The sequence below is a fragment of the Triticum urartu genome, chromosome 3A (genome assembly GCF_056163025.1).
Source record: "Triticum urartu cultivar PI428250 chromosome 3A, HENAU_Tu73, whole genome shotgun sequence".
Classification (NCBI taxonomy): domain Eukaryota; kingdom Viridiplantae; phylum Streptophyta; class Magnoliopsida; order Poales; family Poaceae; genus Triticum; species Triticum urartu.
The window spans coordinates 6622683-6675235 of NC_141875.1; the positions used below are offsets into that span (position 1 = coordinate 6622683).

The 52553-nt window shown below is 43.7% G+C and overlaps 1 protein-coding gene and 1 pseudogene across 8 annotated transcripts; one reads left to right on the top strand and one right to left on the bottom strand.

The window, feature by feature from the left end:
- Positions 1-19595: 19595 nt before the first annotated feature.
- On the bottom strand, positions 19596-21981 carry LOC125547529 (uncharacterized; annotated as a pseudogene). The gene is made up of 2 exons (XR_015599482.1): positions 21747-21981; positions 19596-20849 (listed from the first exon to the last, which is right to left on the bottom strand). The product of XR_015599482.1 is annotated as an uncharacterized LOC125547529 (transcript).
- An 8034-nt stretch (positions 21982-30015) lies between these two features.
- LOC125542298 (uncharacterized) lies at positions 30016-36147 on the top strand. Of its 7 annotated transcripts, none has more exons than XM_048705268.2 (4): positions 30016-30096; positions 32295-32497; positions 33486-34620; positions 35524-36147. In XM_048705268.2, exons 2-4 carry the CDS (start codon positions 32410-32412, stop codon positions 35567-35569), a joined length of 1269 nt encoding a protein of 422 aa, XP_048561225.1. In that variant the 5' UTR covers positions 30016-30096; positions 32295-32409; the 3' UTR covers positions 35570-36147. The 7 variants fall into 7 exon arrangements, with proteins under 7 accessions (XP_048561225.1, XP_048561228.1, XP_048561226.1 ...); XM_048705271.2 differs by lacking the exon at positions 35524-36147 and adding an exon at positions 34785-35485; XM_048705269.2 differs by lacking the exon at positions 35524-36147 and adding an exon at positions 34899-35484.
- The last annotated feature ends 16406 nt before the right edge of the window (positions 36148-52553 follow it).

Genomic DNA, 52553 nt, shown 5'->3' on the forward strand with positions numbered 1-52553 from the left:
GGGTGAAAGTTAGAACTAATCTTGATGTTTTGTATAACATGTTTAAGTTTGAGTTTTGCATGTATTTTAGGTGATAGAGTAACTTGCCGTGTGGCTGATACGTACGTAGTTTTGGTTCAGTAGGGGTGCAAAGGCGAGATGTCGAAGAAGGTCATGCGATGCGACAAAGACGATGAGATGCCGAGTACCGCGAGACGCGGTGCAGCCATGTGAGACGGCGCTGCAGAAACAGCTGAAGCCAAGTGATTTGGTGAGGTGGTTAGTTGCATGCTTTGGGCTGGAGTCAAGCCGCCGGCTGGATAGATAAGTCAAAGCTGAGAGAATCAATGGGTTGTTAGCCGGTGGTGCATGCACGTCCTGGAGAGATTCTAGGAGTGGCGCCATCATTGAATCCTCCGTCACCAACCTCCCCGTGTTACCTCCGACTCGGCTCAGAATCCATTGATTGATCTGAGCATAAGCAGGATAACTCTTGGGCGAGTGAACTGGTCTTCTTCCAAACATTCTAGAAATAGAGAAAGAGGATATTTAGTGTGATGTAGTCCGGCGCCCTTCACTTATTAGCTAGAAATTGGAGTTGTTCTATATCTTGGCGAACTGGGATGATTCCTTCTCCAGATCCACGGGTGGATCCAGTCAACGGCGGCAATGTAAAGTAACCCTGTTGTCATCTACATGATTGCTTAAGAGGGAGCAGAATCTTGATGGAACTATGGTTTGATCCGCATGGGGGATATGCCTGGAGATTTCTTTTGTTTGTGTGGGCTGTGGGAGTGGGTTGCGAGTGGTGGTATGTGTGTTGGGTTCTAGGGCGGTGAGATATGGCTGTTTATAAGTGAGGATGGAAAGCGTGCATGGTTGTTCTAGTATAGTGGCACACTACTAGATTTGCTGCGCGGTGGGACCAAGTATATTGAATTTGTCTGCAATTTCTGCTTGCATTGATTGGTTGCATGACTTTTGTACAACGACTTGATTGCATGGTGTAATAAAATGGTATGGAGATAAAGTTGGGTCGGTGAAAATGTTTTTTACTTCCGATCACTTCGGTAAGTATGATTTGTGATAAGTGAAATAGTCGATCAGTGGAAATTGGATGGAGGTCGAACACAAACTTTTAAGTGTGAGTTCAAGGTTTAGAAATTATTACCATGCGTGACTTTGTCTACAATTTGTTGCATTGAATGAACATGGGAATTGTGAGGAAGATGGATTTTTATGAGCGGGCCCAAGGAGGAAAATGACCGCTGCATGTGAAGAGGCGAGTGCCGTTGGGGAGGAGCCTGTGCATTGAACATTGATGGGTGGTTGGGGAGATAGCGGTTGAGGCTAGCTCAACCACATTTGGACAGAAAGATCACCCTCAAGGATAGAAGCGCGTGGACTGTGGCATGAATATACAGAGCAGTGCACGACGAATACGCGATGAAGAAACTTTGAATACAAATAAGCTAATATAGTGATTGCGGGTCCTGATAAGAATTGATGGGGCAGATTCCCGTGTATGTAGTCGCCGAGTGCTCCTATGCAATTTCGTAGTACTGACATAGTTATTATGCAAGTGTTAGTGAAGCAAAGATAATCAACATAATTATCTTGCTCAATTAGAAAAAATAATAAAGTAGTTTCTATTCCACTTACTATATTTAATATTTGCTTGCTGAAAACACATGGAATAGATTTTCTTTCTTGAGCAACGAAAACATAAATTAGGAAGTGAAAGGTATGTAAAGACGACATGATTCTAGAATAACTCGCTAACACGACTCCGTAACAAACTCATAGCTGAAATCTGCGCCAAAACTCTAGTGGATCGTTTATTGGTCAACGAAGTTCTCAGCATAACATCAAGAAATGTGATGAAGAGCCACATTTACGCATGTAAACCCACATAGAGTAGCATGGCCATGACACATGCGAGAAGTTGAAGCGCCATCTAAAAATGCAACACAGATTTTGACATCATCTCATTCACCTTTCAACCAGGTTTCTCTGAACAACTTTATAAACAAGGGCTATTGAGTACTAAAATCAACACTATGGGGTTGCATATTTCTAACATCGTCTTCTCTACAATTTTTCTCAACACCTAAGTATTTTTGAGACTTTCTCTTATGTATGGTTATTCTCTGTTAACATCACTTTCTTTTAAAAACCAGTCCCACGATAAGTCTAGGTTATGCAGATTAAAGAGAACAAATGTTACTCAATTATTTTAGCTATTAGAACAAAACATTTGTCTTAGCTCATCAAGACTTACTCTCACTTCAATATTTTACACATACTACTGCTACGATTAGTATAAGTAATTCAAGTGCAAAAGACTGGAGTCGTAGGACATAGCTTTACGATCTTGAATTTCCATGCTTCTCTTACTTAAGATTGCATTCCTCGTTCTCTGGCATAGACCAACTTCTCTGAATTATAAACAAGAATGCAGACCAAATTCAAGGGAAAAGGAAAGAGCCAAACAAAGGTTATTCTGTTCTTTTTGGGTTTTCAGGTTTTCTGAAAGCTAACTTAAAAATGAAACTGGAACCGGCGAAAAAAATGAAAAGCAAAAACCAAATAAAAAGCAAAATATTGCAACAAACTGGAAAAAACCCCATTTAAACTCTGAAAAGATGTACATAATAATAATTAAAAAGCAAAAACCCGAGGAAGCGGCCAACACAGGAGACATGGCAGCGGCGGAGAGTTATGAGTCGCGCTCTCAGCCCACAAAAGCGACCCTTGTGAGGATCCCGCAACGCGCGACAGCTATGTGTCGCATGTACACTAGCAGGTTGGGCCATTTAGTCGGTAATCGATGTCGCTCGTAGTGCTATATGTTTGATTGATCAGTTTTCTTTGTTTTTATCCTTTTTCATTTTCTTGTTCTATTTTTGTTTGTTTAATTTCCTTTTCCCTGATTTCTCTGATTTCCATGTTGACTCCTTTTTTATTTGTTTTTTTTGTTTTCTCATGGTTCTTCTTGTTTTTTTCTTTCTTTTATTCATATTTAATCTTGTTTTCTTTATTTTCTCATTGGGTTTTCTCGGTTTTCCTTTATTTCTTCATTATGTTTGCCTTTTTTGTTTTCTTTCTTTGTTTACTTCGGGTTATTGCTTTTCTATTTTGTTTCTTTGTTGTTTTTACTGGTTTATTTTTCTAACCCATGACTACTTTTACTTGGTATATAATGTAAATTTTAGAGCACATGTGAAACATTTTTCTTATACATTTTGAAGATTTTTAAAATGCATGATGCACAATTTTTTTAAAGAAATGGTTTGAACACTTTTTTGAATACACAATAACATTTTACAAATACATTTTGTGCATTTTTAAATAGCAATAAACAATTTTAAAAACTATACAAAGTTTTTTATATTGTATAAACATATTTATATTTTTCACGCTTGGTTTTTTGTAACACGTGAATATTTTAGTCAAGATGCCACGTACGTTTTCTTACACTGTGTTCCGATGTCTGAATTAGCCCCTTCGAATTGGATATGGTATTGGCTACGTGCCAATTCAGGTGTTCGGGTGTTTATCGAATCGAGCGACGGAATCGGGCCCGATACAGAGCCGAAATCGCCTCCACGCGCGCAGCCCTCCCGCGATACAGAGGTCTCTGCCTCCGATTTGGCCCGAATTGGGTTACTCCCGCGAAACGTACCGCTTGGAGACAGTCTCGCGCGAGACCTATCCCTTTCCTCCCGCGCGTGAAGTGAGACGCAAGCTTCAGGAGCCGCCGCCGGCGCATGTATGGATCCCCACTCCATGGCCCTCCTCCTCCCCCTCCTCTCTCCGACGGCGGCGGATCTTCAAGCCCCCGTGGATGCGGCCCCTTTCCCTCCCCTGCATAGCTCCTTCCTCTGCCCCGCGAGCCGGCGCAGCCCTGCATCTGGCCTGTGTCGCTGGTGGGCGCGACCTCCATCCCGGCCATCTCGCTGGCCGGTGCGCCCTCCATCCCGCCCATCTTGCTGGCTGGCGCAACCCCTCCATCTTCTTCCCCTTCCTCCTCCATCTTCTTCTTCCCCTTCCATGGACCCCCTTCTTTCTCTTCCTTTGCTTAACCAGCCAGCCTTTTCTAAGTTCTTCCTCTTCCCTTGTTCTGTTCTTCCCTGATGTCCACGTTCCCATGAATTTACTGACCACATGTTTATTTTTTTGCAAGTGTTGCTGGATCCCCCTTCTTTCTCTTCCTTTGTGCATTTGTAAAATGTTTGTTCATTTTTATTCCTATATAATCATTCAATTATCACACATTGTACAGATTTTAATTTGATGCAGAAAGCACAAAGCATTACGCAATTCCATAGTCTGTCATCCCAACATGAATTGGTATTGAAAACTGATTATGATTCCATGGGCCAATTTCATGAGCATCCAAACATGTGAATTCGTATTCATGTCATTACGGTTTCCTCCCTGAATTGGAATTAAAACCAATTCAATACGGAGGCCTACAATACAGACATCCGAACACAGCGTTAATGGAAATAATCATTTTTGCTAACTTATGGGAACATTTTTCTTACACTATAAAACATTTTCTTGAACAGTACGAACATTTTTTGAATCGCCGAATTTTAATTCAACATGTCTCATACATTTTTTATGGAACAAAACATTTTTTACACCGTGGAAACATTATATTTTTAAAATTGTATATTTTTTTTCTAAAAATGTCCGAATAACTTTTTCGAAACTCATGAACATTCCAAAATTAAACATACATTTTTTCCAAATAACGCAACATTCTTTGTACATTTTTTAATGTCAGAAACATTCTTTGTACACAGGGTTAAAAAAATTCTATAGATATTTAAAAAATTTCAAATTGATGTTTAACATTTTTCAAAATATTATGTAATATACTTTTATAATTAAAATATTACGAAACAAAATCAATAGTAAAAAATAAACCAAAAAGAATAGAAAATCTGAAGAAAATCGAAAAAATATGTATGATGTCAATTTGACGTCAGCAAGCATGGTCACTGGGCTGGCCCAGCAGCGGCTCCCTGCAGGCGACGCTGCAATAGGTACTGCCGCAGGTGGCACATAGCGCGCCCCCGATGAACCAACTTATGGTTGAATGGTTAGATGGACAGTGGTATCCCAATTATCAGGGTTCAAGTCCTGATGCTCGTATTTATCCTGAATTTATTTTAGTATTTTTGGGGATACACGTTCAGTGGGAGAAAACGTTCCCGCCGGCTACGAGGCGCCTACGGTGACTTCGTAAAATCTCAAGATGATATGCCTGATCAGTCTCTCGGAGGTGCTCATAGGGGTAGGGTGTGTGTGTGTGCGTTCATAGGAATGAGTGTATGCGTGTATATATGAGCACTCATGTATGTACTCATGTTTAAAAAAATCCGCGCCCCTGGGTGTCTTTTTTTAAGAATCCCAGGGGAATCTCCTATACGCCGCTCGTTGCGGTAAAGTTAAGGCGCTTCGCATGGGCGCGGCCAGCCTGGGCCGGCCTATTTACAGTGGCACGTGCCAGCACGTTCTCAAGATGAAAAATCGCAAAAAAGTCAAAGCGCTAGCGTTAAAACTCAAACTCGCGACTTCGTATTCGAGGATTTGGCCATGCATGCAAACCACTGGGACTTAGATGCTGTCACGTTCAACTCGGAGCGCGACACTTAAAGACACATACGACAGTGACAGAACTTAAAAATTAATTTGCTAAAAAAATCCAAAACTACAGTCCATCTACTGGCTCGAACCGACCACCTCCTACAACTTACTTTTTGGAAGTTACGCATATTTTCTTCAAAACACAAACATTTTCTGAAATTTCGAACAAATTTGGTAAAACACGAACATTTAGATGATGTGAACAAATTTGGAAAGAGAGAACAGTTCTTGATTATTTGAAAAAAAATGTTTAGATTTTTCAAAATTCCAGAACATTTTTTGAATTTGTGAACAAAATTTGAAAACATGAACTATTATTGAATTGGTGAAAAATTTGGGAAGCTGGAACATTTTTTGCAATTCCCAACATTTTTTGAATTGATAAACACAACTTGAAAATTTGAGCAAGATTGAATTTGTGAAAAATGCGTAATGTTTTTGAACTTACGAAGAAATTTTCAAAACAGGAACATTTTTTGAATTTGTGAACAAAATTTCAAAACGGGAACAATTTCTTAAAAGACAAACATATTTTGAATTTTTTGAACAAAATTGGAAACGTGAGGAATTTCTTAATACCTGAACAAAAAAATTTAAATAAGAATAGTTTTCCAAATTTGTGATAAATTTTTTAGAATGGTGTCATTTTTCAATTTATGAACAACTTTTGAAAATACTTCAATTTTCTGAGAAACTGAAGATTTTCTAAAAGCTTGAACATGTTTTACAAACTACGAATAATTTTGAAACATGAACTTTTTGGAAAAGGAAAAAAACATGAAAAATAAGAAAATAAATTAAAAAATGAATAAAAATAAAAAATGAAAGAAGAAAATTTAACAGAAAAACTAAATTAGGGGAAAAATCGTGAAAAACAAAAAACAAACAAGAAAACTGATAAAAAAAAACGGTTTAGGGAACCTTCTAGAAGGTTCTCAAAACCAGAAAAAACCGGATGGGAACCTGTAGAAGGTTCCGAAAACCGGGTATGCTTCAAATAGGAATTTCCAATCCAGGGTGTCCTTAGTAAGTTGCTCCCGAAACCCCACCTCGCTTAAATGGGCTGGATTTTTGCTGATATCCTTATTCTTTGTTTTTTGTTTTATTCTTTTATTTACATTTCCGATATTGCAAGATATTATATGTAAATTTCAGCAAACATTCATAGCACGATAAAAATGTTCATCAGTGTTTAAAAAAATTCATTCAACTTCTAAATGTTTTGGTAGTATAAAAAAAAGTTAGCGACATGTAAAAAATGTTCATCACGTGTTCAAAAAAATATCCGTGCATTGTTAAAATAATTTTCACACAACTTTTCTAAAAGTGTAGTTAACAAAAAAATGCAACATTTCAAAAATATTCAACCGTGCCAGAAAAGGTTCGTGCATTTATAAGTATGTATTTATACTATTTATAAAGTTTGTCCCAAAATTGATGCACACCATTAAAAAATGTACATAACACTTTAAAAAATTGTTCTCTTTCCAAAAATGTTCCTGACTTTTCATAAATTTTACAACGCAAAAAATATGTCGCATAGTTCAAGAAAAACATTTTGTACCATTCAAGGAATTGTTCAACGTGTATTATGAAGATTCTTTATTCAGCACGGTCATTGCCGCCACCGAAACCCTAAGCTATTAGGCCTAAAAACGATCCACAAGCATGGTCATTGCCGCCATATTCAGCACGGTCATTGCCGCCACCGAAACCCTAAGCTATTAGGCCTAAAAACGATCCACAAGCATGTACCCCCCCCCCCCCCCCCCCACCACCGACAGATGAATAGAATGTTCGAGGAGTATGGAGGTTCCCTTTGTTGCTCCTTCATCCGACCTCTTCGTATAGATCTTTCCCCCTTTTTTCTTCCAATTTTGATTTTTCCCCCTGTCAACTTTGGGTCTTTTTTTCACCGTTTTTTCTTCAAGAAAAAAATTGAAATGCCTATTTTCTTTGGTAGGCTAATAACTGCTGATTTAGTAAGGAGGCACATCACTATTCTTAAGCAGTCATGTTAATAGTAAAATGACCGGTAAAGCACAGTAATTGCCAAAAAGACTAACTAAAGTTTTAGCATCATCACTATATAAAAGATAGACTTACAGCCATGGACTAACATATTCAAATATGGCATCAATACCCGGCGATCATCAGTTGGGGAGTTACCCCCGAGCGTTTGATTCATTTAGTAGGGGATGGGGGATCGATCAAACTCTCTTCTATCCCGTTCCGTGTTCGATGTAGCTGCATTTCAAGCGAACCGCAAGAGGGCCCAGATGCCCCAAGAAAATAGGTAGGCATCCAAAGAGAAAGGCAAGGACCAGTTAATTGCTAATGCAGAAAAGGCAAAGAAACATAGATTTATAGTTACCATGACCAATTTTTTTTGTCATGCGCTTAATAATAAAATTGCTGTGAAATAGTTGATAATAATTCCTAAAGCTTGCCATGGTAGCATTACAAAAAAAATACCTAAAATTGCCATTTTTGGAAGAAAAAAATGTTATGAATCTTTCATGGGATCATGAGAATTTTTTTGTAAAATTTTCCATGCGTACAAAATGAACTTGATATGTGAAAAAAATTACAGACATATCTTTAAAGGTTGCCATGTGACAATGTAAAAAAATAATAAATCTACCATGTACATCAAAAAAATAGCACATACCTAAAGCAAAAAATAGCATATCATGGGATCATGAGAATTTTTTTGTAAAATTTTCCATGCGTACAAAATGAACTTGATATGTGAAAAAAATTACAGACATATCTTTAAAGGTTGCCATGTGACAATGTAAAAAAATAATAAATCTACCATGTACATCAAAAAAATAGCACATACCTAAAGCAAAAAATAGCATATTTATACCACCAAGTAAAAATATAAAAAATAAAGGAGGGACTGGGATTCAATCCCAGTTCTCGGAGATGGAAGCTTTATGCACTACAGCACTAGCCAGTCCGGTGGGCGCTCTATTTGGTTGGAATAGAGTTTGTACCACTTTTGTGTCTAGTGAACGAGTTTCACGTCTAACCTGCCAAGGCCCTTTGCACCAAGACAAGTTCATCTGGGCCGGCCGCCGGCCGCCTGCTGCATTGCTTCGAGGTGTTTGTCAAAATCAGCGACGATGGAGCAAATAATTTCTTCCACGTCGTTAATCACAAGCTGCAGGCCCAAGACGTAAGTAAATTTCTGGCATTATTTTCTACAAGTATTGTTCTCCTTAACTCACGTATTCATCTAGTGCTATACCTTGCTTATTACAGGTGGCTGCAGTGCTGAAGTCCGGCAGCCGGCGGCTACACGGCGAAGATGAGATACTGCAGTAGCGGGACAACGGCGACAAAGGAGACCAGATGCGTCTGACAGACGCGAGATGAGTGACAGTAGCGACTACGGAGCTGAATCGTGGTGGCCGCCAACTTGTGATCTTCACATCTATCAGGTGCGTGCGGCGCAACGTGTTCATTAGCGACGGCAAGCGGCCGACGATTTTACTATTCCGGGCGGTGAAACGGTGTAAATTTCCATTTTCATATATACTCTATTCTTTGGGACGAATCTTAGCTATAAACTTTTTCTTGTGTAAGGTATATGATAAAGGTATATTTGTTCAATGTACTACTCCAGACATTCAGAAGGCAGTACTTTATATCTATATATCTATACCTACTACCTACTAATAATAAAGTAAAGTGCGTTTCGCCTATTTTTTCATTCGTTCACCGTCAAAATTTATTTTTCTATCCGAGGTGGTACTAAATTTTTGTCTGTCCGTCTGATTTTTATACTACAATACAGATTTTCGACTTGGGCCGCACACCCTTTGGTCCAGCCAAGCCAGCCCACTTATTTGCCCGCTCATGAAGCTGCAAAAACTCTATTTGTCGCCCAACGCGGCAGATAGTCAGAGCTTCACACAGGGACCCCAAAACTGTGCAAGCCCGTTTCGTTTTTTCTTCCAAATTTATTTTTATTTATACCTTATTTCGTAATAAAATATTAAAAAAATCAGCATTTTATTTTTGTCAAATTTCCTAAAAAACTTACAATTAAATATTGTGTTTCCGTTTTTAAAAATGTTTGGAAAAATATATTTTTCTCTCGTTCTGATTTTCTTTCGAAATTCAGGACATATTTTTTTGTGTTTTCGAAAATTGTTTGGGATTCCCAAAAAATACATTTAAAAAAAAAACAAAATTCAAAAAATATTCTTGTTTTAGTAAAATGTTCACAAATTCAATAATGTCCTTGTTTAAAAACTCATTTTATAACATTGTTCTGAATGTTCAAAACATGTTCCATTTTCAAAAGTCGGTCACAACTTCACAAAATGATTGTGTTGTCATAAAAGGTCCATGTCTTCAGAAAATGATGTTGTTTCAAATTTTGTTCATGTTTTTTTAAAAATGGATGGAATATTAAAAATATTGTTTGTAATATCAAAATGTTCTATTTTTCAAGAATATTCGGCAATTCATATTAAAAAAACAAAAAATGTTTTAAATCTAATGTTGCGGTATGTTCTTAAATATTCGCGTCGGCCATTGGTTAGCAGTAGGCATTTGTTGCCATGGCCAACAGCATGTGGTCGAGCCTTTAAGGTCATGTATTCGATTCTTCAACCAGTCGTTTTTCTGGATTTTTACTCGTGCCTCGCAAACACAAGTCATATCGGTGCCTGGCAGTAGCTGGCCCAGATGCCATCGGTTGTGCCTTTTACGCGCTATTTGACGCAACTAGCATCATATAGTAGCTCCCACACAGCTGCCCCAAGAAAAAGCAAAAATATACGTACAGATTTTGTTTCACCCATTCCACACGTAGTTTCCCATTTTTATTTATTTATCCCCAACTGGGCCTACCATGCATTTCTTTTTCTATCACACTGACAAGCAGCAAAAAATTAAGGGCGCGAGGGGATTGAACTATGAACCTTCCCTATTGTGCCGACGGACAAAGCCAACTTAGCTAGCTTGCAATTATGATAGGAACAATCCCACCTTGGAATTTTATACTAAATCACACAAGTTTTTATATGTCCCTAAGTTGTTAAATAAGAATGTTGTGTGAGAATATGGAAGTTGTCTCGAGAATCATCTGCAGAACGCGGCACTTCACAAATTATTGCCGGAGATAACTTGCACGTGCCAATAAAAGACAATATGATGGTTGGCTACAGTCTATAATTGAAAAAATTGTGGGCACGTGCTAATAAAAGAGAATATGTTGGTTTTTCTCTAATTAATAAAAAATTGTGGGCACATGAGCATAAAAATAGCCAAAAAGAATAAACACTGATAATGAAGGGACATTCATGCCTGGTTATGCGCTAATTATGCCAGTCAAACAAAATTTATGCGGTGTAGGAGGTGACAATAGGCGAGGCGCTAATCAACGACACCCAACCGACGCGGCCATGCACTATTGCCGACTATCTCCTCTCATTATTGACGGCTGCCGCCCACGTCATTCCACAGACACAAGATTGAACTACCGCCGATGATGGCAAGAAGGAGGATAAGCGATTATAGATCAGGCGATGTGTTTACATAGAGGACATGGAAAAGCGTGTGTGGGGATATGGGAGTGCTGAGATATTATTTTTCTCCCGTTGCAACGCATGGGCATATTTTCTAGTAAAACTCATATTCTTTCGTTTTGTTTCCCCTCCCTGCGAGAGAGGCGGAACCGAAGGCGACCCGGCTACCACCGTCCTCCGCCAGCGACTCGAGGGGTTCCTCCTCCCTCTGACAGCCGCTCCGACGGCGGCGGGAGAAGGGGGAACCTCACTGTCTCGTCGATGGCATGTAGTTAGGTTAGGGCTAGGTTTTCTTCTTTCACCAGTTTCTGTATTGACGGTTATGGTGGTGGCGGCGTGGAAAATCTGCTTTGGATTCGATTCCAGTGGGTTGCTGTGAGGCGGTCGGCGACGAATCTGGTAGTAAGCTAACCAATCGAGGTGGAACTTTTTCTTTTTTGCTTTGGGCCCGCCGTCATGGTGACGCGTGCTCCGGCATCAACATGGGGGCATGGAGCTCTAGTAGGAGCGTGGTGACTCCGGATTTGTAGGTTCTCGTGGGTGGCGGCGCTTCATCATCATCATTCAACAAACCGACGCAAGTGGCGGCGTAGTTCTGATCTGGCTTATCTTAGGCGTGCTAGTCCTCCTGGACCAAGGATGTGATTTCCTGACCTCTTTATTCCTTGCGCACAACTAAGGGTTTTCCTGGCTCTGGTAGGGAGCGGTGGATATGGCGACAGTGGCGCGCCCTCATCCCTCCTTGGAGGTGTGGCTAGATTGGTTCCCCATGGTGCATTTTGTAATTTCATTATTTTCTTGGGTTGTGTTGTATCACTGCTTATTTTCAATATCAATATAATCTGGGGTCCTTCTCACAAAAAGATGTAAACTATCAATATAAAGGGGATTTTAAGTATGGATGGCATCATCATGCACGTACATGTCTCAAAGTATATGGTGTGCTCCTCTTTTGTTTAATTATTAATTAAAGCAGTTATTAGCTAGCCTTCCCGTGGGTATTGCTAGCCCGTCCACGGCCGCCTGAGCACCGTCTGGCCTTCCGCACCTTGCGCGACGTTTAAGGCCGGAGACGCCATGCCTCGTCCTGCCCGGCAACCAGCGAGCGGCGCGCTCCCGGCCATCGAGAGCATCCTCTGCCTCTCCACGCGAGGCGGCACCGGCCGGGAGTATGGCGTTGCGGCCTTCGCCACGGCGAGCGTGGTGGTTGCACCGAGCCTGCTGCTACCGGCCAATACGACATCTGAAGTACCTCGTGGCTCGTGCTCGTGGTGGTGCCGGCCGGGTGGCTGATGGTCGTGTGCAATTCTCTTGCTGTTTTCCCACGTCTCAAGTGCCACGTGATTGCTAGTTTTCTAGAGGTATATTAACTGGTCTAGGTAGATGTGAAAGACCGATGTGGTACTTTTAAATATGTGAAGCCATTAATGCGACTCATGTACAGGCACGTATTTTAGCAAGGATCAGGATGGACGAAATATTGCGTGTGCTTCTTTCGGCCAAGGCCTAGCCAGAAGCACAAGGCCCAGCCGGACGTACAAGCATAGGGAGGCAACGTATTTTCTGGCGGATGGATGCACGTTTTAGTACCACCTCGAATATGTGTTAAATTTAAACTGAAAGCGTAAAATTACGGGAAGAAGCGTATTGTGATGGTGAATCCACGGAGTCAATCCGTGCTTTATTATTAGGGAGAGATATACTCCCACAAAAACCTTGGGTATGTGCCAACAAAAATAAAATAAAATTTGGGTATGTGCACACGCAAAACGTACTGGACGTCAAGTATCAACCCGTGAGAACAAAGTCAAATATACCTTATACAGTGTAGTATATGCCTGATTGCAAGTTTAAAAAATAAAAAGAGGCATGCACCCGATGGGGCCAAAAAAAGTACATGCACCAGATGCATGCAACGAAAAGTTGTTAGTTCAACAACAACTAAATCATTCCAAACTTCTACTAGCAATCAGCTATGCATGCAAAGTGATTAAGTTTTTTTTTTTTACTAATTTGCATGGCTGGTTACGGTTGGCACTATTGGATATCCAACCTGCTCGTACTCATTGTGTCCCCTTAACCACCCTTATGTAAGAGATATCAATAGACATAACCATGTTCATCTCAGTACCACAAAAAAACTTACGTAGTGCACACTAGATGCTTATTTTTAGCCATTTAAACGAAACTGACAGATATAGAGTAGATGTGTTATTTTTGCATAGTTGCAGGAAGACTCAAGACAAATCTTAGAGGAACATGAAAAACACCAACTGCTTAGTTATACTGAAGGAAAAGGCTACATGAATCAGTCTGTCTTAACAACATATCCAAGTCTTACAAACACAATATTTCATGTTTTAATAATGATCTCAAACCTCAGCGTCACAGTAATGAAAGGGTTGTGCATCATTGCACGCCTAGTCATCCACGGCCGTCATCTAAGGCATGGAGCGAGGCAGCGGGCATGCATCGTGCTCCATGCCCATGAGAGAGACGACTCGAGGTTGAGCTGGGCAAGGCATGCCGCACATGCTCGCTGCGTCTAGGGTTCTGGCGTGGAGAATTTGAAATCTCCCCTTGCCACCGCCATGGATGAAAGAAAGGAAGAGATGCATTCCCCGTGATTACCGGTGTGATGTGCAATGGGAGGAGGAATATGGTAGGCGTCAGAATGATTTTTCAAACTTAAGGGCGCCAAACTGCAAGCTAATCAGGAGTAGGGCTGCAGGAAAAGCTCGAGGCTCGTGAGCCGCTCGAGATCAACTCGTTTGCTAGCTCGACTCAAAAAGAAATGAGTTGACTACGAACACTTTCTGTAGCTCTGAAGAAATGAGCTGATCTTGAGCCAATACTGGCTCGCTCGATTTTAGCTCGATAGCTCGGCATAATATCATTATGTTAAATGATCATGTCATATATTAAATAAAAATAGATAATTTATTACCAAATACGCCGCCCAAGATTTTTCCCCTATTTTCTTTACAAGCAAACAGGGAAGCTTAATTAATTGTAGAGAAAATTTAGGCCTTATTATAGTACGTGGTCGGCCGTGTGTTAAATATTCTGTTGTTCCTAGCATCTTTGGCCTGCACTACACTGCAACTTATTATGATTGTTGGCCAATATTTTATTTTCCCAATTATTTATATATATATATATATATATATATATATATATGTCATGACATGTTATCTTCTATCAGTACTAGACTTTCGGTTGTGAGAGAATAAGTCAAACTAGTTCTAAAAAATTTATATTATCATCATTCTGATTGGAATAATATTTTCTAGTGCCTTTTTATGCCGTGTTGTGCCTTATCTAGTTGGAATAATGGTTGCACATTTTATATTTTTAATCGTCTCATTTAGCTCAAAACTAGCTCGAGATCGACTCGACATCGTTACAAGCAAATCACGAGTCATGTTCTACAACTCGACATTGAGATTCACTCAGTTTGAGCTCCCTCAAATTTTAATATGAGCTGAGCTGAGCTAAGTCCAACTCGCTCGAACTCGACTCGTTTGCAGCCCTAATCAGGAGCACCAGCAGCCCCATTTATCCATCGATCAATCAAACTACACTAGTGCTCGTGCTTGACAGCGTCACCATGAAGCGCGAGCAGGAAACCCCCAACGTCCGAAGGCTCTCATATGTAGCGAGATTGATCCTACTTGTTTCGCGGTGCTCGACCTCATGTCGGCGGGTCCATCTTCATATCTTGCCGCACTGAAGGACTGTAGCCATGGGAGAGATGGGATCTGTAGAGAAGAGAAAAGACCAAGGTGAGCGGGCAAGCCGATCGTGCGTGTTTCCTTTTCTTTTCCCATCCGCGGATGGTATGTGCATAGCCCAGATTTGCCACGGTCGGGTTTTTCTTCGAGCTTTGTTTAGTTGTCGGTTTTGTGTGCGCGTATCATATGATGAGAATGAAAGCAGGGAGGTGGGATTTTTTTTATCAAAGGGCTTGCCTTTGCATAGACTTTATTGAATCGGAAATTTCGATTTCTGTTGTAATTTGGTAAGTAGTGAGACAAGAGATTTTTATTGTAATTTGGTCAGATTAGAAAATATATGTGACTTTTTTTGTATTTGGAAAGTTGTGATTGTGATTCAATAGTATGGATAATGATATGTAATAAATGGCGTAGTGCGTGGGATTACTGATTTGTCATTGAGGGATATCTGGAAAAAAAATTGGACGGTCATTGACAAAAACAAAATCTTCTATATGTCTTTTAGGAAGGTGATCTCCCATATAAGGTGTGATATTTGAATTCTCAATTATCTACTTACGTGATTGAATTTAATCGGCGCCGGTCAAAGCCAGCACAAAACAATGAATGAGAAGGGTCGGGGATATCAATTCGGTTTTAGTGGGAGGGAGAGAACAACAACATTGAGGGAGGTGTTGGGAGGTGAGGAAAAGCTAAACCAGTGAAGCGGGACTATCAACTCCCCTTTAATCATAGAGATTAAAGGAAACATTGAAGTAAACTAAAAAAAGTGAACGCATGATAGCAGTTTGTGCACCTCCTAGATGTTGAACGTTGTTAGTCTTTCCTACGAAAAACAAAACTTTGTTGGTGTATGCTTTGATGACATCTTCTCCAATGGTGGTCCTGTTGTTGTCAAGCGTTTCCTATCCAATGTCCATCTCCCCTTTATCGTGTTGTTTGACGGTGATCTCAATGAATTATTACTTGATCTTTATCTCGACCTCATTCCTATTCGTTAGAAAATTATTTTAGCACTTATCCTGGATATAACTTTCATTACCTAATATGTCCGTGATTTGAAATGAATAGGCACCTGCCAAAGCAAGCATGAAATAAATAAATTAGAAGGGTCGGTCAAATCAATTCGGGTTTTAATGGGAGGGACAAAAAACTAACGTGGAGGGGGGGGGGGGGGGGGGGGTGCTGGGAGGTGAGAAAGAAGTAAACCGGTGAGGCGAGAGTATTAAATCACCTTTAATACATGAGATTAGAGGAAAAGATGAAGTGCCGTCATTTTTTTTTTGAGAAAAAGTGAACGCAGGCTAGCTCTTTGCCTGCATCCTTGATGCTAAACGTTGTTAGTGTTTCCTGCGAAAAATAAAACTTCATTGGTGTATGCTCCGATGGTGGTCCTGTTGTCGTCACGCTTTTCCTATCCAATGCCCATTCACCCTTCGCCGTGTTCTTCGATGGTGATGTCAATGAATTATTTGCTGATCTTTATCTCAACCTCATTCCTACTCCTCGTAACTTTATTGTAGTACTTATCCTAGATATAACTTTAATTACCTAATATTTATGGAGTTGAATTGAATCGGCACCTGCAAAAGGAAGCAGGAAAAACAAACAAGGAGGGTCCGGCGAATCGATTCGGTTTTTTAGTGAGAGGGAGAGAAACCAGCGTGGATAGGAGTGGTGGGAGGTGAGGCGAAACTAAAAAGGTGATGCGAGTATACCAACTCCCCTTTAATAGCGAACATTGAAGGAAACACTGAAGTAAAAAAAAAGTGAGCGCCGGATATATATAGCTGTTTGCGTACGTCCTCGATGCTGAACGTTGTTAGTGTTTCCTGCAAAAAATAAAACTGTGTTGGTGTCTGCTTCGATGGTGATCCTGACATCCTGTTGTTGTCGCGCTTTTCCTATCAAATGTCCATCTCACATTCATCGTGTTCTTCGATGGTGATGTCAATCTATTATTATTTGCGGATCTTTATCTCCACCTCATTCCTAGTACATATCCTGGATGTTCTTTTGGGCTTGTAAGTTTGTCCCCGTACCTTGTCATGATGATATCTTTGTGTTTGGACCTATTAACCAATCAGAACCACTACTTTTCAAGGCATCTTTTGTACTCGGTTTCTCAAATGATTGCAATTATTGGGGCACGAGCTTCACCAAAATGACTGGTTGTGCGCAGCAGATAATAGCCGATTTTATCGTACGAATTTTCGTTAGAAAAGACCACATACGTTTTCATATTGACAGAAAGGACCATATGCTCACCGTGTTGACAAAAAAGACCAGCTACGCTGTGGCGGCAAGGCTGGTACCCAACACGTGGCACCTGCCGCCACATGCGAAGGCGGCAGGGCCTGCCGCCACAGCCCACGGCGGCAGCCTGGGCATAACAGGAAATCGATGGACATTGGGGTTTGTAAGAATGGCGACGCCACGTGGGGCCTGCCGCCATACTCCATGGCGGCAGGTCCTGTTGCTGTTGCGCGCGTCTCCACCATGTTCTTCCTTCAGTCATTTCCTCCAGAAAAAGTGCATGAATCCTATATTCTGCCTGCTTGCAACGTTCTTTCAGAGCATCTCCAACAGGCGCCCAAAAAGAGCTCCGCGCACTAAAATTTCATTTTTTTGGGCGCCGAACAGCTCCAACAGCGCTAAAAAAAAATTGGGTGCGCGCTGAAAAATGCTATCGCGCACAGCATATTTTGGGTTCCGAATTGCGCGCGCTTCATAATTTGCATTGTGTGCTTTTTGGGCGCGTATTTTTAGGCGTTTACTAAAACAATGTTAGTCCCGGTGCATTAAAAGTGCTACAGTGACGTCTTATAACTTTTATTGGGCGCGGAATTTTTATGCGGCCGTTGAAGATGCTCTCAATGTGTGGCAGTAGGCTAGCACTACAGACACGACATGCAATCTGACAACATAAACTATGGCCACGCGCTACACTGTTCGTAAAAACTCACCTACAAAACAGGCTCCTTGCTAGTAAGTGCTAAGGGAGCTGCTAAGCGTCTGACATGTTTCTGTTTCTCTCTCTCAAGCCAGCTGCAATAGTCAGGGCATGCACTGTTCCTTATGTGTTGATTACTGCCAAACAATACCCAAGCAGCAGCGAATAGTGCTGCCTCCACATGCTGTGGCGGCGGTTGCCACATCGCCCATTCCATTCCGTTTTAGCGTCTGATTCCCGTTATGTCCGGGCTGCCGCCGTGGGTTGTGGCGGCAGGCCCTGCCACCTCTGACTGTGGCGGTAGGTGCCACGTGTTAGCTGCCGGATGTGCCGCCATAGTGTAGCTGGATTTTTTTGTCAATATGGTGAGTAGGTGGTCGTTTATGTCAATACGGAAACGTATGTAGTCTTTTCTGATAAAAAATCATTATCGTATGGGTCATTCCTGCTCCGCTCTACAAAAAGGAAAACTTTGTTTTTGCCACTCTTGCTTTTGCCAATTTTGCTTATGCCACTCTAGAATTTGACATCTCACTTTTGCCACTCTTTGCTTTAGACAATACATCACTTTTGCCATTCCATGAAAAAAATGATAATTTTTCATTTCACTTTTGCCACTCTTAGCTTTTGACAATGTATCACAATTGCCACTCTGAAAATTTTGCTTTTGTACAGAATGGCAAAAGTGATGTATTGTCAAAAGCTAAGAGTGGCAAAAGTGGGAAGTCAAATTCTAGAGTGGCATAAGTAAAATTGGCAAAAGCTAGAGTGGCAAAAACAAAGTTTCCACTAAAAAAACACCCCGCGGTCAAAACATTGTTTAGAGAAAACTAATCACATAAATGAATTATTTTAGCTGTCGGAACTAGCATATTTAAGCCAGTGTGTCAGTGTGTGTAATTTTCTTGCTCTGCGCACAAGGTCCCGCAAAGAACAATTACACAAGAGAAATTTCTTGCTTTGTGCACTTAACTGTACGTTTCACTAAAAGAAGAATTGAATAGAACGAATGGCAGAGTGCCAAATAGCTGCTGAAACTATTAGAAATTATGAATTTAGGGTTGTTTAATTCTGCCAAGGATGGCCCCGCCAAAACACGGGCCAGCCAAAAAATTGGCGCAGTATCCAGCCGCCCACGTCACGCCAACTCGTGGGCATAAAATTGAACTGGGAAGGAGTAGCCAGCCTTGCCATGCCAAGTGATGGGCTTTGGATCAAAGGGATGCCCGAGCACTGAGTCAATGGACGCCAATTATTTGGCTTGGCAGAGTGTGGCTCCCGTCCAAACACGCCTTTAGATCCGGAAAGTGTTAAGTACATTAATTAAGTCACCACAAGTCTAACTAATGCTAATTAGGCCGTGACTATGACACGTGTATGGCATGTCATCCATCTTGCAACCTCAATTTTTCTGCAAATGCCAGCATGAGGAACTGAAGCCCAACAATTTTTCTGCCTATCTTCATTGACCTGTAGGGGCAATTTTCCTTATTTATGGTGTCTTTGGTGGGAGTTTTTTGGTGGCCAATTACATGGCATGCTACGCGTGGTGGTTTGGGCCTCCGTCTTGTTAAGAGTTGTGTTGACTCACTTGATGTACTTGTAAGATCTTGAATTCTGCATCGATCATTTTAGCAATTTCAGGACATGCTTGGTACATTTGTCAACAACTCAGGATATATGAATTGTGATACACTTATCTGAACATATGTGCGGGTGCAAAAAGAAGTGCAGAAGATAGGCTATACATTCAATGCTATAACAACAGCACAATGTTTTTGCTGCTAATTGGTGTCGATCATTTACCACTCGCATTACAAGCCATTGCTACAAGTAGAATTGTAGATATTACAATACATAAATGTGTACAAAAGGAAGCAACCTTGGCAGCAGAAGCAACATGAGCGGATGAAACACAACTGGAGAGACCTCTCCTTATGTTAGCCTGTGAAAGGAGCCTCCACGAAAGACCAAACCCAATAGCCATGGAAGATAATAGAAGGAAAGATCCAGTCAAGCTGCTGGACGAAGCGGTGCTGATAGTTGTTATCGACACAGCCAAAAATCCAGTGAAGGTGACCTTTGTAAGTTCTAGTGATGCTGGCTCAGATTCCTGTTCAACTTCTGTGTTCACCTCCAACACGACTAGGACTAGAAGTTGACCAAAGTTACAGCTGGTGGCAGTAAGACCAATAGGGCAACCTCAAGAGGCGTGAGCTTACGCATGACAACCAACAATAGTACGAAGATACCAACCGCCATGATGCCGTCTAGGATGAGTGTTAAACACACAATTTGTTGCTCTCTTTCAATCCTTTCTTCAGGGCTACCATGCCTATGTACCGCAAACCATTGAGGTGGTGTCATCTCCAGAAACATTAAGCACACGCCAAATGTGCAGATGATGAAACTAATATAGCCCACTGATTCCCCACTCGTGTGACCCGTCTGGCCATGACCATCGAGTGCTAGACCTTCGAACCATAGAAACATAATTCCAGTGACACCGATCAGGAACTCATGTGATTCATCTAGCACATTGTGCATATCTATTGTGTATTCCCGCCCATCGTTGTTCCGTGTGTCATACATGTTGTAGCAGACAATTCGAACAAGGACCAAGATTCCACAGATGAGTCCAACGGTGATAAAAATGGATTTGGAGACAATGGATTGTGCAATCAAGCAAGGAAGGACGATAAGGCAACAAGATGAAAGGGTTGCCAGAATCGTTGTTACGGGGGCAAGACTTACGCGCCAGCCAGGGAATCCCTCCGAGAAGAAACACACTAGCAAGGGGCAAATGCTGGTAATCAAAGTAAAGCCTGCCAGGGTGATCATGGCGAAGGGGACACCATGACCATACACCTTGCCATTGAGATCCACTATGTTCAGAGCCAGTGCAAGAAGCACTGGGCATATCATAACCACCACTCCTTCTGCCAAGCCACGGGAACGGTTTAACAGCTCAGCCTAAATCAAATATCAATATCATAACACGACGTCATGGTGAGTAATCAGTAAATACTAAATATATGCTTAGAGTGACATAGATATGGTGGAAATCAGAAAAAAAAGGCTTAAAAATCTTTGATTAGTACTAAAATATAAAATATATTAAAACCATAAATTTATAAAAAAATGGAAATGCTATTAATTTAAAAAACAAGGCAAATAAAAAAATTAATAGAAAATTGTATTTTTTAAAGAAAACTAGAAACTTCAAGAAGGCCTCAAATAGTACATTGATGATAAATATAGCTTTATTTCACTTAATGTTCACAAATGATTTCTGCAATCTAAACTCGCCTGAGTAGTTTTAAGGATTTGAGATTGTTTATAACTTTATGTTACATGGCTAGATTTTCTGTTCTATTAATATACTAGTTTCCTTCTTTACAATTTCTGGAGTTTTCTTCGGTTTTGTTGTCGACATATTTGAGTTTTTATTTGAATATTTTGACTGGGCTGTATGTGCGTAAAACCCTTGCAGTTCGATATGGTATTAGAGTTTAAGAATCCAAAGCCAGTAGATTATTTGGAACAGTTCGGGGATAAAATACAGGTTTTTCTATGAATAAATGGTACGCGCAAAACGATAGAAGTTATTGAAGCAACAATCTGTATAGCATGGATCGCTTTGTTCATCAAGTTAGCTAGACATCTAAGGCATGTATATACGGGGGACCAACGGGTTATATTTCCTAGATCTTCTCACATAGGACTACAAGAGATGGTATGACGAACAGTGCCATGGCTGCTCGGTCGCATGTTCTTGATCTTGGCCGCTACTTGAGACTTTGAGTTCTCAAACCAGAAAGAAGTGCAGTGGACTGTTGGTGAAGGGATAGAGAGGGATGCGTACCGTACCATCTCAAAACGATGTCCAATGAGCTTTGGCCGGAAGTTGCCAGACAGAACGAAGAGCTTACTACGTGCCCCTGCTCTTCTCTAAGGGCGGAACTGCTTTGGTCTGAAACTCTTAAACTGGAATTGCTAGCAAACCACGTGGAAAGGACATCACAACGAAGCCGACGACTCAAACGAGTCAATGATTAGCATCCAAGTAGCTAGGAATAATGTAAAGTAGAAACTTCCTTGCAGTGACCAGAGATGACTAGGTTAATTGTCATTTTGTTTTGAATTCGAACCTTTGGATGTGTGGAGGTCTCCCTTCCTTGGAACGAAAACGACCAAGGCGCGTGGAACGAAAAGGAACTTTGCGCTACTAGCCATGGCATACCACGCTTTAGCCAAACATGAGCTAGCAATATTAAGCTTTAGCCACATACCTCTTTTCTTTTTTTAAAGGAGAGACACCGACTACAACATATAGATAGAAAAGGTTGCAGCATCATATTATTGCAACATTTTTCTTTGCAAATGCCACTACACGATTTGCATACAATATGAAATGGAACTATATTTCGGGAAGTTTTTACCGACCTTGCGGGGCAGATAAGCTCACAAAATTAATTGCTTAAATTGGAAACGAAGTTGGGAACCGACCTCAATTATTTGGGTTTTTTCTGATAACAGAGATATAAGAATTAATTAAGATTGCGACGGGACTCCGAACTTCAGCGCCCAGAAAATTGCTTCACCAAAACCAAGATCCAATTGGGGGGGGGGGGGGGGTGCTCTCAACCCTTGGAGGCCATGGACTAGAGGCGAAAATCTTCTCCTATCTAGGGAGAAGGCCAAGGAAGAAGAAGAATGAGTGAGGCCTGATAAATCCATTTTGCATCATTATTTTCTACTATAATTTATCCTATTCAATTGATATATTTTACAATATGATGTAACTTTAAGTCTTCTATCTCTTAAAGTGCAAGAAATACAAGGAGAGTAGAATTATCGCACAACTGGAATCTAGACCTAAAAACAACAGAAGAAAACAATTCTTCGGAGCTCAAAATGGAATATATGAAAAATTGTGGAGCAAAGAGCGACCAAAGGGGACCCACAAGGGGCTCACATGCCTTGGTGGTTCGCCCTACACCTAGGGCGCGCCATGTGGCCGTGTGAGGTCTCTATGGCCGATTTGCCGATGCCCTTTGCATCTAAAATCACTTTTGCCCTAGAAAAAATCATAGGAAATCCTCGGGACTTTCTACCACCATCTGTGAGGCAGACTTGGGCGGAGCACTTTTGCTCTTTGGTGAACAATTATGTTGGGGAAACTTCCCTCCGGGAGGGGGAAATCAAAGCCATCATCATCACAAACACTCCAATTATCATGGGGATCATCATCCTCATCAAAATCTTCACCATCACCATCTCATCTCCAAACCCTAGTTCTTCTCTAGTCTCCAATGTTTGTATCAAACCCAGGATTGGTACCTGGCAGTACTTATATGTGTTGATTACACCTTGTGCCTGATGCATAGGAGAATTATTAGTGAAAGATTGTTATGTTCAGATTGTTCTTCATATATGAATGCCTACTCATCATGATTAATATGATGAGTTGTGAGTTGTTCCATTAGTTCTTGACGACATGGGAGAAGTCTTGTTGCTAGTAATCATGTGAAGTTGATTCACGTTCAATGTTTTGATATTATGTTGTGTTGTTCTTTCTCTAGTGGTGTTATGTGAACGTTGACTACATGATACTTCATCATCTTTGGACCTATGGGAAGGAATTGTGGAATTAATTTGTAGATGATGGGTGCTGAGAGTGATAGAAACCCAAACCCTTGGTTATGAATTGTTTCGCGAGGGGCTGTTTTGGATCTTATGTTTAATGCTATGGTTAGATTTATCTTAATTATTTCTCTTGTATTTCTTGATGCTTGCATGGAGGGTATAATTATAAGTAGGTGCTTGTTCAAGTAAGAATATTACATTAGCTTCGATTCACCCACACAACACTTATGAAGGCAATGGATGTTAACTCAATGAACCATGGTGAAAGTAACTTGACGAGATTCCCGAGTGTCCTCAAGAACGTTTTAGTCACTATACGAAACACATCCATCTTGTCCTTAGCATCAATATGGATGGAGCCACTTGCTGCACTATATTACTGCTGTTACTTGTTACTTGTTACCTTGCTACTATTTATGTTGCTACCAGACTATCTAGCAAAACTATCTTTACAACATTTGAAGTGAAATCTCGCTAAAAACTGCTTGTCAATCTCTTTTGCTCCTCGTTGGTTCGACACTCTTACTTATTGGAAGGACTATATTGATCCCCTATACTTGTGGGTCATCAAGAATCTTTTCCGGATTTTGGCAAGAGCAACTTTTACCATACATGTTTTTGTTTTCGTCAGCTACTATGGAAGATAATCCTTTAAGAGGCTTGCTTGGGGGGGGGGGGGGGGGGGGTGACCTCTCCACGTGCACAAGTGGTTAGCAATGAAACCCCACTGACTTAAAATATTTTTTATGAAATACATGTTGGCATGCTTGAGCAAGTAAAGACTAAACTTTATGCAGGAGATGGAACTGTCCATCCTAATATGCACTTGTTGTTTATACAAGAACTTTGTGGTTTGTTTAAGCTTTCATGTTTGTCGGATGGATAAATATGAATACGTTAATCCATTTATCTTTGGATGAAAATGCAGTGGCATGGTTTAGGCTATTGGATGATCCGTTCTCATGGGACTGTGGCTGAACTAGAGTTCACTACTACACTATGTGCGATAACGACATCCCAGACAGTGCAAAAACAGATCCATGTGTCCATCAGAAGAAACTTGTGAGATTGGAGGGTCATCGCACATGAAACTATAACGCAAACTATTTGTGATACTTTGCACACAATTATTTTTGGTAAACCTTTTGCGGAAGTGAACTTTAGCACACACAATTTCAGTACGATAAACCGCGTGTATATACTTACACATGGGTTTGGCTATTCAATGGTCTATGTCAACTGCTCCCATTGCACACATAAAAATTCGGGTGTAACCGTGTGCATTAAATCCTAGACAGTTAGTATATCGAACTATGTGTCTGGTTTAACCTTTCACACACAGCCGTTGTTTTCTAACTGTTTGCGATATTGTTATTTGGATAAGATCAACCTCGCTGTAATGGCGTGTCGCCAGTCCACCAAAGGAAGGATATGCAAGAGATTCAATCCAAATCCAGACTTGAACCTGAAGACAGGGGAGATGAAAAGTGGTTTCTCAAACTTGCTTGTTACAATTTCTCCAAGGAGATGAAAAATGTCTTGAACTCGTAAATCCGTGTGTCGCACCTTCGCCATAGATAGATTCAACCCTTGTTTGTACCCTAGGTACTCACCGTCAGAGTAATACCCACGACAACTGGCGTCACCAGCTCCAAAAGGAGAAAGGAAATTTTGTTTCAAATTACTTGTTACAAAAGGAACAAGACATGCTTTCCTATATTAATTACAGGGAATAATCGCTGAATTACTGTGGTCGAACGACAATCCATGGTCTTTCTTAATTTTATCTTATTGGAGTAATTAATAAATTATCATGGTTGAGTGATAAGTCATCTTCCTTGATTTAATTTACTTGGAATAACATTATGGTTGGGTAGTACTCTCATCGATTTTGAAAGAGTGTACTTACAACATTGTTGGGGGTCAAACTATCTCAAAGTTTGACCGAGTTTGTGTAAAAATATACATATTTGTGAAACAAATTAGGTATATGATGAAAACATATTTTATCATGAATCTGATACTACTAATTTGATGGCATAAATGTTGATGTATTATTTATACATACGGTTAAATATAAAAAAATTTGATCTTTCAACAAAGTTGAAAGTACATTCTTTAAAGAACGAATGGAGTAAGTCCTGGCCGGTTTTTTCCTATGAATGATATCAGATCGACGAGTTGAACTTGACCGGCCAGGCAAACTGGAGTGCTAGTACTCATAGGTAGAGAAATCTCTAGGTTGTTTCCGATCCTTGATTGCGATGAAAAATCAACCAGTATATGATCAGTGATCCACTCCGCTGGATGTGTCCTCTGTTTAGTCTGCTTGTGTATGTTTTTCCCAAGCAACATCTGACCAGGCCGGGTGCATCTTATTCCACGTACTTATGTTCTTTCATCTCATCCATACGTAACGGCATTTCTAACCGATCCCCTATAATCAGTTAGAGGAGTAAAAATATCAGTTTTATTTCTCTAGCTGGCACCTAGCCGCGCCCCACTTTACTCCACCGCTCGGTGGTCAAGTAAAAAAATCTCCTCTTCGCCTCCTCTTCATCACCACCTTCTCTAACTTGCCTCCTCATCCTCCGCCGTCGGTGACTACCCCCGCCGTTCCCCGATGCCCTTCACCTCCCAATGACCGGGCCCCGTCACCGGTGATCCCCGCTGCCGATCCGCAGCACGGATCCGAGCTGCCACACCCGTGGTTCATCTTCGAGTGGCGCGTCCTCAAGCTGCCACCGCCCCTCCAATGCGTCCACCGCCCACCGGATCGCCGACTTCCCCGAGCTCCCTCCGCCAAGGGAACCACAGAGGAAATACCTCGGCGTCCGCTAGCGACCATGGGGGACTTGGGTTGCGGAGATCAACGACCGCGAGAAGCACACACGAAAATGGATAGGGTCGTTTAAATTTCGGTTGTCAAGACAATGAGTTAAATTTCGCTTGTCAATACAATGTGGCAAATTTGGGTTGTTCAAATCGAAAGTAGGTTCAACTATTATGCGAATTTGAATACTCCGTTATATATAAGTGGTCGGCTAGGTCTGGCCAAATCTTAGAGCATCTCCAATAAATGATCCAAATGTAAAAATAACTAACTTTTGGACCGTCTGAGGCCAAAAACGCAGCTCCAACAGACGGTCCATATGTTAAAAAATTGGACCGCGGCCTTCTCATGATGTAAAATACAACACCTCATGACGCAAATTTACATCATGAGGTGCATCTGGTCCAAAACCAGCCGCCGCCCGCGAACGCCCAACCGCCACTTCATTTCCTTCCCCGCCCGCCCGCCCGCCCGCGACCTCCCGCCCGTCCAACGCCGCCCCGCCGCCTCCTCCACACCCTGTCCCCGCCCCGCCGCACGCCGCCCGCATCAGATCTGGCGCCGCCCCGCCCCCCTCCCCCCCCGCTGTTTCCACGCCGCCCGCCCGCCGCTGTTTCCACGCCGCCCCGCCGCCCGTCCACCCGCCATAGCTCCGTCCGCCACCGCCCCGCACGCCGCCGCCGCCCCACCCGGCTCCGTCCGCCACCGCCCCGCCCGGCTCCGTCCGCCACCGCCCCGCACGCCACTGCCGCCCCGCAGCTCCGCCCCGCCCGGCTCCGTCCGCCATCGCCCCGGCCGCACGCCGCCGCCACTCCACCGCTCTCTGATGGCTCCGAAGAAGACGCCAAAGGGCAAGTCGGGCTTCTTCGGCGTGAGGCAGAAGCCCTCCGGTAACTGGGGTGTGGAGTTCTCCAACGCCGGATGGCGTTGGTGGATCGGCACGTACCCCTCCGCCAACGAGGCCGTGCGTGCCTACGACGTGACGGTGTGGCGTGCCGAAAGGCCTCGGTCGCACCTCAACTTCCCAGAGATCGAGAGTCGGGCGGAAGCGGAGATGCTTGTGCCGCAGGGCATCAACATGAAGGAGATCGTGACGAAGAAGAAGGGGCGGAAGAAGGAGGACGAGGCCGGTCCCTCCATGGTGATCCCCATCGAGTCCTCTTTCGAGGAGGACTGGGCAGACTTCTGGAAGGAGGAGGAGGAGGAGGGGTGCGACGGCCCTGACGAAGGAGGAGTTCTGGGCGCAGTTCCGCAGCTCCGACGATGAGGAATAGTTTATCTAGTAGTTTGAATAAGTAGTGGTTGAAGTTCATGTATCAAACTATGTTGAATTTGATGTTTGAACTATGTTGAATAGACTAGTAGTATGTCGTTTTAAGAAATTTACATCTTCATATTGGACCATCTATTGGAGTTGCTCTTTTGGACCATCAATTTGGACCATCTGTTGGAGTTGAGCTTTTTTCGGAGCTTCAAAACGCACTTTTTGACGGTCCAAATTTTACATCTCCGGTTTTGGACTGCCAAATTTTGAACCATCTATTGAAGATGCTCTTAGTGGAATAAAAATACTCCACTAAGGTTTGTTTTGCCGGATCCTCCATTATATATAGGGGATCGGTTAGAAATGCCCTCACTATGACTATTGTTTTTCTTATTATTCCATGAACTTTTAGCGACATACGTGTGACTGTGGCTAAAAGTAGTTCTCATTATTGAATGCTTTTTTGGTGTTTGAAAGCAGCTACTTTGTTTGGTGGCAATGTTTAAGTGGACTATTCGTTATCTCGGCATGAGGCGACGATTCATCACGAAATCCCATCGGTGACTTTACTCGCTACTTGTCCCAGCCCAGCCACGCAATAGAGTAGTAAAGTCAGGTTTGCTGACTACTAGCCCTCTTCCGCACGTATGCTGCTCTTATTCCACACGTATGTTTGCTTTTGGTTGGTGCCTTTATTTCTTTCCTTTGTACGCAATTGTGACTGAAAATTATGTTTTGGTTCCATGATTATTACCTCAAACCACTCGTTCCAATCGTGTTCCAGGGTGACGTTTTGGAAAGACATGATCGAATTTCTAAATGTACATTCAATGTCTAGTCCTTTCGCCATTGAAGACACTACGTGTACTTCTTCTTTCTATAATTTTTAGCTATTCAAGATCGAATTGTGGCCGTATGCATCGTTCTGATGCAGAGGCCAGGGAGTCCCCCTTTTTGAAAAAAAAAATTGAAGATCGAATAGAAAATCCCTAGTTCATTAGACATGAACAGTTGGTTTTACTTTTTCGCTCACGGTTGGAATTTTGTCCACCAAAGTTCAGATTTTTTTCTCATTCAGGAAAAGGTTGGTTTTTTAAATATAATTTAGAAATAAATTATCCAAAAAAATGATAAATTCATATCTTAATGTTACTGCGTTGTTGCATGGTCATTGAACCTTGTCCAGTAAAATAATCGAAACATGTTTGCAAACCTTCCTGAAACATGTATGTGAAACAATTCATGCGAACCATCTTGCTGACGGTTTGGTAACCTCAGTTGGCTTGTACATGTGGCTTTCTTATAAGGCCTTGTCCTTTTCAACCTGTTATCTAAAAAGATCCAAGTGGAAACTCGGCAAAATATGAATAATTTTTTTTAAACAAAGTACAATTGAAGTCGCTCACATACACAAGCATACACTCACCGTATGAATGCCAGCACACAGACCCAACCCCTATTAGCATTTCCGGGAGACTGAGCTGGCATAGCATCTTGAGATTTTACGAAGTCACCACAAGCACCTCACAGTCGACGGGAACGTCTCCCCCCACTGAAAAAACATCATCGGAAGCCTGAAACAAATCCAGAAATAATGCGAGCACCAATGTAAAGTCTAGGACTTTGATCCTGATGGGCTTGCAATACCACTGTCCTCCCAACCATTCAACCACAGGTTGGTTGTGAACATGAATAAAACTTGTGAAACGAGATTGTACTAATAAAATATCTAGGCAACTTACAAAACTTGCCTTAAATTTATCCCAAATAGGCTTAAAAATGTTCATTCATTAAATTCACGTGACCCATAACATATATTAAGTGTATTACCTAGATATCGTAGTCGCATCATGGCAAAAAAAGGTAGATACCACAGTCATACCATCAAAAGAAGGGAAAGTTGTAGCTGTGTGGCCATGTAGGTACATGGTAGGATAGAAAATCCAGACTCATGAAGATAACCACTCGTTCCGTTCCATAATGTAGTGTGTATAGATTTTTTTTCAAGTCAAACTTTGCAATGTTTGACTAAGTTTATAGCGAAATCTATTTATATCTACAATACCAAAAATATAAAATATGAAACTACATCTTATGATGAATCTAATTATATATGTTTGGCATTCTAGATGTGAATGTTTTTCTCCATAAACTTGGTCAAAGTTTGTAAGATTTGGCTTTTCAAAAAATCGATATGCACTGTATTATGGAACAGACGGATTACATCATTTACCTCTAGATGATGACGTGTGGGTTACTCTCAAATTCTTAATGGTTGTTTAATTAAAAAGTGGAGAATAAGAGATAAGAATCGTGGGCCACACGCAAGCACCTCAGTGACGTCTACTCTTCTGACTCTGCCTTATATATGCCATTGTTAGCAGGACATTGGTGCAGGTAGCTGAGATACATACATATATATGCTTCCAGCGTCCATATGGGCAGAATATGTGAAGGAGCTAGCATCGGACAAGGTACACACGCGTGATGTACTCTTTACGTGCTTTGTGCCTCTTCCCTACTCTTTAATTTGTGCAAGCACCAGCAGGAAATGCTTCTGTTCCTACTTCACTCTATTACCTGGAGGAACTTTTCAGCTCATGCATACTCCTTTATCTGGAAAAAAAAAACTCATGCATACACGTGTAAGTGCAGGGGTAATTGATCATGCATGTCCAAACAAAATTCACGCCGGCCTGGAGCTAGTTAGAGAAGAAGGCCAACACCTCGCCAACGCAAGGACACTTATTTAAAGAAAGAGAACAATAAGCTTCCCATGCAAACTTGCATTCAGAAAAAAGTTGCATAGGAGACATTCAGAAGAAAAAAAATCTGTTATAATATTATTCAGAACAAAATTTATAGAAAACTGAACCGTTAGAACGAACCGCCCATCGGGGACATGGAGGAAGGGCTTGGTGTTTTAGCAAGCATCGACGCCTACACAGCTGGCCATGGCTTTGAGGAGAAGGGCGAGGAGCCGAGGGAAGGGAAGGGCATCATAGGTTATGGTACGCATAGGTATCCTATATGATCATTTGAACAGGTCAAGTTCAATATTTTCTCAAAAAAAAAAAATCTTCCGGTAGCGTATTTTCTTGGGGGGTAACTTCCTCTTACTTGCCTCTCTATTACCTGGAGGAGCTTCTCAGCTCATGCATACTGCTTTCTCTGAACAAAAAGAAAACTCATGCATACTCGTGTAAGTGCAGGGATAATTGTTCACGCATGTCCAAACAAAAGTCAGGCCGGCTTGGAGCTAGCTAGAGATGAAGGCCAGCTAGAGAAGAAGGCCAACACCTGTCCAGCGCAAGGACACTTATATTTAAAGAAAGAGAACAATGTAAACGTCCTGCATTAACGACGCAGCTTCCCATGCAAACTTGCATTCAGAGCAAAGTTGCATAGGCGAATATTCAGAAGAAAAAGTCAATATCCAGAACAAAATTGATACTCCCTCTGTCGCATAATATAAGACGTTTTTGTAAGCTATGTTTGCAAAAATGTCTTATAAAGACGGAGAGAGTAGAAAACTATAGACCCTTTCCTGCCCACCATGACGTGTCTGCAAGGAAGATCCTAGAACAAAATATTGTCCAGAAAATAGTCAGGTCCCGAGCTGCACATGGCACGGATGAAGAAGATGGCAAGCTTGCTGGAGTAGCAGCACCCGACATGGCCACAAGCAAGGAAGAGACAGTAAACCGTTAGAACAAACCGCCCATCAGGGACATGGAGGAAGGGCTTGGTGGTTTAGCAGTCGTCGACGCCTACTTAGCTGATCATGGCTTTGAGAACGGAGGGCGAGGAGCAGAGGGAAGGGAAGGGGATCATAAGTTAATCCAATCACAGTGGGCAATATGGAGAATTTACTTACAAAATTTTGTTTATTTAACATTTTTGAATGATTTTATATTATATCAATTTATTCAAATTACAAGCATAAAGAAGTCCTAGAGAACTTCAAGTTCACATGGGTAAACATTTTTCACATTTAAAAGAATACTTGTGACAGATTTTGTCATTCTAAAGCACTTTAGCCCTAAATCATGTACGGAAGGGTGTCTAGGTTTGGAAAACAATATGAGAAAATGCATACATACAAATAAGTACAACTTCGTGCCAGTAAATTAATATAATTTCAAATATCTTCTAAAAAGAGCAACGTTCCTCGTAGAAAATTTGTGTATATACTGAAAAATGCTAAAAAAATTAGATACAAAATAACACATGGATATTAATTTACTGGGCAACCACAACAACCACCGATGGAATATCTAGGCCTCTGCCCTCCAAATTGAGCTCCGGGTTGTGGAGGAATGGGCTGGCATATCACGACACGAGATGGCTCCTCAATGTGAAGGAGGCAGTGGAGGGATAGGAAAAGAGGCATGTTCGGTGGGCTTGAAGCCTACTTCTTATCGTTTTAGCTGGAAAATGGTGTTGAAGCCTTGATGGGGGCGAAGACGCAGCATGAAGGTAGACAGACAGTTGTTATGTCTGGGTGTGACAGAATTAGATGGTGAAACTCATTATAAGAAGTTGTTCATAGAATATAAAAAATAATCTCCATGCACCATTGCAGTTCATGCTTCAAGAGATCATATGAAGCGAGTTTTATTCCTGTCTGATATAATGTGTGTGCATGCATATGTAAATGGTGAGATTGCAGTTGGATAGCAGATACACAGATTGATCAAGGAGGAGCCACACAAGTTGGCCCATCGATCCACCATGACCAGCTCGGAAATCCTCTGTGAACGACCGAAGTGGATATATAATAATCAATGGCGTGGAGCCTAGGATCTCAGCGCCAAGAAATCGTGTCACACAATGGACACGCTCATCAGCCACCACCTCATTCGCGATTGATCAGTAAGCCTACATCCACTCACTTCCATGTCCAAGTTGTTACTTCATTGTACTAGCTGGTATGTACTAGTTATTTATACAATTTTTCTTTTAGGAAACTAACTGTTTCTTATCACATAAACTCAAGAGCTTGATCTGATGATGCTCTATGCTGTATGATTTTCTCAACGTGGAAGCTAAAGCCCATCTCAATGATCAATAGGAGTCTATAGTTTCTTCACAAAGGAATATTGTCCTATTATGTGATTCAGATTCGTTTACTTTTTACAGTATTATAAACCACTACATACCCATTCATTTATATGATTCACCATAACTTGAAGATGGGTATTTGAATTCACATACCTTATTTGAAATGATTTTAACTGAATTCTTTTATGAAAAATTAAGTACTTAATTTCAATGATATAAAATAAAATCATTGGAAATAAATTCAAATTAGTCTAGAATTCATTATTTAAGTTTGCAGAATACAGGCGCCTTGAAGCCCCAATCCGGTTCCTTACAAGGGGCTACATGGTGTCTGGCTCCATGATTCTGAATGCACAAATTGACGACTATCAAATTTAAAACATTCGCCTATCCACAAATCATTCAAATATATTGAGGTTTCGGAGTATTTCAAACCCATACCAAGAATTCAGAGTACATGATTTCATAGAGACTAAAATCATTCAAATATATTGAGTTTTTGGAGTATATCACCTTCCCCCATCAGTTCAAACTTTTGGATAAATTAGCTGGAGCATCAATTCAACATGATATTAGAGCCAAGAGGTCCCATATTCAATACATAGCTAATATATTATTAATAAAAATAGTTTCCACATACATCAACCCAACGTCTAAGGTCTCAAGGAGGCTACACATCCATGGGGTGGGGGTGAAATATATTGACCGCCTCTGTCCATAAGTGACTTTTAGGTAGACATTTTAAAATATTTGAGCTAGGCTCCTAGGTCTGATCATCTCCATTGAATTTTTGTTTTAGGCAAACTGGAGGAATCTGATGGAACATTATTATGCCTAATAGTAGCAACCTGCAAACTCGTCAGCAGTGCCTGCAATTTCCATGTGTTTCTATTAAGTGATGATGGTTTTACCCACAAAGAAATCACTGAGTTGGTGGCTGGCACAATGGTGGTTGCTATTTGCTACCCCTATATACTTCTGAAATGGCACGAATTGATCTTGCCGAACTTGACACCCTTGAAGTCGTGGGTCGCATGGCGTCCTAACGTCAGGATTTTCAGAGACACAGGCGTTCTTGTGATTATTTCCTACCTGCTATTGCTGGACATCAATTGGAGATTCCTCTTACTTGCCATCTTTCCTATTATGGCCATTACTTTCATAGGAGCACTGTACTTTAAGCTCAATCGTTGTACTGGCGACATTGGTCGTAAAGTTACTCCACAATCTTCTATGGTCGATGAGAATACCATCATCAAGACACCTATGGAGCTGGAGATCATAGTGGTGGTGACGTTCGGGGCGCTGTTGGTGATGGATCAACTTGACGATGGTGCAGCTATGGGCTTCGCCATCACACAGTTTCTCTTGTTCCTGAGCTCCACTGTGGCGGCATTGACGCGCATGATGATGAAGCTGCCTACTGATCCTTTTCCGGGCAGTGCACCGGCGTCAGAGTTGCTCCACAAGACCTTGCTTCTACTTCTACTGGTGACGGCACACACATTGGCCGCGGAGTGGCTGGGCGAGGATGTGGTTCTGTTCTGCATGCCGGAGGTTGTTCCGGTGCTCCTCTGGTACAGCCTTCACCTCGACCGCCCACACCACCACCCACTCATCAGCGTCGACAAAATGAAGCCACGCATGAAGGGGCTCATTGCCCTATCTACACTGGTGGTATTTCCTCTTTTCGCATACATGGTGAACTCCATGGATGTTTCTGGGCTCTCCTGGTGCACGAGGATCATGGTGTCATGTGGCGTCTCAGGGGTTCTGACCTACTACCTTGTGTTCATGATACGCTACTGGCATTGGCCGTGGAAAAGAGAAGCAGCAGCCGCTGGCAGCAGCAAGGACGATGTGGTTTCCTCCGGCATGCTCAAGTTTTTGGCAAATGTTTTACTCATAACGGCGGCATTGCTGCTGCTACTAAGGTATATGGTTTCTGTCCGGCTTGGTCTGCAACCATCATTGGTTGGTATGCTACATTTAAATTCGCAACGACTAAACTAGTACTTCTACTGTATCGTAATTGTTGGATGTGTCTCTCTCTACTACTATAGTACACCAATTTTTAACCTAGTTTAGCCATCCACAGTGATGCAGAAGCACTTGTTGGCCGTTGAATTCTTCCATAGGATGAATTACCGCCGTTTATCAACGTTGAACCCAACTGATCAAATGGTCGTTGTTTCTGGGATTCGCTTGGCAGGCCGCACGCCAAAAGGAGGGCAAGAAAATCTTTCTAGAGTCAACTGTACCTGCACACCTGCATTAATACGATCTTGATCTGTCGGTGATGAGAAAACTTTTCGCCCAAGATCTTCTGCGTAAGCATGTTTTGTGAAGTACCCATCCTGTAACTGTAAGACACAACGTGCATAGCAGGCACCTTGTACAAAAAGTCACTTTGGAGGACGAGCTCTAGGGAGCCCTATATTTTGAATAGTGTCAAAATTGTATTTTGAACTTTCAAAAAAATCAGAAAAACTATGAGGTGGTTGGAGTAGATGAAGTTGTCGGTGAAGATGGCGGTGACAGTGACACTGGCGATGAGCTACTAGTCCGTTTAGGACCAGTACGGAGACGTGGGAGTTTGCATTAGAAGGTCAAGTCGGAGTCTAGTCAGATTACTAATGTTTGCTCCTGCCGTACGTGTATATATACACAGCATGGCTATCAGATTATACTGTGAGAAAAGAAGAAAAGAAACAAAGAGGAAATAGGGGCACGACAAGGGCCCTTCGCTATTAGTTTTTTTTTTTGTGTGTGTTTTTCGTGTTTTTATATGATCGATCCTGTGGGCGAAATTCCAACACGCGCAACCATTGGGCCAGGTCAGTCCCTCGGAGCAGATGGGATGGATCACGGGCGTGTGAGTGATTAATCTGATCGCGCGCGAGGTCAGGGACGCCGCTCGGTGGAGGCCGGCTGGTTGCAGAGTCTGAGCGGAAGCCGAAAACGATGGCCGGCGTGCGACTACGTGTGGACGTGCAAGTCAACACCGGCGCCAGGGCAGCCAAGCCCGAGCAGCCAACGCAGCAGCGGCGAACATTGCGTTGTGCGGAGGCGGCCATACATACGCCGTGGAGGCGGGAGGATGGTGTAATGCGGTCGTCTATGGCACGCGCTACTTCAGCCGAGGAAAACAGCGACAGTGCCGTGGACCACCGCCGAATCTCGGGCTCCTCATGCCGAGTTTAGAACTCCTTCTTGGGCCACTGCTACAAGCGTGGGGATGGAGGCGGAGCTGCACAGGCCGCCATGCACAAACAAGAGGGTGGAGCTCGAGGAGGAGCCATCGCCGTGATGGGAGGGGAGGAGGCACGAGAGCGCTGTCCATGAGGTACAACAACACGAGAAAGCATGTCAGGAGATGTAAATAATCAGACCAACGCACCGGAACATTGCCTATGATGAGGAGGTCGACATCATCGAAACTCTAGACGGGTAAAACCGATGCGGGCAACCGCAGGTGGGTGGGATGTACAAATCGATGCTTTGGATTATATAGAATGCGAGTAGGGGAAGAGAGTGGTAGCTAGCACGACGGTGGAGACCTTCGGATTTCGCCGGAACCGGCCGGCGAAGGTAGCGGCGAAAATGGCAACATGGGAGAGAGAGAGAGAAGTGACAAAGAGGAGGGGTCAGACGGAGTTTTCTCTCCTTTCGCTCTCCCTTCGGCACAGTAAAAACCTCTCTCCCTTTGGCACAGTAAAAGGGCACGTGGACTGCGCTGTTACTCGCCCTTGTCTAGCGCCATATTGTGTTTGATAATGCAGCGCCCGATGATTGTGGTGCCAAGGAAAAAAATCGACAAAAGAAATATATTAATATTGCAAAGATACCAATTACGCCCGGCCTTTGTACCAACAAGATTTCCAAAGGCATCAAGAATACGCACAGCCAAAATGAAATAAAAAAAGAAGAAGAAAAATAGACCTCGCCATGGTGATGAATCACTAACATCAGCAGCACTGTAACCACCACCGAAGACAACATCTGGAATACAAAAGAGGTTCTCTAAAAGCAACGCCTCCAAGAAGGGAGCAATGCACAAGCGTTGTCGTTGCCCGGTCAAAGATCTTGGATTTTCATCCTGGAGAAAGTCTGAGTTCACCCCAAAATAATGCCTTCAGCAAGGCCATTGCGAGGTACAACCAATAAAGGCCAGACCTTGGATTTTCACCTGCGAATCAAGACTCGGTACTCGAGGAGCACCACCAAAAATGCAGTCCTCCAGTGTTGCCGCCCCCGCTTGCCGAGGCCCTAGTTGCAAGTCACCAACAGAATGAGCAGCAGATCGTCATCTTCTCCCCATCCATTGAGAGTACTCCCTGGGACCTCCACCGATAGTAGACGATCTCAACTCAACACGAGCATGCGAGATAACACCTTCAGAGCCTAATGATCTTCAGCCATGACCGCCTTGAATCCCCATGTCCACACCTTGGAATCAGGGCCGTGGAGGTGCCGATGCCGATGTTTTCAAGGTAGTGACAATCTGCTGTTGACAATCACCAAACACCCGAGCATGCAACTTTCTATAGCGTTAGAGACGCATCCGCATCTGATGAGCGCGTCGTGGAGGGTCAGTAGGCAGGAGGCGGTATCCTTGGGTAGCACGAGCCGAACGGACCTTGTGATGGCGCCACTAGGTCCGGCAGAATCGACATAGCTGCACCGATGACGGTGGAGGTTCAACGGTGACATGCCGTGCAGTCTTAGAAGGGATCACCGATGTGATCTTGGGTCATGAGTCAGGGAAGGGGAAGCAACAAGCGCCGCCGGCATCCTACAAACGCACCGTACACCAGCAGCCTCCCATCGTCGTCTTCCACCAACCGTCGTAGGGCCGCCGCCCTAGAAACCCCGCCTTGGCCTCCATCGCCCTACACAAAGTAGGCCTCCCCCGGAAGAAAGAAACCCCGCCACACTTTGGTAGTGGGCCCGCCGCCACCGCGGCTCAGGCCTGCGGCAGCGGCAGAGGAGAGATCTGGCCGCGACACTAGGGTTCATCCCTGGCATCGCCTGGGGAGAGACGCGAGGGACGCTCGAACCGTTTTTGCCAAGGAGTTTAATAAAGGAGCGGCGTATTGTAAGTCGTCATACTAAGGCCCCATATGACCCTCGTATCAGAGCCGCAATCATCATCAATGAAAAAAATAGTAGATCGGAGGGTTCAAATACGTAAACAACCAAACGAAGACGAACAAAGTCCTGATCCAAATAGATCCACTGGAGACCATTCCCGACTCCGCAAGATTCCACGAAGACACACCTCCACACGTACTCCGGACGATGCTAGATGCACAATCGGGACGGGGATAGAACGCGGGCGGCATTATTCCAATTAAGGGCCATCGCCGCGTGACGCAGTCTGAGTCAAGACGTTGAACCTAACAAGAATGAGAATGGGGTCCCTCCCGCTGGTGGGGGGCGAGGTCCACCGCACCTCCATGGCCAAAGGCCATCGGAGATGGGGCAGGCCGTCGGCAGCACCGACTGGAGGAGAAGAAAGCTTGGGGCCTTTTGTTGTGGAGGAAAGAACAGTGTGCAAAGTTCTTGTGGAATTTTTTTTTTTGTGGGAAGATCATGAAGTACAGTGAGTTTTCACTGAAACCAAAAAAGAAGAAGAAGAGGTCGGCCTTTTCAATCAGACAAAGGGGACTCGGACCAAAATGCATGATTTTTACCAGAAAATTCTCGAGTCATGAGTAGAAGTAAATGTAATGAAGCAGAGCTTACTAGAAGCTCCAGAGTGACCGATCATGCAGCGTTCTTCTTCTTCTTCCATGGCACTCGCACGCGCTGTGGCAGTGCTGCTTCTCATTTGCTCTTCATTGGTGTCTCGTAAGTCGCTACTCTCCGCTCCATTGTTTTTCTACTCTTTTTTCTCCTCATAAAGAAGCAATAATATTAACTCTATGCCCGGCTGGCCGGCTTACGTCCATGTAGCTGCGCCAGGAGAGACCGGTGGATCCCGTGACCGTGGTCGGCAGTTGCTCCCCTCCGCAAGCCCCTGCAGGCCACCCCGGACGTCGACAGTGAGACGCTTGGGCGTTAGGCAGCACCGATGATGGTGGTGCCATGGAATTTAATAAAAGAGCAGCGTACTGTGGAACTGCAACGACCATTGCATGCCCTCCAGCAGCAGCATGTAGACCGAGCTTCTTCGCAGCATCAGCCGGGTCGTCTAATTAATACTAAGAGAGAGCCAGCACGTTAGTACCGAGACATCTATTGTGCCAATGCTTACTGCTACTAGTACGCATGCTAAAGTACCAATTATCTTTTAAAAATTATGAATTTAACTTCTCACGGTGTGCATAAAAAATAGGGTTACATCATTAACTAGAAGAGGTACCATGCAATGTACAAATATAATATATAGAAACTTTCTTTCTTAAATTAAATGTTAGTATCATAGATAAATATAGAGACATTCAATTGAAAACTCAAAGCTTTCTCATAGAACAAAAAGTAGCATCACACTACTTTTTAGAAGAAAAGGCAGACCAGCAATCAGACATCCTAAGTCATCGACCCAACATCTCGTTGTCCATATATGTGCCTTCTTGATAAACCCACACCGATTCAAGGTGCTCACAACTATCACCTTTAGTTTTTTATAGTGTCTAAACGCGACATTATTACTGAACAATGTTCATGGATATACAACTAACATAAGGAAAAAGCCCATGCCAGACATTGCGCTGGGACTCACAATGGGCGGCACATAGCCGTGCCCATTGCCTTCTGCAACCGTTAAGGTCGCGAGCACCTGCAGGCGTGTCGAGAGAGTCCGGTTTGTGAAACTTTATGAAAAATAAGAACTGGCTGTGTGAAACTTATGGAATCTTTCATCAGGTTTTGGAAGGTTCCATAAGTTTTTTTCCAGTTTCCTTTCGTTTTATTTTTATCCTATTTCTTCTTTCTTTTACTATCAATTTCTACTTTTCTTCTTAGTCTTCTCTTTTTCATTTTTTTAAATCGTTAACTCTTCAAAATTCGTGAATAATTTCTTCATTAAAGAACATAAAAAATCATGAACATTTTCAAATTCACTAATATTTTAGAAATAATGAAAATATTTTGAATTCATGTAATGTTTTAAATTCTGAATTTTTTAAAACCCGCGAACAATTTCAAAAACTTTGTGTGTATGTGTAATCGAAAAATGATCATCTATATCATAAGATGTTCAGAAATTCCAAAAATTGTTAGCATTTTTTTTGGGAATTTAAAAGTATGTACATGTATTATAAAAATATTTGGAAATTTAAAACTTCTTCATTTTTAATAATATAACATTGACTTCCAAAAATATTAGATTTCTATAAAAAGGACTACAAAACCCAGTAAATGCCGGTTGCTGCCGTGACCGAGTCACTACAGTGGCTCATCGAAGAAGAAAAAATCGTTGCTATGCACAATTGTAATTAGGCCTGACTAGGTAGCGACGCTTTGTGCATCCAGGCGACATTTTGACGCGCACAACGTCCAATAGGAGCTCGCGGTTACGAAGGGCACATGGGACGGTATAAAATGGGCTTTTGGAGGGTAAAGAAAATTTTAAATATATACGTAAAATTCTCAGAACTACTACTATATACTACTGTACTATTGTTCGGTGGGTATCACTGCAGAAAAATAATTGTTTGGGGGTAATGAAAATTATAACAAATTCTTCTCAGGCTAAGTAATTTCCAGAGTTTGTGTTAATTTTCAGAAGAAGAAGAAGAAAATGTCAACTTGGCCTTTAGGATTCTTCTACGAATGTTTTTTTAGGGCGAAATCCCAACATTGACCAAAATATGTTCCTGTAGCTTGCAAGTCAACGTGCCATGCAGAAAAATAAGAAGTTTCCCTACGCCCGAGACGGCTAGGGTTTCTCTCCTCCTAGACGATTCCGATCGCCTCTGAGTTCCAACCGCCTATACCCTTCCCCGATTGCTGCAAGCTATGTTTGTAGTCGTCAACCCCCTTGGCGATCGCGCTACGGGTCCAGGACTCTAGGATGGCATCTCTGTCCGATGCCAACTCCACCACGGAAGGTGGCGACACCGCCGCGGCTGCAAGATCGGATTTGGGAGATTTCTTTGATCAACTGGATCTCAACGATGAAGAGTTTGCTGATGTTGAGATTGATGAGGACAACCCTGAGATCCAGGAAAGCGTTCGTTGGCTTGCCCTAGCTAGGGTTCATACAAACAAAAACATCAGCCCTTCGGCCTTTTACAAGGATATGAGGGCCGCATGGAATCCGGTGCAAAGTGTTAGATTTCGATCAGTCGGACCTAATCGTTTTGTCGTCTAAGCATCCTTCTTGGGGGATTGGGAACGCATCATGTTTCAGGGTCCGTGGTTGTTTGGTAATATGGCGGTGCTCTTGTGCCTGTATGATGGTTTTAGCAAAGCAAAGGAGGTAGAATTCCATCACCTGCCAATTTGGCTGCAGATCCACAAGCTGCCGGACCCGTACTGCAAGCAGAATGTTGTGGAGAAGCTTCTGAAGAACTCAGGTGAGATAATGGAGATGCGCTTGAATGGGAATACAAGGGGTGATTACGTAAGGGTGAGGGTCAAGCATGATATCCGTCAGGCTCTTACAAAATATGTTAGTATTGTTCGTGCTAAGGAACGTCAGGTTTACTTGGTTCGTTATGAAAAACTCCCCATGTTTTGCAAGCTATGTGGCCTCATTGGCCACGATCACAAAGAATGTGGACCGGGGGTTCACGATGAGAAGGCGCTCAAGTTTGGTGACTAGATCTATGATGATGCCCCGAACAAGCCACGTCCAGATCATCGAGCTAATAGGCGTCGGGCACTGTACCTAGCAAAGTGGCAACTCCTAAGGTTGACAGAAACACTTCTGAGATGGATCCTATTGATCCCAACGTCGCGGATACCGCTTCTAGCCTAGTTAAATCACCTGGGGAGAGAATGGAGGTGGACAGAATCCCAAAGAAGAGGTTGAATATGGATGAAGCTGTGGCTAACTCCCGGGATGCCCCTGGCACGTTGAAGCCGGTGATGGCTATCACAGATGGCAGCGGTAGTGATTTGAAGGAGGGCGACTCGCCCACGAACAGTAGTTCAAGCAGCAAAAGATTGAAAGTAGCAACAAAGAAGGACCAAAACGAGATATCGGCGGCCTCCCTTGAGGAGGATCGCCAGACGCAATGAATATTTTGTCTTGGAACTGCCGGGGGGTGAACCGCCGGACAATTCGTGAGGTTTTGGCCCTTTCAAAAGCCAATAACCCCAAGCTAGTCTTTCTTTGTGAGACTAGACAAGAGGCAATCAAGATAGAGAAGATGAAGTGGAGGCTGGGCCTAAAAGGCTTCCACGGTGTCAGTAGTGATGGAAGAAGCGGAGGGCTAGCTTTGCTCTGGGATGAGAATCTCACTGTTACAGTTCTGGAGTCTTGTAGTAGGTTCATTGACGTTCGGATTCTTGAAGGAGGCTCTGGTATTTCATGGAGGGGTACTTTTGTTTATGGGGAACCGAGAGTGGAAAATTGTCATCAGATGTGGAATCATCTGTGTCGTCTGCGGGCTGTGTCGCGAGAACCATGGATCGTTTGCGGCGACTTCAATGAAGCACTCTGGCAGCACGAGCACTTGTCAAGATCGGCCAGAGCGGAGACACAAATGTCAGCGTTCAGGGATTGCCTACAAACATGTGAGCTTGAGCGGAGACACAGACTCTCAACTGTAACTCTATAACTTTACAATAAAACTCCTTTTACCCTTGAAAATAAAGTCAACGTATTGTGGAGACGCGGCGTCGCAAATTCACACACAGCACACCTGCGCCCGAACACGCCACGGCGCACTGATTGTTAGTAGATGAGTTCCGAAAACCCTGTTGACCGGGACGACTTTGACCATTGCTAGAACCAAAAGAGAATCTGCCTTCCAATCTGCTCCTGATCACCTCCTTATATAAAACTACATGCACTCGAGGAGAATACTCAATTCACAAGCTGAGACAGGATCGATCATGGGGCGCTCTTCTTCTTCCTTGGCGCTGGTGGCTCTCCTCATATGCTGTTCCCTGGCATGCTCGGCGGCGGCCCAAGGTACGTGCGTTGTGTTTCCGGCTGCGCTCGGCCTGAGTACATGCAGCTTAAGGAACCATGATTATGCGCAGGTGCTTCTCGTGGAATCCGTGTGCCGGCTGCTCCTCCATCCTGTTGAAAATATGAGCAAATTACTATGAGATTTAATCCAAATAAACAGAAGATAAATCATGACCACAGCAGCAGAGATTAAACTAATCATGCAAACTAGCATAGCAGATGAACATATCACATCTAGGGCACATACTAGAAGCATGAATTCTACCACGATCTCGAACAGGAAGGATAGAATCACATACGGTGCAGCGGGTGCAGCACCGCTGGCGTTGACGTTGTCGCCCATGTCGTCGAGGACGAGGTTGCCGAGGTCGGGGAAGAAGTCGTTGTTCGCAAAGTCGTCGCTGCCAGCAGTCGCGCGAGTGCACTCCACAAAAACCTGATCGCCCCTCTCCCGTACAGGATCACGAGAGGCGGGGTTCCGGAGGCCTGTTGTCCCTTCTCGCGGTGCACGCCGGAAGGAGGGATGGAGAAGACTTGCTTGGCGGCGCAATGATCTGGAACGGTGGTGAGAAACCATACGAAGCGGCGCCGGCTAAGGTAGACGTCTGCCTGACTATATAGTGCGGGCTGGGTAGGTCGTGGGAGTAAACCCCACGTCCGAGTCGTCATGATCCAAAAGAATCGGAAACGGTTCAATAATTAACGCGTCCGTTAATTATTAATTAATTACTCCTTAATTTTCCCATGCAGCAAAAATATAGACAACGTGCATAGCTCTGTCCTCGGCTCGGCTCGGCTTAATCCCGCAACCCGCGGCGCGTCGTGACGAGGCGTGGCGTGGCGAGGCGAGCGAGGAGGAGGAGCGCGCGTGCAGGTCTCCTCTTCTCATGCTCATACAAGTGGTAGAAGAGCTCACCTTATAAAGAGGTGCAACTCTCTCTCAACTTCCGGGATGTGACTAAACTTTAGCCTCACTCACTCCACTCACATGTGTGCATGAATGGGCCAAGAGAATTTCAGAATTTTAGTTGGGCTTTGGGCCAAAGGCCTACTAGCGAAATTCCAACAATCCCCCACAAAGTCCCATTGGCACATCTCATCATTTAGTTCCAAAACATTGTTTTATATATCGGTGCTTAGTGGAGACTGTGAAGTTGAATTTCCATTTAGAAATTTATGCTACACTAGATCACAACTTGAATGGTGGACTATGCCTTGAACTACAAGTTTTCTGTCAAACTAGTTTCACACAAATTCTTGACCGATACTGGGCTGCTGCAAGGCTTCCCCGCGGGTGGAGCGTATACGTCATACTCCAGGGCCTTTCATGAATTTATTAGAGAACACCCAATTCTCACAGACTGCGACGTTAACAGTCAAATTCATATAGGTGTGTTCCTCAGAAGATGTTCTGCAGGACAACATCTCTGCTTACCCGAATAAGCCACTTGGAACACATTAAGATAAGTATCAACCTGCCATGCAGATCAGGAGAGTATTGCATCTTCACGGAGTGGGATAATTAATATAGGGATACTCTCCTCCCAGCTGACCAACAGCTTGTCTCCCACTTCTACTTCACGGGATCTCCGATCACATAGAGTGGTTTACCACTATGGACAACTCATGCGGTGGGTCTCAAACCCATCTCCATCGATGCATTATCTATCACATTACGTGATAGACCATTTGTGAAGGGATCAGCCAAGTTTTTCGACGTTTGGATATAATCCAACGTAATAACTCCGGAGTTCCTCAATTTTCTGACAGATTTTAGTCTCCTCTTCACATGCCTTGAGGACTTCATATTGTCCTTAGAACTGTTTATCTTGACGATCACAGTTTGATTATCACAGTTCATCAGGATAGGGGGTATTGGTTTTTCAACCATAGGTAAGTCCATCAAGAGTTCACAAAGCCACTCTGCTTCAACAGTGGCAGTGTCTAGTGCTGTGAGTTCTGCTTCCATAGTTGACCTCGTTAAGATGGTCTGCTTGCAAGACTTCTAGGAAACAGCGCCACCACCAAGTGAAAAAACATAACCACTTGTGGCCTTAATCTCATCAGCATCAGATATCCAGTTTGAGTCACTATAACCCTCCAGTACCCTTGGATACCCGGTGTAGTGAATCTCATAGCTCGCGGTGCCTTTCAAATAGCGCATAACTCTCTCAAGCGCATGCCAATGATCATCTCCCGGTTTTGACACAAACCGACTCAGCTTGCTCACAGCAAAAGAGATGTCAGGCCTCGTGGCACTCGCCATATACATAAGCGAGCCAATAATCTGAGAATACCTCAGTTGATCTCTAGCAATCCGTCGATTATTTCGAAGCAACACACTAGCATCATATGGAGTTGGAGAAGGCGTGCAGTCGCTATACCCAAAACGACTCAAGACCTTTTCCACATAATGAGACTGAAGCAGTGTGATCCCACCATTCTCATCTCTCAACAGCTTGATGTTTAAGATAACATCAGCTACTCCTAGATCCTTCATCTCAAAATAGCGAGATAAGAAATCCTTAACCTCCTTGATTAAATCAAGTTTGGTTCCAAAGATCAATATGTTGTCGACATACAGACAAAGAATAACTCCTTCGCCCCCACCATAGCGATAGTACACGCACTTGTCACCATCGTTTACTACAAAGCCGGCAGCAGTTAATGTTCTTTCGAACTTCTCATGCCACTCCTTAGGAGCTTGTTTAAGGCCATATAAAGACTTTAATAACTTGCACACCTTTCCTTCTTGACTAGGTACTACAAAACCATCTGGCTGATCCATGTAAATTTCCTCCTTCAACTCTCCATTGAGGAAAGCCGTCTTAACGTCCATTTGATGAACGAGAAGACCATGTGAGGCAGCCAGTGATAGTAGCACCCGAATTGTGGTCAGTCTAGCCACGGGTGAGTAAGTATCAAAGAAGTCTTCACCTTCTTTCTGGGTATAACCCTTGGCCACAAGCCGTGCCTTGTACTTTTCAATCGTACCATCAGGTCTAAGCTTCTTCTTGAACACCCACTTACATCCTACAGGTTTGCACCCATAAGGACGGTCAGTGATCTCCCAGGTACCGTTAGCTAAGATGGAATCCATCTCGCTACGTACAGCTTCCTTCCAGTAGTCAGCATCAGGAGATGCATAGGCTTATGAAATAGTCCTGGGTGTGTCATCCACGAGGTACACAACGAAATCATCACCAAAAGACTTTGCAGTCCTCTGTCTCTTACTCCTCATAGGAGTTCCATTGTTACCCTCAACAGGATTCTCAACGTGTTCCATCGCAATGGTGGGTTCAGGAATTACAGTGAGTTCCTCACTAGATGGAGTAGGTATCTCCTGATTTGATGAACTTGACATATCCTTCATAGGAAATATGTCCTCAAAGAAAGTTGCATCATTTGATTCCATAATCGTACCAACATGCATGTCGGATACCTCAGATTTTATTATCAAAAATATATAGCCGATGCTATGAAAAACATAGCCTAGAAGAACACAATCCACGGTTTTTGGTCCAAGCTTGCGCTTCTTGGGAATTGGTATATTGACTTTCGCCAAACAACCCCAAGTACGTAGGTAAGAGAGTTTCAACCTTTTCCTTTCCCATTCCTCAAATGGAGTCATGGTCTTATGCTTTGTGGGAACTCGGTTTAGGACATGACACACAGTCAATAGCGCCTCCCCCCATCATTCCTTGGATAGACCCGAAGTGTCTAACATGGTGTTAACCATATCAGTTAGAGTTCGGTTCTTTCTTTCGGCTACCCCATTTGACTCGGGTGAGTAGGGAGGCGTCCTCTCATGGATTATACCATGTTCCACACAAAACAGATCAAATTCATTGGAAAAATACTCTCCACCACGATCGGACCTAAGCCGTTTAATTTTTCGATCAAGTTGGTTCTCTGCCTCAGCTTTATAGTTTTTAAAGAAACTCAAAGCCTCATCTTTTGATTTCAGAAGATACACATAACAATATCTAGTGGAGTCATCAATCAACGTCATGAAGTATCTCTTTCCACCTTTTGTCAACATGCCATTCATCTCACAAAGATCAGAATGTATAAACTCAAGTGGCGCCAAGTCTCTTGCCTCTGCAGTCTTATGGGACTTGCGAGGTTGCTTAGCTTGCACACATACTTGGCACTTGGAGCCTTTGACAGTAGAGATTTTTGGAATTAAATTCATATTGGCTAACCGCGCCATGCAACCAAAGTTAATATGACAGAGTCGTGAATGCCAAATATCAGACTCATTATTGTGACAAACATTATTAATAACTTTAGTGCAAATATCTGTAAATGACTGAAAAACAGCAAATGATGTGAGAACGTGTTGGAAATTGATGACGTCGCTTTGAATGTTTCATACTGAACACAAAAGAAGTCTGGAGTTCAAATAAGTTTAAAAAACATTGAAGTGCCCGTGTAACAGATAAGTTCTCGTCCGAAACCCTGATACTCCGAAAGAGATTGTCCAGTTTGTACACGAAGTGCGTCCAGTTTTTGCCGTGACCCTCTCTACTCTTTCGCACATGCTATGCGGGTGAAATGATGATACCATGCCAAATTTCAATATTTTCACAGTTAATTTTGTAGTGATTTTCAATTTCATGGTCATTAAGCTCTCTAAACAATTCGGTAAATGACTGAAAAACAACAAATGATGTCGGAACATGTTGGAAATTGATGACGCCGCTTTGAATGCTGCATACTGAACACAAAAAGTCCGGAGTTCAAATAAGTTATTAAAAATAAAAAAGGTGCAATGCTGGTTAATTTGCTTTAAGCCTTTCGGAATAGTGTAGACTGCACTGCACATAGCTCAGTGCAATCTATGCTATTCTGAAAGGCTTGAAGCTAAGCAATGTGCAGGTGAGCATTGCGCCTCTTCGTCATTGTCTCTACACTCACGGCTTATAAACCGCTCATACTGCCTCTCTCTTGGCGATTTGGGACTAAAAATCAGCTTACTAAGAAACTCTAGTACCGGTTCATGCCATGAACCGGTACTAAAGGTCTTCGTCGGGGGCCCAGCCTGACCACAGCCTGACACAGCCTCATTAGTACCGGTTCATGGCATGAACCGGTACTAAAGGTTGCCCATGAACCGGTACTAATGATGTCTGCCCGCCTAGCCGTTGGAACCGGCACTAATGGTCACATTAGTGCTGGCTCAAATTCAAACCGGCACTAATGTACTTCACATTTGACCCTCTTTCTACTAGTGCGTATGCCCTAATCTTTCTCATCGGAGCCCATGGCCTACGAGCAACCGGTCGATGTGAGGTCGACGTCGTTGTGGTCAGAACCCGACCCGTCTGCCTCCGTCAACGTCATCACCATGACGTAGTTGCGGCCCCAGGGGATGACAGCGACCTGAGCAGGCGCCGGAGAGTGTGACTCCACCTCGCCGACGTCCACCTTGAGAGCTGGCATGGCCTTTCGAGCCATCTGCCTCCCACGGCAGGCACGACGTGCCATATTGTGCCCTACGCGTTGTGCGGTTCACCTTCGCCTCGGTGCGCCAACGAAGGGGTTGCGCCTTTGCCACGACGTTCGGACACCAGACGGACCGCTCCGCCTCCGAAGAGGCAACGGCGATGTGCCTCGCGCCAGATCCAAGCGCCATCTGGGCAGACGTTATGGATTCCTGACTGATGAGTCCAACCACTGTTAGGCGCTCTCCTCACGGGCGCGGCGGAGGGTGATGCGGACGGCCATCTCCTCGTCATGCCTACATGGGATGAGATGCAGTCCGCAGATCGGGTGACGTAGCCATGGGGGACTCAGATCCATGTGACGCGATGACAGAGAAGGTCGGAGTTCACCGTAAAGGGAGCTTGGAGACGGAGTGAAGCAAAGGGGAGTGGACTGGCTAGGGTTTGGTTCGGGGAGCAATAGGAAATGATTTTTTTTACGGGAATGGGGGTGAACATATATTGGGTCTGTGTGGTGATCCTGTGTACATTTTATGTAATCCTATGTCACCCGTAAAATAACCAGCCCCGGTAATCGGTGTGGTGATCGTATTAGGGAAAATGATGATTGTCAACGAGGCCTATTCAATTCTCTGACTCATCATCGTGCTTAATCAATCGTGTTTCCTAGTTACTCACTGATGGAAATAACTGGGTCTTGCGCAGGTCACCATCTATGTGCTGTGCTGGGTAGCCGAGAAAAAGGGTGTTCTAATGGTAGGGGCGGCACTAGGAGTATTCTTGGCTCTTTATGTGAATACTTATGATTTTTACAAAACAATATTGATTTTGACAAAACAGTAACAACTTTCAAAAAACAACAATAATTTTGATAGAATGAATGCACATAAATACTCGGTTGCAAACTCCTAGAGCCATCATTGCCAAACGGCGTCAGGGTGTGGGCTGACAGCTTCCGCCGTTCTATCCAAACGGCGTCATGTGCGCTGTGGGGCCAGTACACTTTTTTCTTCAGGCTCAATACAACCCTTTAACGGTGGCGCAAAGGGCGCCTCCTCGCTGGTGCCACGTCGAACGCATTGTTTGGGCAGGAAAAAAACAGGGGTAAAAAAGAAAAAGGGAAAGTAAAAAGGCCTCTCGGGAAACCCTAGAACCAACCCCCTCCGCCGCTCTCTCCAATCCCCTCCGCCACGCCCGTGTGGCGTCTCCCATTCCAATCCCCTCTGCTCCAGCTGCCGTGCTCCGCATCTCCTTCGGTTCCTCTCCTCGTCATTCTTGCGCGACTCCTGCTCGAGTGCGGGGCATGGAGATGGCCGTCCGCGGCGCCAGTGCGCGATGCGGACAAGCGGCGGTGCCGTGTCATGGCTGTGCTGGGTTGGCCGGCCGATGCCGCCCGGATCCTGTTCGACGAGATCGTCGACGACGTGTTGCGGGGGGAGGAGAGTGGGGTCTGGTCCCGGCAGTTTGGGGCACGCTACTGGTACTCGTGCAGCAGAACCGTGGCCGTAGTGGCGCGTCCGGGGAGAGCTGCGTCGATCCCATCTCCGTTATACACGGCAGCCGACCGAGCTCCGCGCGCCGGTGAGTCCAGGCTCTCTCTTTTTTGTGTCAGAGGATAGCGCTGCCGAGCCTGAGGTGCAGGCGGCCATGGAAAGACAGGATTCGTTGCACCTCGCTGCCTCGCACCTTCCTGCTGTACAGGCCGCCATCTCTCTCTCCCTCTATCTTGATTCAATCCTCAAAAAGAAAAAGTTTCTGTGCCTACAAGGTATTCAATGAAAGAGCGTGTACATATGTGATGTTTATACTCGTATCTATTATCTATTGTCTGTCTTTTAATTTTAGACGGTTTCTTTAATTTTTTAGCATTTTCAATTTCATGATGTTACTTCATGAGCTGAAGTAAGAAAAAATGCCTTCCTCACCAGGAAGGAGCACATTTATGGCAAGAAGATTTACTCTGCCAAGGCGCAGTTCTGCGACAATGGCCGGTTCCATGACCTGGTGATAGAGTGCGACATTGTCGGCCTCAAGGACCCATGTCTTGAGATACGCGTTGACAAGAAGCCGGTCATGCAGATGAAGAGGCTGGCATGGAAGTTCAGGGGAAACCAGATGATTCTCGTCGACGGCCTGCCGGTGGAGGTGTTCTGGGATGTCCACATCTGGCTCTTCGGGTCGACGACGACGAGCAACACGGTGTTCATGTTCCCGACATGCTAGGCGCCCGAGAAGTCGATGCCTTCGTCGTACTCGCAGACTTTTAGGGAGTCTCAGCTGCAGGGCCTCGGCTTCTCGCTCATCCTATATGCATGGATGATTGAGTAGGTGCTTGCAGATCATAAGTTGCTTCTGCAGCCGCCTCCTTTCCAGTGCTAACAAGATGTTTCATCTAGTGTCTGTTCTTCGGATTGCTATGGGAAACTCCAATATATGTTCTTTCAATTTACTTTTTCCTTTTCGGTTTCGCCATCTTCATAAACGATGTGTTTGAATTGTCGGGCAAGTTCCACTGATATTCCAGTCTGTTTTTGTCATCTCTTCCCCTCCCCTGTGTTTTGTGCCTTAAAGTGAGATCGGTTCTAATGCTCCAAGTAGTTGAACTATGGCAATGCTCTAAGAAAGAATGTTGCCATGATGTAAGGTACATACTGAAAGTTCAGGTTTATATATTTTTTGTTTATGGTAACAGTATTGTCTGATGGTTGTTCTCCCCTTTGTTCCCTCATGATCAGTAACAAATATTATCACAATCTAACTTTGTCCATGTGCAAAAGTGGAGGTTTTAAGGAATCAAAACACATGGATTGCTTGAGCATCAAGTCTGTTACATTGATGGCAGTCCTTTTTGTGCTTATCTGTAAATATCTGAATATCCCCATCTTTTGCAGGAGACGAGTAATTTACTCAAAACCACCACATTATGGGCTAGGGTAACAGATCGGTACCACATTTGAGGCAGTTCACAAAAAACCACCAACAATGGGGCTAATCTGTAACGCGGAGCACTGACGCTGCGTTTTAGCCCAGAAAACAGCGAATCCGACAGGTGGGTCCCGCCTGTCGGGCTGACATGGCGCGTGTTGACGGACGCCGTTAGACGGCGAGAGACGGCCGTTTCGGCGCGCCCGTCTACTAGGTCAAGACGTTCCCCTCGATTCAGTCCACCCCTCGATTCAGCCCTTCCCCGCTCCGCTCCGATGGCGACCAACTCCGGCGGCGACGGCGCACACGGAGTCGACGGAAGCGGCAACGACGCACTCAGGGGCGAGGGCGGTGGTACTACTTCAGGGCAGAAGCGGCTGCGCTCGCAATGCGGAGTCATCGGTGTAACGCCCTCGATGCGGCTATATCTCCCACGTGTCGAAGCACGACTTGGAGGCATAACCGCATTGAAAGCAATGTCGCAAGTGAGGTAATCTTCACACAACCCATGTAATATAATAAGAGAAAGAGATACATAGTTGGCTTACAATCGCCACTTCACACAATTACATGAATAAAACATTACATCATCCAGATACAATCAAGGTCCGACTACGGAACCAAAATAAAAGAAGAACCCCAAATGCGACAAAGGTCCCCGATCGACCCCAACTGGGCTCCACTACTGATCAACTAGAACGAAACCACACAAAGGACAAGATCTTCATCGAGCTCCTCCTGAGCTTGGTTGCGTCATCTGCACGGTCTCATCGGCACCTGCAAGCTGGTTTTGGAAGTATCTGTGAGCCACAGGGACTCAGCAATCTCGCACCGTCGCGATCAAGACTATTTCAGCTTATGGGTAAGGTAAAGGTATGAGGTGGAGCTGCAGCAAGCGACTAGCATATATGGTGGCTAAACATACGCAAAAGAGAGCGAGAAGAGAAGACAAAGCTCGATCGAGAAATCTATGATCAAGAAGTGATCCTATAGCAACCTACGCCAAGCATAACTCCAACACCGTGTTCACTTCCCGGACTCCGCCGGAAAGAGACCATCACGATTACACACGCGGTTGATGCATTTTTAATTAAGGTCAACTTCAGGTTTTCTACAACCGGACATTAACAAATTTCCATCTGCCCATAACCGCGGGCACGGCTTTCGAAAGTTCAAATCCCTGCAGGGGTGTCCCAACTTAGCCCATCACAAGCTCTCACGGTCAACGAAGGAATAGACCTCCTCCCGAGACGTTCCGATCAGACTCGGTATCCCGGTACAACAAGACATTTCGACAGGGTAAAACTAAACCAGCAACACCGCCCGAATGTGCCGACAAATCCCGATAGGAGCTGCACATATCTCTTTCTCAGGGCACACTCAGATTGTCTTAGGTACGGGTAGG

Excerpts from the sequence above, each read along its gene's own strand:
- LOC125542298 (XM_087545843.1), top strand. The coding sequence starts at position 32,410 with ATGGCGTGGAGCCTAGGATCTCAGCGCCAAGAAATCGTGTCACACAAT. Across the intron at positions 32,498-33,485 it reads ACCTCATTCGCGATTGATCA|GCAAACTGGAGGAATCTGAT; the intron begins GTAAGCCTACAT and ends TTTTTGTTTTAG.